At 43.5% G+C, this 60,948-nt stretch overlaps 1 pseudogene; it reads left to right on the forward strand.

Moving 5' to 3' along the window:
- Positions 1-38,450: 38,450 nt before the first annotated feature.
- Positions 38,451-55,448, forward strand: LOC120020149 (annotated as a pseudogene).
- Positions 55,449-60,948: the final 5,500 nt, after the last annotated feature.

The raw sequence follows: 60,948 nt of genomic DNA on the forward strand, positions 1-60,948 counted from the left end.
TGTGTGTGTGTGTGTGGTGAGGGCCACAGAACAGGGCTTAAATCCCAGTGAAGATGTTTTTGGCCATGATCACCGTGCCAATCGAACCCCAGCTGATTCCTCCTCAGATATATCTTATTTTATTAGTGGCTTCGGCCTTCTGCCGGCCCATTCCGCTGTGATCAATACGGCCTGCGGGATGGCCCATATTTTTCTCACTTTTAGTGCCTTAACGCTGTTTAACCGTGTCACCTGGGCCCTCCCCAAACGCTGATTTCCTATTGATTTCTCCCTCATTCCGCCATCCCATGCTTCTTCACTCTCCCATTGTTTTTATCTTCAGTTATCACCTCCCCTCCTCCCGCCATCCCTCTCCAACCCTCCATTCCTCCTCCATGATGAAACCATTGTTCCTTCTGACATTTTAGGAGTGTCAATGTAGCAGAGGTTGTTTTGTGAACTACGTTCGACCTGATAAGTAACTTTGCCTGGCAACTTGTACTAATTCACCAATTACCAAATGCCTATTGAGCTCAGAGGCCTATATACAGTCTTGTGGCATGCAGATGATCCAAGTTCAAATCCAGTTTTTTTGAGAATGGAGTATGTGAAAGAGTTCGGGTCCAGAGTTTGGTGACTGGGCGCCAAGCATCCACAGGGCACAATTTGTTTGTGTGTATGAGTGTGTGGTTGGGCGCGTGTGTGTGCAGGCGTGTTCGTCTGTGTGTGTGCCTGTTTTTGTGTGAGCATATAAAGACGCCAAGTGTTTACAGAGCAGGAATACAGAGGCAGTGCCATGCAACAGATGTCTTGACAACCTAGATTAGGACAGCTCCATCCATCATAGGCTGTAGTCCTGATGATGAAAGCAGTGTTTGGAGGAGCAGGATAGGACGAGAGGTCCAGAAGGGCAGCACACGCTATTGGGCTTTCATGGAGCCGGAGTTGTGAGAATGTGAGTTTCTCAGACATTGACAAGATGTTGTTATCAGTAAATTAATCTTTCCTTTCGGGAGATGAACAACGGAAGCGGAAGATAAGACAATGCAAATGACCTGCTGTGTTCTACCTAATAAACATGCATTTTAATGCTCATGATAACAATATCAGTCACGATCAAAAGATGTACTGTAGTATCAAATAGTAGTCAATCATTTAGTAGGGGAAGGGAAAGATAAGATCCTCTGTCTACCTGAAGGTTCAGCTTCCTCCTCCAGTCCTGTCTGGTCTCTCGCTTTCTCTCTGTCTGCATTATTCATGCAAATTTAACCTGCTCCCTGTCTGGCAAAACCAGCCACACACACGCATGTACGCACACACGGGCACACGCACACACCCACCCTCCGTGCCCTTTATTGATCCCTCAAGTACTTTGGTAAATTCCCTGTCTGTCCTAATGCTATTAATACCATTAAACACAGACCTTTATTACCAGCCACTTTAAGGACCCTCGGATGCCCTGGACCTGGATCAAAGTGGTGCGGTCTGCACAATGCATCACCGGGGTGCGAACTACCTGCCCTCCCGGACACCAACAGCACCCGATGTCACAGGAAGGCCGAAAATATCATCAAGGACATCAACCACACGAGCCGCTGCCTGTTCACCATCCAGAAGGCGAGGTCAGTACAGGTGCATCACAGCTGGGACCGAGAGACTGAAAAACAGCTTCTATCTCAAGGCCATCAGACTGTTAAACAGCCATCACTAACACAGAGAGGCTGCTGCCTACATACAGACTCGAATCATTGGCCACTTTAATACATGGATCACTAGTCACTTTAAATAATGCCACTTTAATAATGTTTACATATCTTACATTACTCATCTCATATGTATGTATATACTGTACTCTATACCATCTACTGCATCTTGCCTATGCCGTTCGGCCATCGCTCATCCATATATTTATATGTACATTTTCTTATTAATTCCTTTACACTTGTGTGTATAAGGTAGTTGTTGTGAAATTGTTAAATTACTTGTTAGATATTACTGCATGGTCGGAACTAGAAGCACAATCATTTCACTACACTCGCATTAACATCTGCAAACCATGTGTATGTGACCAATAAAAATTGATTTGAAGTGTGTCACAATATCATCCTAATATCAGACTTCCTGGATTCATCCAGGAAAAGATGATGGTTGGTATCATTGGGGAAATCATTTTCCTTTGGAATGGATACTCACAGACCCCAACAAAGCTGACCCCAACTCTAACACACTTAGGCCTAGTGTTAGACATCTGGCTTGAACTGTGAATAAGTAAAGGAACACCATAAACATCTGTTTCAAAGTCTAGTAAAGTAGCATGGCACTTTTTATTAGGTCCCTTGCCCTTCTACAATGGGTTAAGTGATAAACTGACATTTACAACCAAACCTGCCAAGTTACACAGAGAGGGCCGAGCACCACACAGAGAAACAGACTAAAGTAATAACGTGATGGAGTACGAGAGAGAGCACACGTTTTCTATTAACACTATAGAGAGGAGTTGAAGTGGTGGACTGCTAAGAGAGGAACCGTAACTCCATACACTAACGCACCCCCCCAACGCCACTTCTCCCCAAGCATCAGGCTTCAACCAGAGAGGAGCTTTACCTCCACCTAGTGTTCATGGCATTCCACTTCCGCGGCACCCCACTCCAAACACATGAATCACGACAAAGGGAGTTTAAAATGAAATCGGCTCCTTCCATCCATTTCGAGTGTAGCAGCCTGAAGGCCGGCCTTGTAGTGTCTGAGAAAGGAGGGATGAAGGAAACAAATAAAGAGGTGCTCCCTACACTCCACCAGGACCCCGACTTCACAAGAAATATCCAGCGGAGGAGTGCCATTCTCTCTATACATTTTATTCCAACGCTGGAGGGAGTAGTGGATGTGGTGCTTCCCCCACAGGAAACTACCTTTCAGGAATTGATTCTCAATAAGAAGTCCATTCATCTGCCCCAGGCGGGTTGTCTCCTCACCCAGACCTATTTTCTGATTGACCTTATCAGGGCTATAAACTAGACCGAGACACTTTCAATTTGTCACCTGGGGAGGCCGCTAGCCAGCCTCACAACTGATCTCATCCACCATCCAGAATGAAAAAATTCCTCTCGAGCTTGATACCCTTTCTGTTCCTTTCCCGTTTTTTCTTCTTTTCATTTTATTTTCTCTACTACTTAACCTGCATGGCAAAACACTACAAGCCTCACAGCCCACACTGCCCTTCATTGACTCTAAAGGCTGTGTAAAAGCATGCTTTGTAGTGTATTTTGTCCATTTAAAATTCATATATTTCTCTGTAAACAATGCAAACTGTGAGATGAATTCACCCCTTGGATAAAGTGGCTAACTAAGTTCAAGACAAATGGGAACTCGGGGGAAAAAGAGCTACGACTGGGAAAAATACTTTTCAACGGTCATTCAACTCGTAATTGTAAATCCGGCATCTTACTCTTTGATGACAAACTTTGCCCACGAAGGATCGCCGCGCCACTTTCCTGTTCAAGCACATCACAACAACGGTAGTCCAAAAATGTCTTATGCTGCTTCATAAATTATGTAGGATGCCAGAGAGATATGTATACTGTAGCTAATAAAGTACAACTAAGTGTATGTTGTATAGTCAGCTGTTAGTTGCCCATGTGCCTCACCCTAATAATTTGGTCTATTTTCACCAAAGCGGTATTGTAAACACATAGTCTGTGGCCGGTGTGTGCTTGTTTGCCTATAACGTGTTTTAGAGAAATGTAACCATTGAATATTGTAAGAGCTTTCATTGTATGTTTATATGTAAGAACGGCCCATGTTCTGAATTATGTCTCTGTACATTTCAAAAGTGCTGAACAAATAATTATATTGACTATATGACCGTCGTCTCTTGCTCAATAATGTCTTGATCGAAATTACGGATTGCCTCTTATCCGCTTGTCGTCCCCTTATGCCATAGTTTGTACATCTCAATTGTCAATCACCAAGGGGTGAATTCATCTCACAGTTTACATTGTATTTTTGCTCTGTGTTTTTGTCATGACGCCTGGATACAGCAGAGGCTGATACAGCAGAGGCTTTTTTATTGAAAAGGGTATTCAGTATTCGGAATCTGGATTTATGAATCCAGTTGACACACTGGAACATGGGGACAGTGCTTAGAGGTGACTAACAATTCGTCTTCCTGCCCCGGCTGCTTGAACTAAAGCTGGGGGAGAGCCATGGCATAGAAGGCACTCGGGGGAAGAGTAGAGTGGATTCCCTCTGTCTTCCTTGAGAGCTAACGCATGAGAATGTGTCGCTGCACAAATGTAAGGGTGTTAAGTGCACAGATGTGCCTCACTCCCATAGTAGCGTGTGTGTGTGGGAGGGGGGGGTGTTGGCTGCCCCTCTCTACCGCAGGGAGCGTACACCTAGGTCGGGCACCCTTTCTTCCCTCTTCTTCAGAACTGCAGCCTCTGGCCCCTTCAACGCTCTTCACCTCCTCCACATAGGAGATTTGCTATACAGCCCTGACCCTTGACACCTCAACCTCTTTCACCCTTACAAGGCACTCAGGGAATTTGGAAATATGATCCCCACCACAGTTTCAACATTTCACATTCAGAGACTCTTCAATAACATATTCCTTCTGTCTGCAAACACATGACAAATGGCCAAACGTTTTACACTTCTTGCATTGCATCGAGTTTTGCAGGAACACTACTATATCGTATCTTAAATATTCCAACTTTACATAGGGTGGTAAATCCTCACAAACAACAATAATACAGATGAACTTTTCTCCTTTTTCCCCATTCTTCGTACGGGTCAAGCGACACGCATTAACTACTCATGGAATTTTTTGTTTAAGATATTGATTATCAATGTCCAACGGAACACCGGATATAACACCTTTAACTGGTCCCCTTCTCCGAAAATCAAACCTGTTCACTCGATGCGTCGATAATTCCACGAGTCGCAATGCATGCTCCTTTTGCTCTTTAGATACACACGATATGAACACCATACCACTCCTGGTTACTTTGACTGCATCCACTTTTCCCCAACGCCTTCTTCACCATCCTCGTGACTTCAAAAGGGTTTCCCAAATAAACATCCTTATTTACGAAAACATACTCCAACTGCTCATTTTCCACAACAATTTTAGCCCTTTTTGTTCCATTCTTGGACTTCACTGTTGTCCACTCATCTTTCTCGCTAATTGTACTCAACATGCGTTCAGCTTCAAACAACACTTCTGCTTCCGCCATCTCCCCTTCCATGCACCTCTAGACAGAGCCTGCCATTATCATGACAATCACCCCAACATTTAAAGGAACAGTGACAGGAAATAGGTATTGCGTCCGTGTGCTCCCTCAGAGGCTACATGAATTGATTTGAATTCCCAAATCTGATATTGGTCACATGCAAAACTGAGTGTGGACAGTCAGAAAAAAAGATTGGGTATAGAAAGAAAACTTGATTTGGGTTCTGAGAATGGCTGTGTAAATACAGTATCTCCATATATCTGTGAGTTCACCTCAATCTGATGGTGCTTTCAAAGCAACTAATAGGAACTCAGGGGAAAAAAATAGTTCAAATTATGACATCAGTGATCTTCAGATCGAAGACGTTGTTCTATAAAGATGCCTGTCAGGCGACTTGGAATTCCGAGCTGGATGACTGTTCAAATAGAGTTTTACCAGTCAGAGCTTGTTTTTTGAACGTGGCATGGGGACTTGGTGTAATGATGCTTTGTACCACACGCATGTCCCCATCCTTTCCAAAGATGGTGGATCAATGAAGATAATTCACTCCCACTGTTTACCATTGGAAACAAATGGTCAGTGCCTGTCGGGTGGGTATAATTTGTGGAACGTTCCAACAGGAATCCGTTCCAAAAACTCCGTAAATATCAAGGTTGCCAACAAACAACGCATACAGAGTCGTATAACAGTAGAATGAGATACCGGGTAGTGAGTGAGCTATGTAATTACATTTTTCACTCACCACGTTTATTCGGAAAAAAATGTCTCTCTTCGTTCTGGTAACCTCCACCATTTCTCGTTCGTTGGTTTAGTTATTATTTCCGGTGTTCCTGCATTCGCCGGTGAACTCTGTTGCGCCTCAATTGGGGAATCGCTGTGGTTGAAATGTAACTAATGACCGCAAGCCCCAGTTATTTATTAGCGAGGTGGCTTGTACACAATTGTTACCGATGATACTGTATATACCTACTCGTACTACAGAAACATGCATTGTATTTTGCCAAGATCTGTCGGTGTTAATCCTGTTTCCCAGATAAAGCAGGTAAACTGTGTCTGTGTTGTTGAGTTCATCTTGCCTAGTTAAATAAAGATCAAATAAATTAGAACATTTAAAATATATACTTTGACCTATTTCAGGTAACCCGAAGATGCTTGATTCACTACAACTGCTTTTGAAGAACTTTCCAGTCGTTTGTGTTTTACATTCCGACTTTTGAACGTCTGTTTATTGGACATATATATTAGTGTCTAATAAAAAAAGAGCAATATATCCCATCTGTGTTAAGGGTATAGTGTGTGTATGGTGTAGTTTTTCTTGATGTCCACTAGGTGTCAGCACAGTTTCAATAATGTCACACCAGGTTCACAACATGCTTTCACTTACTAAATACATGCTTCGTTTGTAAATTATGTCTGAGTGTTGGAGTGTTCCCATGGCTATTTCTTAAATAAAAAAACAAGAGAGTCATGATGTCTGGTTTTTAATATATGGAAGGTCACATAATTTATACTTTTACCACTGATACTTTACCACAACTCTATTAAAGGACATTCGACACAAGGTGTCACTTCATTTCTTGCTATTTGATGGGAACTAGCCTCTACCCACCTACACACCTCAAGTTAGCTCTTTCATGCCCACAAAAGGCAACATCAAAAATTGCTGTCTAAAAGTTGCTCTTCTTGGATTTGACCTCTCAAACTCTGGTTTGGGGAGCAACCACCATAACCACTACTCTACCAGACAGATAGAGACTAAATGTCAAGGGGTACTTGAAAATATACACATCAAAGACAACATTTCAGAGGTTTGGAGAATGGTGTGGGGGCTTGTACTTCTTGGATCCACCAACCGTTCCTCAATCTTCTTCTGATGACTACAAGCATAGATTATGAATCTTCAAAACCTACACTATAGGATGGATGTGTTTAGGAATGGGGGACGAAATTCGAAAGGGACGTGTTTCCAATTACCATCAAATAGACCCTAGAAATGTTATACCATCATCTTAATATTGGAACTTTGTCCATAAATTTGCCTACTACTGTCTATAAGCTATCATAACATGTGGGTTTTGTCTTGGGGACAAGGTGTCGGAACGCCTTTGAATGGTCTACAAAGCATGCCCCCAGGTAAAAGTTGGCTTTTGCAGACAAGGGTTGTATTCCTGCCAGGTTGGGTTCAATACCATTTTAATTCCACTCAATTCAGAAAATAAACCAAATTCCAAATCCTATTTAAAAAAATCATATTTTTTGAAAGCATTCAAGAGGTTGGCAATTGGAATTTCATTGTACTTCCTGAATTGATGAGTGAAATGGAATTCACCCCATCCCTGCCTCTTATCCCTTGTGTTGTCTTAAGGGTATAAAATGACCCACCACTGTGTTTATCAGCAGAGAAAACCCTCTAAATCATGTTTTTTCAACCTGATATTGGATTACTTTTCCTAGAGTGACCCCAACATTAGAAAAAGTGAAACATCGCCTTTGTTGATATTTCCATGAAAACTACACCACCACGGTACAAAGATTGTCTTAGGGTCATTTTTCACACGGCATTTATACAATCATTCAGACAACACAAACCCACAATGACTCTCTCTCTCTCTCACACGCACACACACAGACAGACACACAAGGAGAAATAGAGATTATGTGTGCTACTGATTTAACTCCGACAAAACTATAACTTTCTGGTTCATTTGCAGCATCTCCCCTCCACGACTATTGGTCTGCAACAAAACCATTCATTGTTTACTAGTGGGGAATGCAGTCAGAGGCTATAAAGGTGCTGCAGATGACAGTCTCCCCAGTTCCCGTTTCAGTCCCCAACAGGTCGTAGATATGCTTTTGTCAAATGTCCAGGAGGAACAAGAGAACAATGATTTAGAAGAGGAAGAGGTATCTGAAGAAGAAGATGGGGAATAATACAACCCAGAGTACAATGCATCATCTTCAGATGAAGAAGAAATCCCCAAAGGTGAAAGAGATACATTTTTTTTCAAAAAACAGCAAAATAACATGGTCCTTGTCACCATATGACAACCAGGGCAGGATGGCAGCATGTAGTCTCTGGGATGCAGAGAGTGGAAGGGCGATTGTCCGTGCCACGATGCCACTGAATGTTTTTCACACTTTCTCAAGAATAGTACGATTTGATAACCGTGAGTCAAGACCTGCAAGACGTGTGAGAGACAATCTGGCGGCAATAAGAGAGGCCTGGGAGAAGTGGGTGAGAAGCGTCTGCCGTACCTCTACAACCCTGGGCCTGAAGTAACAGTGGATGAGCAACGGGTTCCATTCAGAGGTACATTTGTATTTTCACATCTGTAACGTAAATTATTTTCACTATTAATTGTATTATGTATTGCTGTAATATCATTGATTTATGTGATTGTTTTCTGTGACGCTGATACTAATGACTGATTTCTTTTGTCAAAAGGTTGCTGTCCTTTTCGGCAGTATATGACGAGCAAGACACCAAATATTGCATCATGATATGGGTGGCCTGCTAGGCACAATCCAGCTACGCTTGGAAGATCAAATCAAATCCAAATCAAATTAAATCAAATAAATGTTCATTTGTCACATACACATGGTTAGCAGATGTTAATGCGAGTGTAGCGAAATGCTAGTGCTTCTAGTTCCGACAATGCAGTAATAACCAACGAGTAATCTAACCAAAAATTTCACAACAACTACCTCATACACACAAGTGTAAAGGAATGAAGAATATGTACATACAAATATATGGATGAGCGATGGCCGAACGGCATAGGCAAGATGTAGTAGATGGTATAGAGAACAGTATATACATATGAGATGAGTAATGTAGGGTATGTAAACATTATATGAAGTGGCATTGTTTAAAGTGGCTAGTGATAAATGTTTTCATATATTTTTACACTATTAAAGTGGCTGGAGTTGAGTCAGTATGTTGGCAGCAGCCACTCAATGTTAGTGGTGGCCTTGAGTCTGATGGCCTTGAGATAGAAGCAGTTTTTCAGTCTCTTGGTCCCTGCTTTGATGCACCTGTACTGACCTCGCCTTCAGGATGATAGCGGGGTGAACAGGCAGTGGCTCGGGTGGTTGTTGGCCTTCCTGTGACATTGGGTGGTGTAGGTGTCCTGGAGGGAAGGTACTTTGCCCCCGGTGATGCGTTGTGCAGACCTCACTACCCTCTGGAGAGCCTTACGGTTGTGGGCGGAGCAGTTGCCGTACCAGGCGGTGATACAGCCCGACAGAATGCTCTCGATTGTGCATCTGTAAAAGTTTGTGAGTGCTTTTGGAGACAAGCCGAATGTCTTCAGCCTCCTGAGGTTGAAGAGGCGCTGCTGCGCCTTCTTCACCACGCTGTCTGTGTGGGTGGACCAATTCAGTTTGTCCGTGATGTGTACGCCGAGGAACTTAAAACTTACTACCCTCTCCACTACTGTCCCGTCGATGTGGATAGGGGGGTGCTCCCTCTGCTGTTTCCTGAAGTCCAAGATAATCTCCTTTGATTTGTTGACGTTGAGTGTGAGGTTATTTTCCTGACACCACACTCCGAGGGCCCTCACCTCCTCCCTGTAGGCTGTCTCATCGTTGACGGTGATCAGGCCTACCACTGTTGTCATCAGCAAACTTAATGATGGTGTTGGAGTCGTGCCTGGTTGTGCAGTCATGAGTGAACAGAGCACAGGAGGGGACTGAGCACGCACCCTTGAGGGGCCCCCGTGTTGAGGATAAGCGTGGCGGATGTATTAACTATCCTTACCAGCTGGGGGCTGCCCGTCAGGAAGTCCAGGATCCAGTTGCAGAGAGAGGTGTTTAGTACCAGGATCCTTAGCTTAGTGATCAGCATTGTTGGCACTATGGTGTTGAATGATGAGCTGTAGTCAATGAATAGCATTCTCACATGGGTGATCCTTTTGTCCAGGTGTGAAAGGACAGTGTGGAGTGCAATAGAGATTGCATCATCTGTGAATCTGTTGGGGCGGTATGTAAATTGGAGTGGGTGTAGTGTTTCTGGGATAATGGTGTTAATCATGTGAGCCATGACAAGCCTTTCAAAGCATTCCATGGCTACAGACGTGAGTGCTACGGGTGGGTAGTCATTTAGGCAGGTTACCTTAGTGTTCTTGGGCACAGGGACTATGGTTGTCTGCTTGAAACATGTTGATATTATAGACTCAGACAGGAAGAGGTTGTAAATGTCAGTGAAGACACTTGCCAGTTGGTAAGCGCATGCTCAGAGTAAACGTCCTGGTAATCCGTCTGGACCTGCGGCCTTGTGAATGTTGACCTGTTTAAAGGTCTTACTAACATCGGCTGCAGAGAGCGTGATCACACAGTCGTCCGGAACAGCTGATCCTCTCATGAATGTTTCAGTGTTACTTGCCTCGACGCGAGCATAGAAGTTATTTAGCTTGTCTGGTAGGCTTGTGTCACTGGGCAGCTCTCGGGTGTGCTTCCCTTTTGTAGTCTAATAGTTTGTAAGCCCTGCCATATCCGACGAGCGTCAGAACTGCTGTAGTATTTCTCGATCTTAGTCCTGTATTGATGCTTTGCCTGTTTGATGGTTCATCGAAGGGCATAGCGGGATTGCTTATAAGCTTCCGGGTTAGAGTCCCGCTCCTTGAAAGCGGCAGCTCTACCCTTTAGCTGAGTGTGAATGTTGCCTGTAATATATGGCTTCTGGTTGGGTTATGTATGTACAGTCACTGTGGCGACGACATCCTCGATGCACTTATTGTTAAAGCCAGTGACTGATGTGGTGTACTCCTCAATGCCATCGAAAGAGTCCCGGAACATATTCCAGTCTATGCTAGTAAAACAGTCCTGTAGTTTAGCATCTGCTTCATCTGACCACTTTTTTGTAGACGAGTCACTGGTGCTTCCTGCTTCATTTTGCTTGTAAACAGAAATCAGGATGATAGTAGTATCATCACACCCTGATCTGTTTCACCTGTCTTTGAGATTTGTCTCCACACCCCTCCAGGTGTCGCCCATCTTCCCCATTAGCCCATGTGTATTTATACCTGTGTTCTCTGTTTGTCAGGTTAATCAGCGTTTTGTGTCTCAGCTCCTGCTTTTTAAAGTCACTCTTTTTCTCTACCTCCTGGTGTTGACCCTTAGCATGCCCACCTGAACACTCTGCCTGCCCCTTAGCATGCCCACCTGAACACTCTGACTGCCCCTGTGCCTGCCCACCTGACCACTCTGCATGACCCTGAGCCTGACCACTCTGCCTGACCCTGAGCCTGCGTACCTGAACACTCTGCCTGACCACTCTGCCTGCCCCTTAGCCTGCCCACCTGACCACTCTGCCTGACCCTGAGCCTGCCTACCTGAACACTCTGCCTGCCCCTTAGCCTGCCTACCTGAACACTCTGCCTGAACACTCTGCCTGCCCCTTAGCATGCCCACCTGAACACTCTGACTGCCCCTGTGCCTGCCCACCTGACCACTCTGCATGACCCTGAGCCTGACCACTCTGCCTGACCCTGAGCCTGCGTACCTGAACACTCTGCCTGCCCCTGAGCCTGCCTGTCGACCTGGACCTTTGCTTCCCGTTTGATTTCTGATCTCTGCCTACCCCTACCCTGAACCTGCCTGCCATCTGGTACCGTTGCCCCACCTCTGGTTACTGACCCGCTCTGGTTACTGAACCGGGCGTTGGACATGCTGCGAGAGCAAATCTGCGGGTTCTCTGGAGGGAAGCCTGCCACGGGGGTAACCCCACCGCTCCTCAGTCACTTGACGGTTATCAGCGCTGTCCCACCGGCCACTCTACCTTCCTGGGAACCCCAGGTTACCTCCTCCAGAACACTTTAATGGAGAGCCGAGCACCTGTCGGCCATTTTTAGCCTAGTGTGCCCTCATTTTCGAGCTTCAGCCCTCCTCCTTCCCCTCGGCTCGCTCCAAAATAGCCTACCTCATCACGTTGATGTCTGGAAGGGCTCTCACCTGGGCTACCGCCGTATGGGAACAGCAGCCAGCCATATGCGTGAGCCTGGAGGGGTTTGTGGGAGAGGTGAGGAAGGTTTTTGATGGAACCCGGAAGCACTGTTTGACATGTTCCTGCATGGCGTCTCGGAGGAGGTAAAGGACGAGCTTGCTGCTGGGGAGTTACCCACTGATCTTGACTCTCTCTCTCATCGCTTTGACCATGCGCATTGATGGGGGATTGCGGGACGTCAGATGGAGAGGAAGTTTGATTTCATTCACAGGTCCAGGGATTCGACCTCGCCTCCGAGTCATCCTGGAAGTCCCTGACGATCACGTGGCCAGCACCCGAGAGTTCCAGACCTTCCTCGAGAGTCACCGACGAGGGCAGAAGCACTGTTTCCCGAGTCTATGCAACTAGGCAGAGCTGGGCTTTCGCCAGTGAAATGGCAACACAGGATCCGCACAAGGAGTTGTCTATATTGAGGGACTTTTGGTAATTTTGTGTCCTCGTATCTGACCAGGCTCAGACCAGGAGCGAGTACTCTGGTTGGCCATATGGAGACCTTTTCTGCTCCCCTTCCTCACATCATTTCACTCTGCCATGGGGAAACCAGTCCAAATCTCTCCGGTCTGTTAAGCGGAGCGACACAGGGGAACCCAAGAGCAGACTCAGATGAGGAAAAGGGGATGAATAAACCAAAAAATGTATTGTTACACAGAGAGATATGGAGTGCAGATCCGGGGAAGCTCGGATGAGTTGCAGAAAAAAACAGATGTGGAAACTGAGGTTGAAGTTGGCTGAGAAAAACAGGGTTACAGGTCCTGAGGGGAATCCGGGGTAGTGGTGGTGAGTAAAATCCAGAACAAGGTAGTTGGGTGGTAAGATATGGAAAAGGAGACAGGAGCCAGAGGCAGAGTGGTAACTGCAATGAGAGGATAAACGTGTCCGGTAGGGAAACAAGCACAGCAGAGTAACAAGATCTTGAGTAGTCATAAATGGCTTGAATTATGAACTGACTGAGCAGAGATTACGATCTGGCAGAGTGGAAGTGGTAGGACTGAGTATTTGTAGAGGTCTTGATTATGGAACAAGTTGTAGCTGGTAGGGATCTGCTGACTCAGCACACCTCTCTCCAACCACACAATCACACACACAGAGAGAGAGAGAACGGGGGAGTAACTGCAGGTCAAGAAGACACCAGATGAACACCAGAGGGCGTAGCAGGAGCAGATGTGACAGGGTCCTCATTGACTCTGGGGTCGATGAGAGCTTTTTGGACGCCACACTGGCTTCCGAGTTGAACATCCCTACTCAGCCCCTCTTTATTCCCATTGATGTTCGAGCGTTGAACGGGCGCTCTATAGGTCGGGTCATGATAACACCATTCATCAACCTACGGGTGTCAGGGAATCACAGCGAGACCATTCAGTTCCTGCTCATTAAGTCCCCCAGATTCCCGTGGTTTTGGGATTCTGCTGGCCCAAACGGCACAATCCACTCATCAACTGGTCTACTGGTGCTATCATGGGCTGGAGTCCGTTCTGCCATTGTCTGAATTCGGCACAACCTGCCCTGGGAAGGCTTCCTGGGCCCTCGTAGGTGGTTACGGACCTCTCCGCCATTCACGCGGAGTACCAGGACCTCTGGGAGGTTTTGAACAAGTCCCGGACCGCTTCCCTTCCGCAGCACTGCTCCTATGACTACGGGATTGACCTTCTCCCTAGCAACACGCCGCCCCGGGGACGTCTGTAGTCATTGTCGGGACCAGAGACGAAGGCTATTGAGAACTATATTGGGGACTCTTTAGCTACAGGATTAATCCATCCCTCTTCCACTCCCACTGACACAGGCTTGTTCTTCGTGGAGAAGAAGGACAAGACCCTGCGCCCGTGCATTGACTACAGGGGACTCAATGACATTACTGTTAAGAACTGATATCTGCCACCACTCATTTCCTCGGCCTTCGAGCCTCTAGCAGTGAAGATGGCAATGGAGGCACTGGCTTGAAGGGGCGGAGCATCTGTTCATTGTGTGTACAGACCACAAAAATCTGTAGTATCTCCGCTCCGTCAATCGCCTCAACTCCAGGCAAGCGAAATGGGGGCTGTTTACCCAGTTCAACTTTTCCCCCTCCTACCGGCCGGGGTCCAAGAACGTCAAGCCGAATGTTTTTCTCACCGCTATAACCCCACGGCTACCACCCCGGAGCCCGAGACAATCCTTCCTACCTGTTGCCTGGCGAGGGCACTCAGCTGGAGTATAGGGGAACAGCTCCGGGAGGCGCAGCGGTCCTAGCCAAAACCTGGGGGGGGTCAAGAACCAGATGTTCGTGTCTAACGCTGTCGTCCTGGAGTGGGCCAATTCCTCCAGGCTAGCCTGTCACCCTCACAACCCCTGGTCCAACATATCCCTGGATTTTGTCACGGGTCTCTCCCCCCCACCCTCCCGTCTGAGGGCAACACTGCCATCCTGACTGGTCGACCGGTTTTCCAAAGCCGCCCACTTCATTCCTCTCCCCAAACTCCCCTTGGCCAAGGAGACGGCCCAGCCCATGGTGTAGCATGTCTTCCGGATCCATGGACTGCTGGTGGACCTGGTGTCCGACCGGAGGCCTCGGTTCTCATCCCGGGTCTGGAAGGCATTCTGCGCCCTCATTGTGTCATTGGCCAGCCTGTCCTCTGGGTTCCTCCCCCAGTCCAATAGCAAGTCGGAGCGAGCAAACCAGGATCACCGCCTGGTCTCGGCCAACCCCACCACCTGGAGCCAGCAGCTGGTGTGGGTCGGGTACGCCCGCAACACCCTACCCTGCTCTGCCACGGACCTATCTCCGTTCAAGTGTTTCCTGGGGTATCAGCCTCCGCTCTTCCCCGAGCAGGATGAAGAAGTTGGCATACCTTCTGCCGAGATGTTTGTCTGCCGCTGTAGTCTTACCTGGAGGAGAGCCCACTTGGCCCTCAATACCACAAGGTATCGAAGACAAGAGGATTGCAATCGGACCCCAGCTCCCCAGTATCGGCTAGGGCAGAAGGTATGGTTGTCCAACCAGGATCTGCCACTCCGGGTGGATCTCGCAAACTCTCCCCCCAGGTTATTGGCCCATTTCCCATCTCCAAGATGATTAGGTCCTCTGCTGTTCATCTTCTGTTGCTCCGTACTCTTCGTATATATCCCACCATTAATGTGTCCAGAGTTAAACTCATATGTCACAGCTCTTTGTCTCTGCCTACCCAAAACCTGAGCCTGCCTGCCGTCCGGTACCGTTGCCACACCTCTGGTTACTGACCGCTGCCTGCCTTGTACTGTCAAATCAAATTTTATTAGTCACATGCGCTGAATACAACAGGTATAGATAGACCTTACAGTGAAATGCTTACTTACTAACCAACTGTGCAGTTTAAAAAAATACAGATAAGAATAATAGATAAAAGTAACAAGTAATTACAAGTAACAAGTAATTAAAGAGCAGCATTAAAGAATAACAATATATACAGGGGGTGCCGGTACCGAGTGAATGTGCTGGGGCACCGGTTAGTTGAGGTAGTATGTTCATGTAGATAGAGTTAATTAAAGTTACTATTGCTTGCCCCTGTTTGAGTATTAAACTATTGTTTCTTCAACGTGGTTTGCATCTGGGTCTTACCTTCATACCTGATAATTATGGTAAGATTTGCCAAGTGTAGGGAGAGCTTTGTACGTGTCTCTGTGTGTGGAGTAAAGGTGGTCTCGAATTTGTTTCACTCTGGTTGTGCATTTAACATGCTGATAGAATTTAGGTAATACATTTTTTTGGCCACACAGATGTGCCTTTGTTGCAACCAATTAAATTACTTCCTACAGCACATTGCTACTTCTCCCTTAAATTTAAAGGAAAAGGTAATGTGTGAAAACATTAAGGTAACAGAAAAATTGACAAAATATCAAAGGCATGTTGGATTTTTAAAACTATTTTTACTCAGTACTTTGTCAATTATATACTTTTACTTGGAGGGTATTTTTTTATATAGTAAAATGTAATTAAAGTAACAGTACCCCGATAATGTCATAATATTGCCATACTGAACTGTATAGATGGGTTATGTAAGCTGGCATAAGCGAATGATAGTGGATTTTAGTTAACTTTTTTGGGGGGGGTTTCGTTTTCAGATATCTGACTGAAATTTACCTCTAGGTTCTTAGAGAAATGCACATGCTAGTTTAATTTCGAATTTAAAAAGCAACCTATTATGTTTTTTTTTTTTTTGTGACAATTGGTAGCCAGCAGGAAGCCTACATATCTACAGTAGGTATTTTCCTTTCTGCAACTTCTACAGAGAACGTTAACCATTATATTGATGAAAAGGAATTTGGACACAAAGTTGGTGTTTACCATCAGTGGCATTAAAAAGCCTAAATTACCATAATGGTATAAAGTCATTGACTCATGATTAATGTATTGGAAGACTGTACTAAATGTCTTGATGATGATGGGATAAGTTATACTATCCTGACTGTATTAGTCTCAACCTACCATTTCTGAATTTAACTATACGGTTAAAAAAATATTTGGTACAAGGTGACTTATCAATTTTTACTGTGCTTCGGGAAGTATTCAGACCCCTTGACTTGTTTGACATTTTGTTACGTTACAGCCTTCTACAGTTGATTACATTGGTTTTCTCACCAATCTACACACAATAGCGAACAATGTCAAAGCAAAAGCAGGTTTAGTATAAGAGCAAGGCGAGACCCAGATGCAGACATGGGAGGCAGATGGTTCGAGTCTTGATATTTATTAAACAATCCAAAAGGGCTAGGCAAGAGAATGGTCGTGGAAAGGCAAAATGTCAACCAGTTCAGAGTCCAGGAGGTACAGAGTGGCAGGCAGGCTCGAGGTCAGGGCAGGCAGAATGGTCAGGCAGGCGGGTACAGAGTCCAGAAAACAGGCAAGGGTAAAAAAAAAAAACGTGAGGACTAGCAAAAGAGAATAGAAGCAGGAGTAAGGGAAAATGCTGGTTGCCTTGAAAAGCATACAAGACAAACTGGCACAGAGACAGGGATATATACACTAGGGATAATAAGCGACACCTGGAGGGGGTGGAGACAATCACAAAAAAGGTGAAACAGATCAGGGTGTGACATTTAGAAATGATTTCCAATTTATTAAATCAAAATGTGATTAAATTTACATAGGTATTCAGACCCTTTACTCAATACTTTGTTGAAACAGCTTTGGCAGCGATTACAGCCTTGGGTCTGATGCTACAAGCTTGCCACACCTGTATTTGGGGAGTTTCTCCCATTCTTCTCTGTAGATCCTCAAGCTCTGTCAAGTTCGATGGAGAGCGTTGCTGCACAGTTATTTTCTCTCCAGAGGTGTTAGATTGGGTTCAAGTCAGGGTTTTGGCTGGCCCATTCAAGAAAAGTCAGAGACACCTCCTGAAGCGTCAATACAGGAGATTGAATCCTACTACACCGGCTCTGATGCTTGTTGGATGTGGAAGGGCTTGGAAAATATTCATGACTACAAAGGGAAACCACAAGCTGCTCAGTGACGAGAGTCTACCAGATGAGCTAAAAGCCTTTTATGCTCGCTTCGAGCAAAGCAACACTGAAGCATGCACGTGAGCACCAGCTGTTCCGGGAAGAATGTGTGATCAGGCTCTCCATAGGCGATGTGCGCAAGACCTTTAAACAGGTAAACATTCCCAAAGCAGCGGGGCCAGACTGATTACCAGGCAAGTGTCTTCACTGACATTTTCCACCTCTCCCTGACCGAGTCTGTAATACCTACATGTTTCTAGCAGACCATCATAGTCCTTGTGCCGAAGAAAGCAAAGGTAACCTGCCTAAATGATTAGCGCCCCGTACCACTCACATTGGTAGCCATGAAGTCCTTTGAAAGGCTGGTAATGGCTCACATCAAGCAATCATGCCGGAAACCCTAGACCCACTCCAATTGGCATACTACCCCAACAGATCCACAGATGATGCAATCTCTATTGCACTCCACACTACCCTTTCACACCTGGACAAAAGGATAACCTCTGTGAGAATGCTGTTGATTGACTACAGCTCATCATTCAACACCATAGTGCCAACAATGCTGATCACTAAGCAAAGGATCCTGGTACTAAACACCTCTCTCTGCAACTGGATCCTGGACTTCCTGACAGGCAGCCCCCAGTTGGTAAGGGTAGGCAACAACACATCTGCCACGCTGATCCTCAACACTAGGGCCACTCAGGGGTGGGTGCTTAGTCCCCTCCTGTACTCTGTGTTCACCCACGACTGCATGGCAAAGCACAACACCATTACGTTTGCAGATGACAACAGTGTTAGGCCTGATCACCGACAACGATGAGACAGCCTATAGGGAGGAGGTCAGAGACCTGGCAGTGTGGTGCAGGACAACAACCTCTCCCTCAATGTGAGCAAGACAAAGGAGCTGATCGTGGACTATAGGAGAAGGAGGGCAGAATAGGACCCCATTAACATGGACAGGTCTGAAGTGGAGAAGTTGAGAGTTTCAAGTTCCTTGGTGTCCACATCCCCAACGAACTATCATAGTCAAAACAAACCAACACAGTTGTGAAGAGGGCATGATAACACCTTTTCCCCCTCAGGAAACTGAAACATGGGTCCCCAGATCCTCAGTTATACCGCTGCACCATCAAGAGCATCCTGACCAGTTGCATCACCTCCTGGTATGGAAACTGCTCGGCATCTGACCGTAAGGCGCTACTGAGGGTGTATCGTCGGACGGGGCCACAGTGTCTCCCCATCACTTCTGTCTCAGGCCCCAGTATTTACGTTGTAATAGTTTGTGTAAGGGGGTTAGGGTCAGTCAGTTAAACCTGGAGTACTTCTCCTGTCTTATCTGGTGTCCCGTGTGATTTTAAGTATGCTCCCTCTAATTCACTCTCTCCCCCTCCCTTCTATCCCAGAGGACCTGAGCCCTGGGACCATGCCTCAGGACTGCTTGGCCTGATCACTCCTTGCTATCCCCAGTCCACCTGGCCGTGCTGCTGCTCCAGTTTGAACTGTTCTGCCAGCGGCTATGGAACCCTGACCTGTTCACCGGACGTGCTACCTTATCCCGGACCTGACATTTACTCTTGAGGTGCTGACCTGTTTCACCCTCTAGAACCACTGTGATTATTATTATTTGAGCCTGCTGGTGATCTATGAACGTTTGGCCATGTTCTGTTATAATCTCCACCAGGCACAGACAGAAGAGGACTGGCCACCCTCAGAGTCTGGTTCCTCTCTAGGTTTCTTCCTAGGTTCCTGCCTTTCTAGGGAGTTTTACCTAGCCACCGTGCTTCTGTGTTGCTTTCTGTTTTGGGGTTTTAGGCTGGGTTTCTGTATAGCACTTTGTGACATAGGCTGATGTTGTAAGGGATTTATGAATACAATTTGATTGCTTACGTCCGAGTCCATCACTGGGTAGAAGCTTCCTGCCATCCAGGACCTACTGTATGTACTAGGCGGTGTCAGAGGAAGGGCCGAAAAATAGTCAAAGACTCCAGTCACATTGTAAAGAATGTCATTTCAATAATGTTGTGATATTAGATTATGTCATGGAGTAACAATAAACTTTCTTTTGGATTTGATACAAACCTTGTCTGCAAAAACCAAATTTTACCTGGAGGCAAGCTTTGTAGACCATTCAAAGGCGTTCTGATACCTTGTCCCCAAGACAAAACCCACATGTTATGATAGCTTATAGACAGTAGTAGGCAAATTTATGGACAACGTTCCAATATTAAGATGATGGCATAACATTTCTAGGGTCTATTTGATGGTAATTGGAAACACGTCCCTTTCGAATTTCGTCCCCCATTCCTAAACACATCCATCCTATTGTGTAGGTTTTGAAGATTCATAATCTATGCTTGTAGTCATCAGAAGAAGATTGAGGAAAGGTTGGTGGATCCAAGAAGTACAAGCCCCCACACCATTCTCCAAACCTCTGAAATGTTGTCTTTGATGTGTGTATTTTCAAGTACCCCCTTTACATTTAGTCTCTATATGTCTGGTAGAGTAGTGGTTATGGTGGTTGCTCCCCAAACCAGAGTTTGAGAGGTCAAATCCAAGAAGAGCAATTTTTAGACAGACATTTTTGATGTTGCCTTTTGTGGGCATGAAAGAGCTAACTTGAGGTGTGTAGGGGGGTAGAGGCTAGTTCCCATCAAATAGCAAGAAATGAAGTGACACCTTGTGTCGAATGTCCTTTAATAGAGTTGTGGTAAAGTATCAGTGGTAAAAGTATAAATTATTTGACCTTCCGTATATTAAAAACCAGACATCACAACTTTTTTTTTTTTTTTAAGAAATAGCGATGGGAACACTCCAACATAATTTACAAACGAAGCATGTGTTTAGTAAGTCCGCTAGATCAGATGCAGTAGGGATGACCAGGGATGTTCTCTTGATAAGTGTGTGAATTGGACCATTTTCCTGTCCGGCTTAGCATTCGAAATGAAACAAGTACTTTTGGGTGCCAGGGAAACTGTACGGAGTAAAAAATACATTATTTTCTTTAGAAATGTAGTGAAGTAAAATCAAAAGTTGTAAAGAAACAGAAAGAGTAAAAGTACAGATACAAAAAACCCATGATATAAACAGAATGTAGTGGAGTACTTTAAATACATGTTTAAGTAATTTACACCACTGGACTTGAAAGGAACACCTCAATTACCTCGACTAACCGGTGCCCCCACACATTGACTCTGTACCGGTACCCCATGTATATAGCCTAGCTATTTTTATTTTACTGCTACTCTTTATTTATTTGTTACTTTTATTTCTTATTTTTTACTTAACACATTTTTCTTAACTAAATTGTCGGTTAAGGGCTTGTAAGTCAGCATTTCACGGTAAGGTCTACATATGTAGTATTCGGCGCATGTGACAAATACAATTTGATTTGTTACACATGAAAGCATGTTGTGAACCTGGTGTGACATTATTGAAACTGTGCTGACACCTAGTGGACATCAAGAGAAACTACACCATACACACACTATACCCTTAACACAGATGGGATGCTTTACATACCTTGCTCTTTTTTTATTAGACACTAATATAAACAGACGTTCAAAAGTCGGAATGTAAAACACAAACGACTGGAAAGTTCTTCAAAAGCAGTTGTAGTGAATCAAGCATCTTCGGGTTACCTGAAATAGGTCAAAGTATATATTTTAAATGTTCTAATTTATTTGATCTTTATTTAACTAGGCAAGATGAACTCAACAACACAGACACAGTTTACCTGCTTTATCTGGGAAACAGGATTAACACCGACAGAACTTGGCAAAATACAATGCATGTTTCTGTAGTACGAGTAGATATATACAGTATCATCGGTAACAATTGTGTACAAGCTACCTCGCTAATAAATAACTGGGGCTTGCGGTCATTAGTTACATTTCAACCACAGCGATTCCCCAATTGAGGCGCAACAGAGTTCACCGGCGAATGCAGGAACACCGGAAATAATAACTAAACCAACGAGAAATGGTGGAGGTTACCAGAACGAAGAGAGACATTTTTTCCGAATAAACGTGGTGAGTGAAAAACGTAATTACATAGCTCACTCACTACCCGGTATCTCAATCTACTGTTATACGACTCTGTATGCGTTGTTTGTTGGCAACCTTGATATTTACGGAGTTTTTGGAACGGATTCCTGTTGGAACGTTCCACAAATTATACCCACCCGTCCCTGTCTGCTTAACGGCGTTAATCTCCAATAAACACCAACGCGATAGCAGCTGGGGCTGGTCTACTTAGTTCATTGACTTCAAATGAACCAGAAAAAAACAGTGAGTGGAGTGTCTCGTTTCCTCTTCCGTCTACCTGACTACGTGTGTTGTATTTTCCTCTCCACTATCCCGGACTCCGGGACGTGAGAGACATTAGAAATAAACATGAGCGACGTGGCCACTAGCTAGTGTCACGTTTATCACTAGTCAAGGAAGGAAGAGAGAGTGGGGTACCACCCCTACCTGAGTTGTTATCAACAAAAGACCCAAATCTCACCGTTTATTTTCTTATATATGGTTCGGTTTATTGAAGTTTACTTTTTCCACAATCTAAACTCCATCTGGACTAATTAAGGTGAGTGAGTTTTTTATGAATGTATTTACCTTTTAAAAGTTGTGCGAGCCATAACCTTTGCTGTGCTAGTGTTGGTCAGCTGCATGTCGCTCGCATAAAATGGCGACAGCAAGTGGGTTTGCGAGTAGTTTTTAGGGGCTTTTCTTTCCCCTCTTTCTGAATTGGTTATAATATTGCAAAGATGTATGTAATCCGCCTGTAATGTATCGCTCACTCTGCCGATATTTTTTTTTGTGTAACAACATCAGCCAGTTTTGTTACAATGTATCATTTCGGGAATTTTCATGATGGTCTCGTTGACGGGATGTGACTGGCAAGATTTCCTAGTACAATCACTCTCTCTATTTTATTTAGTCACACTTTTATAGGGTGACTAATCTAGTTATAACGTAATGCAACAGCAAGTAGTTAACGCACTGTAGGCGTTATGGTTTATGTGGAATATGATTTAATTTGAATCAGTCCATATCGCATCCTCATTGTTGCATGATTTTGAGGAAGATTGGCTATATTCTCTTAAACTTTAAGATATTCTGCATATCATAAAATCGTTTGTCCGTGGACAATTTCCAAATGGTAAATTATTGGGAAATAAGACTAAAATAGCCTATTTGTTTCATCCCAGCAGTGACAGAAATGTATTTATCACACAGGCTATGCGAATGATTGAATGTTATCAGAATATCATCATTTTCACTTTTCTGTCTCTTCACATTTAAAATCATATCACAATATCACACTGTGTGACTGATAGCTTACATGAATGTATGCCAGCAGCAGTAGTTGTTTTAGGTTACTCCCACAACATGTCAACATTGCCATGCTCTCTGTGTATGATTTTTAGAGATTAGTTCAAAGCTGTACCCCAAAGGCTAATTTGTGTCTGACGTCCACGTGATAAACAAGCCATAGTGCCCCAGCTCTAATCTATTCATCAGCCATGTCACAGTTATCATCCCTGACATAAACCAATTGCCATACCTTTGTTAGAAAGAAAAGGGTAGACTAGTCCTTTGAGTAAATGGAGGAGGAGGTGGGAGTCTGTGGCTGTCTGTCTGCTCTACATTAAAATTGTTCTAGAAGTTAGAACACAATATAAAATCAGAAGATATATATTTTTTTTATTGATTGACATATAGCATATGGATAGATAGTAATGGCGTATTTTTGTAAGCACTAACTCCGCCATGGTTCGTTGGACAAAGCCTATGAGGAAAATGAATGCCGTTTTTGGATAAACGCCGAAAATAAGGTCTGTGGTCAATGCAGTTTTAGGAGATCTTATACGTTTTGTTCACCAGTGTTGGGTTCTGACTTTTAAACTTGAAAATGTGAAATATCCTTATTCATGTCACCGGAGAGAGGGGAATGTAGAATGTAGTGGTCGACCGATTTCAAGTTTTCATAACAATCGGAAATCGGTATTTTTGGACACCGATTTTTGATTATTATTATTTTTTTTTTACACCTTTATTTATCTAGGCAAGTCAGTAAAGAACACATTCTTATTTTCAATGGCGGCCTAGGAACGGTGGGTTAACTGCCTTGTTCAGGGGCAGAACGACAGATTTTTACCTTGTCAGCTCGGGGATTCAATCTTGCAACCTTACGGTTAACTAGTCCAACGCTCTAACCACCTGCCTTACATTGCACTCCACGAGGAGCCTGCCTGGTACGCAAATGCAGTAAGAAGCCATGGTAAGTTCCTAGCTAGCATTAAACGTATCTTATAAAAAACAATCAACCAATCATAATCACTAGTTAACTACACATGGTTGATGATATTACTAGTTTATCTAGTGTGTCCTGCGTTGCATATAATCGACGTGGTGCGCATTCGCAAAAAGGACTGTCGTTGCTCCAACGTGTACCTAACCATAAACATCAATGCCTTTTTTTAAATCAACACAGTAGTATATATTTTTAAACCTGCATATTTAGTTAATATTGCCCGCTAACATGAATTTCTTTTAACTAGGGAAATTGTGTCACTTCTCTTGCAACAGAGTCAGGGTATATGCAGCAGTTTGGGCCGCCTGGCTCGTTGCGAACTGTGTGAAGACTATTTCTTTCTAACAAAGACAGCCAACTTCGCCAAACGGGGGATGATTTAACAAAAGTGCATTTGCAAAAAAAGCACAGTCGTTGCACGACTGTACCTAACCATAATCATCAATGTCTTTCTTAAAATCAATACACAGAAGTATATATTTTTAAACCTGCATATTTAGCTAAAATAAATCCAGGTTAGCAGGCAATATTAACCAGGTGAAATTGTGTCACTTCTCTTGCGTTCATTGCACGCAGAGTCAGGGTATATGCAACAGTTTGGGCCGTTTGTAGTGCTTTCGCTGAAAAGCTTATTTGAAATCGGACACTTTGGTGGGATTAACAACAAGATTACCTTTTAAAATGATATAAGACACATGTATGTTTGAGGAATTTTAATTATGAGATTTCTGTTGTTTGAATTTGGCGCCCTGCACTTTCACTGGCTGTTGTCATATCGATCCCGTTAGCGGGATGCAGGCATATGAAGTTAAAGACAAATTATTTCACTTATAATTCACTGTATCACAATTCCAGTTGGTCAGAAGTTTACATACACTAAGTTGACTGCTTTTGAACAGCTTGGAAAATTGATGTCATGGCTTTAGAAGATTCTGATAGGCTAATTGACATCATTTGAATCAATTGGAGGTGTACCTGTGGACGTTTTTTAAGGCCTCCCTTCAAACTCAGTGCCTCTTGGCTTGACATCATGGGGAAATCAGGCAAGACCTCAGAAATTGTAGACCTCAACAAGTCTGGTTCATCCTTGGGAGCAATTTCTAAACGCCTGAAGGTACCACGTTCATCTGTACAAACAATAGTACGCAAGTATAAACACAATGGGACTACGCAGCCGTCATACAGCTCAGGAAGGAGACGCGTTCTGCCTCCTAGAGATGAACGTACTTTGGTGCGAAAAGTGCACATCAATCCCAGAACAACAGCAAAGGATCTTGTGAAGATGCTGGAGGAAACGGGTACAAAAGTATCTATATCCACAGTAAAACGTGTCCTATATCGACATAGCCTCAAAGGCCGCTCAGCAAGGAAGAGGCCACTGCTCCAAATCCGACATAAAAAAGTCAGACTACGGTTTGCAACTGCCCATGGGGACAAAGATCGTACTTTTTTTTAGTAATGTCCTCTGGTCTGATGTAACAAAAATATAACTGTTTGGCCATAATGACCATTGTTATGTTTGGAGAAAAAAGGGGGATGCTTGCAAGCCGAAGAACACCATCCCAACCATGAAGCACGGAGGTGGCAGCATCATGTTGTCGGGCCTGTTGTCCGGACCTCTGACAGTTGTCTGGACCTCTGACAGTCTCTATGGGGGTGATTCTCTGATCCACCTCTACACAGACGACACCATTCTGTATACTTCTGGCCCTTCTTTGGACACTTGTGTTAAATAACCTCCAGACGAGCTTCAATGCCATACAACACTCCGTCCGTGACCTTCAACTGCCCTTAAATGCAAGTAAAACTAAATGCATGCTCTTCAACCGATCGCTACCCGCCCGCCCGTCCAGCATCACTACTCTGGACGGGTCTGACTTAGAATATGTGGACAACTACAAATACCTAGTTGTCTGGTTGGACTGTAAACTCTCCTTCCAGACTCACATTAAGCATCTCCAATCAAAAATGAAATCTAGAATCAGCTTCCTATTTCGCAACAAAGCATCCTTCACTCACAGAGCCAAACATACTCTCGTAAAACTGACCATCCTACCGATCCTCGACTTTGACGATGTCATTTATAAAATAGCCTACAACACTCTACTCAACAAATTGGATGTAGTCTATCATGGATAGATGTAGCCATCCATTTTGTCACCAAAGCCCCATATACTACCCATCAATGCAACCTGTATGCTCTTGTTGGCTGGCCCTCGCTTCATATTCGTCGCCAAACCCACTGGCTCCAGGTCATCTATAAGTCTTTGCTAGGTAAAGCCCACCTTATCTCAGCTCACTGGTCACCATAGCAGCACCCACCCGTAGCACGTGCACCAGCAGGTATAGTTCACTGGTCATCCCCAAAGCCAACTCCTCATTTGGCCGCCTTTCCTTCCAGTTCTCTGTTGCCAATGACTGGAACGAATTGCAGAAATCACTGAAGCTGGAGACTCATATCTCCCTCACTAACTTTAAGCATCAGCTGTCAGAGCAGCTCACAGATTACTACACCTGTACACTACACAGCCCATCTGAAAATTGCCCACCCAACTACCTCATCCCCATATTGTTATTTATTTCTGTGCTCCTTTGCACCCCAGTATCTCCACTTGCACATTCATCTTCTGCACATCTATCACTCCAGTGTTTTAATTGCTAAATTGTCATTATTTTGCCTCTATGGCCTATTTATTGCCTTACCTCCCTAATCTTACTGCATTTGCACACACTGTATGTAGACTTTTCTATTGTGTTATTGACTGTACATTTGTTTATCCCATGTGAACTCTGTTGTTGTTTTTGTCGCACTGCTTTGTTTTATCTTGGCCAGGTCGCATTTGTAAATGAGAACTTGTTCTCAACTGGCCTACCTGGTGAAATAAAGGTGAGGGGGAAAATGAATAAAATAAAAAGTATTTTGGCTTTGTTTTTAACAATTTAATTACAAAAGATAATGGTAATCGTTTTGAATGTTCAATCTTTTTGTAAACTGCGTAAATCAAGATGGCATAGGCCTACTCACAATAAAGGTGAATTCATATTGAATAGGAGTGTATGCATATTGAGCTTGTTTTGGCTGATTACAGTGGTCTTTGGTGCTACAAATGACAATATATTTCCCTTTAATTTGGGACTGTGTTAGGCTTACTGATCAACAACATTTCCATATACAGTTCATTCGGAAAGTCATCAGACCCCTTGACCTTTTCCACATTTTGTTATGTTACAGCCTTATTCTAAAATAGATGAAATCATTTTTTCCCCCTCATCAATCTACATGCAATACCCCGTAATGACAAAGCAAAAATAGGTTTTTAGAAATTGTTGCAAATTTATTGAGAATAAACAACCGAAATATGATATTTACATAAGTATTCAGACCCTTTACTCAGTACGTTATTGAAGCCCCTTTGGCAGCGACTACAGCCTTGAGTCTTCTTGGGTATGACGCTATGAGCTTGGAACACTTGTATTTGGGGAGTTTCTCCCATTCCGCTCTGAAGATCCTCACCAGCTCTGTCAGGTTGGATGGGAAGCGTCGCTGCACAGCTATTTTCAGGTCTCTCCAGAGATGTTCGATCGGGTTCAAGTCCGGGCTCTGGCTTGGCCACTCAAGGACATGCAGAAACTTGTCCCGAAGTGTGCTTAGGGTTGTTGTCCTGTTGGAAGGTAAACCTTGACTCCAGCCTGAGGTTCTGAGCCCTCTGGAGCTTGTTTTCATCAAGGATCTCTCTGTACTTTGCTCTGTTCATCTTTCCCTCAACCCTGACTAGTCTCCCATTCCCTTTAGCTGAAAAACATCCCCACAGCATGATGCTTCCACCACCATGCTAAACCGTATGGATGGTGCCAGGTTGACCCCAGATGTGACACTTGGCATTCAGGCCAAAGAGTTCAATCTTGGTTTCGACAGACCAGAGAATATTGTTTCTCTTAGTATGAGAGTCCTTTAGGTGCATTTGGGCAAACCCCAAGCGGGCTGTTGTGCCTTTTTACTGAGTGGCTTCCGTCTGCCCACTCTACCATTAAAAACCTGATTGGTGAAGTGCTGCAGAGATGGTTGTTCTTCTGGAAGTTTCTCCCATCTCCACAGGGGAACACTGGAGCTCTGTCAGATTGACCATCGGGTTCTTGGTCACCTCCTTGACCAAGGCCCTTATCCTCCGATTGCTTAGTAGCTCTCGGAAGAGTGTTGGTGGTTCCATACTTCTTTCATTTAAGAATGATGGAGGTCACTTGTGTTCTTGGGGACCTTCAATGCTGATACCCATCCCCAGATCTGTGCCTTGACACAATCCTTTGACCTTATGGCTTGGTTTATCTAACATGCACTGTCAACTGTGGGACCTTTTTATATAGGTAGGTGTGTGTCTTTCAAAATCATGTCCAATCAATTGAATTTACCACAGGTGGACTCCAATTCGTAGAAACATCTCAAGGATGATCAATGGAAACAGGGTGCACCTGAGCTCAATTTCAAGTCTCATAGCAAAGGGGTCTGAATACTTACTATTTTTATTTTTAATAAATGTGCAAACATTTCTAAAAACCTGTGTTTGCTTTGTCATTATGAGGTATTGTGTGTAAATTGAGGATTTTTATTTAGTCCATTTTAGAAAAAGGCTGTAACAAAATGTGGAAAATGTGAAGGAGTCTGAATACATTCTGAATGCACTATTTATAAATGTCATCGCCTACCTATTTCAGGTAATAATAGCTTGCTGGACATAATTTTTATTTTCATTTCTCATACCAATAGACTACCCAAAGAGGGACGCAAGCTCTTGTTTGCTGAAAGTTAAATACAGCAGCCAATAGAACTCACAGGTAGTGAGTTCCCAAGTGGCACAGCGGTCTAAGGTGCTGCATCAGTCTTGCGACGGGGTTCGATCCTTGTTTCATTACCGTCCGTGACCAGGAGTCCCATAGGCCGGGTAACAATTGTCCGGGTTAGGGGAGAGTTTGGCCGGGGGATCTTTACTTGGCTCATCGGGCTCTAGCGACTCCTTCTGGCGTGCCGGGCGCCCGCAAGCTGACTTTGGTTGTCAGTTGAAAGGTGTTTTCTCCAACACTTGTGTAGATAGCTTCTGGGTTAAGACTTTTTTGGTTACTACATGATTCCATGTGTTATGTCATAGTTTTGATGTCTTCGCTATTATTCTACAATGTGGAAGAGTAAAAATGAGTAGGTGTGTCCTAACTTTTGACTGGTACTGTATGTATATAGATATCATTTTTCACAACCTCTACGATCTTGTCTCATCGCTGCAACTCCCCAACAGGCTTGGTAGAGGCAAAGGTCGAGTCATGCGTCCTCCGTAACATGATCCGCCAAAACACCCGCTCGCTTAACCTCTCAAGGGTATGTGGGACGGTAGCATCCCACCTCGTCAACAGCCAGTGAAACTGCAGGGCGCCAAATTCAAAACAACAGAAATCCCATAATTTAAATTCCTCAAACATACAAGTATTTTACACCATTTTAAAGATAAACTTGTTGTAAATCCATCCAAAGTGTCCGATTTCAAAAAGGTTTTACGACGAAAGCACACCAAATGATTATGTTAGGTTAGAGCCAAGTCACAGAAAAAGACAGCCATTTTTCCAGCCAAAGAGAGGAGTAACAAAAAGCAAAAATAGAGATGAAAATGAATCACTAACCTTTGATCTTCATCAGATGACACTCATAGGACATCATGTTACACAATACATGTATGTTTTGTTCGGTAAAGTTAATATTTATATCCAAAAATCTGAGTTTAGGCGGGACGCTACTGTCTCACTTGGCAAAAAGCCAGGGAAAATGCAGAGCGCCAAATTAATTACTATGAAAATTACTATAAAATCAAACTTTCATTAAATCACACATGAAAGTTACCAAATTAAAGCTACACTGGTTGTGAATCCAGCCAACATGTCAGAATTCAAATAGGCTTTTCGGCGAAAGCAAACGATGCTATTATCTGAGTTAGCACCATTGTAAACAAAGAGATAAGCATATTTCAACCCTGCAGGCGCGACACAAAACGCAGAAATAAAAATATAATTCATGCCTTACCTTTGACGAGCTTCTGTTGTTGGCACTCCAATATGTCCCATAAACATCACAAATGGTCCTTTTGTTCGATTAATTCTGTCGATATATATCCAAAATGTCCATTTATTTGGCACGTTTGATCCAGAAAAACAACGCTTCCAAATTGCTCAAACGTGACTACAAAATATCTCAAAGGTTACCTGTAAACTTTGCCAAAAAATTTCAAACTACTTTTGTAATACAACTTTAGGTATTTTTTAACGTTAATAATCGATAAAATTGAAGACGGGATGATCTGTGTTCAATACAGGATTAAAACCAAGTATAGCCAGCTTTCTGGTCACGCGCTTCTAACAGGACACTTAACTTCATCACAATCCCGGATCCGGGAGCACCCCCATCAGTAAAAAAGCTGACTAGCATAGCCTAGCATAGCGTCACAAGTAAATACTAGCATCTAAATATCATTAAATCACAAATCCAAGACACCAGATGAAAGATACACATCTTGTGAATCCAGCCATCATTTCTGATTTTTAGACACAATATGGGTCTGCTGTCCAACCTGTATTTTTTAGTCAAGTTTATGATTAGTTAATGATTAGATTAGGTGCCTCTCCCAAGATTTCTCCCGACATTTTGTTGGCAGCTTGGCTACTATTCTCATTGTATAACCACGATTTGTGCCGCCAAAAATACACATTTTCGAACAAACTCTATATGTATTGTGTAATATGATGTTATAGGACTGTCATCTGAAGAAGTTTGAGAAGGTTAGTGAAAAAATTTATATCTTTTGCTGGTTTATTCGTTATCGCTATTGTTGGCTTGAATCAATGCTGTTGTGTGGTTGGCTATTGTAGTAAGCTAATATAATGCTATATTGTGTTTTCGCTGTAAAACACTTAAAAAATCTGAAATATTGGCTGGATTCACAAGATCTTTGTCTTTCATTTGCTGTACGCTGTGTATTTTTCATAAATGTTTTATGATGAGTATTTAGGTAATTCACGTTGGTCTCTGTAGTTATTCTAGTTGCTTTGGTGAGAGTTGTGATGGTGGCTGCAATGTAAAACTATGATTTATACCTGAAATATGCACATTTTTCTAACAAAACATATGCTATACAATAAATATGTTATCAGACTGTCATCTGATGAAGTTGTTTCTTGGTTAGTGACTATTTATATCTTTATTTGGTTGAAATTGTGATAGCTACCTATGCAGGAAAAAAATGGTGGAGAAAAAAAAGTTGTGTCTTTTGCTATCGTGGTTAGCTAATAGAAATACATAGTGTCTTCCCTGTAAAACATTTTAAAAATCAGAAATGATGGCTGGATTCACAAGATGTGTATCTTTCATCTGGTGTCTTGGACTTGTGATTTAATGATATTTAGATGCTAGTATTTACTTGTGACGCTATGCTAGTCAGCTTTTTTACTGATGGGGGTGCTCCCGGATCCGGGATTGTGATGAAGTAGAAGTTAATGCAACCGCTGTGTTATTTTTTTAAAATTAACGTTACTACGACATACAGCGTGCGTTAAAGCGAGACCGCACCGAAATTAATGGCGGAATAGGAGTTTTACATTTTTCAACAGAACAACGAATTAACATCATAAATACTTCTTACTTTTTGATGAGCTCCCATCAGAAACTTGGGCAAGTTGTCCTTTGTCCAGAGGAATCGTTGCTCGGTTGTAGATTGTCGCCTTCAACTTTGGAATTAGCAGTAAACATTAGCCATGTGGCGAAGACGTGTCCAACGCAGCACTAAGAAATATCCGAAAATCGCAATATACTGATATAAACTGATATAACTCGGTTTAAAATAACAACATTATGATGTCTTTAACACCTATATAAAATCAGAGCCGGATATATCTTCGATAAGGCCTATAACGGGAGCTTTCCAGAACGCAATCCTGAGGTCTGTCTTGCGTCATGGCGAATGTTGAAAAGACTGCACCCCACGTTCCCAGACCCTTTATATGGCCTCAGATCTGCCTAGCAACTCCATTCCAATTCTCACTATTTGCTGACATCTAGGGGAAGGCGTATGCAGTGCATCTCGACCAATAGAAGACATGCAAATTAATAAACTGACCCCAGAACAGCCTGCCTGATTTCAGATTTCTCACTTCCTCACAGGAAAATTGCTCCAACTTGAGTTCTGTTTTACTTACAGATATAATTCAAACGGTTTTAGAAACTAGAGAGTGTTTTCTATCCAATAGCAATAATAATATGCATATTGTACGAGCAAGAATTGAGTACGAGGCAGTTTAATTTGGGAAAGACATTTTTACAAAGGGAAAACAGCACCCCCTATTGAGAAAAGGTTAACTGCCTTGTTCAGGGGCAGAACGACAGATTTTTACCTTGTCAGCTCGGGGATTCAATCTTGCAACCTTACGGTTAACTAGTCCAACGCTCTAACCACCTGCCTTATATTGCACTCCACGAGGAGCCTGCCTGTTATGCAAATGCAGTAAGAAGCCAAGGTAAGTTGCTAGCTAGCATTAAACTTATCTTAAACTACACATGGTTGATGATATTACGAGTTTATCTAGCGTGTCCTGCGTTGCATATAATCGATGCGGTGCGCATTCGAAAAAGGACTGTCGTTGCTCCAACGTGTACCTAACCATAAACATCAATGCCTTTCTTAAAATCAATACACAAGTTTATATTTTTAAACCTGCATATTTAGTTAATATTGCCTGCTAACATGAATTTATTTTAACCTCTCTGGTACAAGCACCTCACCAACAGCCAGTGAAATTGCAGGGCGCCAAATTCAAAACAGAAATCTCATAATTAAAATTCCTCAAACATACAAGTATTATACACCATTTTAAAGATGAACTTCTTGTTAATCCAGCCACAGTGTCTGATTTCAAAAAGGCTTTACGGTCAAAGCACACCTTGCGATTATGTTAGGTCAGCGCCTAGCCACAGAAAACCATACAGCCATTTTCCAATTAAGGAGAGGTGTCAGAAAAGACAAATAGCTTTAAAATTAATCACTAACCTTTGATCTTCACCGGATGTCACTCCCAGGACTCCATGTTAGACAATAAATGTGGGTTTTGTTTGATAAAGTTCATCTTTATGTCCAAAAACCCCATTTGAAATTGGTGCGTTATGTTCAGAAATGCATTGTCTCAAACAAACATCCGGTGAATGTGCAAAGAGCCACATCAATGTTTATGAGTATTTCTGTAATTTGATCTAAGATACAAGTGTTAAACATACGATTAAAGATAAACTTCTCCTTAATGCAACCGCTATGTCAGATTTCAAAAAGGTTTTACGGTGTAAGCACACCATGCAATTATGTTAGGTTAGCGCCTAGCCACATAAAACCATACAGCCATTTTCCAAAGAAGGAGAGGTGTCACAAAAGACAAATAGCGTTAAAATTAATCACTTACCTTTGATCTTCATCTGATGGCACTCCCAGGTCTCCATGTTAGACAATAAATGTTAGTTTTGTTTGATAATGTCCGTCTTTATGACCAAATACCTCCTTTTTGTTCGCGCGTTTTGTCCAGTAATCCAAAATGCACAAGGTGCAGGCATTAAGTCCAGACAAAGTCAAAAAAACGTTCCATTACAGTTCGTAGAAACTGTCAAACGATGTATATAATCAATCTTTAGGATGTTTTTATCATAAATCTTCCAACCGGACAATTCCTTTATCTTTAGAAATGAAATGAAAAGGAACGGAGCTCGTGCATCAAGGCCGCGCGTGTGACTAAAGGGGGTATATGCAGCAGTTTGGGCTGCCTGGCTCGTTGCGAACTGTGTGAAGGCTATTTCTTCCTAACAAAGAGAGCAAACTTCGCCAAACGCAGGGGGATGATTTAACAATAGCGCATTTGCGAAAAAAGCACAATGGTTGCACAGCTGTACCTAACCATAAACATCAATGCCTTTCTTAAAATCAATACACAGAAGTATATATTTTTAAACCTGCATATTTAGCTAAAGAAATCCAGGTTAGCAGGCAATATTAACCAGGTGAAATTGTGTCACTTCTCTTGCGTTCATTGCACGCAGAGTCAGGGTATATGCAACAGTTTGGGCCGCCTGGCTCGTTGCGAACTAATTTGGCAGAATTTTACGTAATTATGACGTAACATTGAAGGTTGTGCAATGTAACAGGAATATTTCGACTTATAGATAAAATACGGAACGGTTCCATATTTCACTGAAATAATAAACGTTTTGTTTTCGAAATGATAGTTTACGGATTCGACCATATTAATGACCAAAGGCTTTCTGTGTGTTATAATTAAGTCTATGATTTGATATTTGATAGAGCAGTCTGACTGAGCGATGGTAGGCAGCAGCAGGCTCGTAAGAATTTATTCAAACAGCACTTTCGTGCGTTTTGCCAGCAGCTCTTCCCTGTGCTTCAAGCATTGCGCTGTTTATGACTTCAAGCCTATCAACTCCCGAGATTAGGCTGGTGTAACCGATGTGAAATGGCTAGCTAGTTAGCGGGGTGCAAGCTAATAGCGTTTCAAACGTCACTCGCTCTGAGACTTGGAGTAGTTGTTCCCCTTGCTCTGCAAGGGCCGCGGCTTTTGTGGAGCGATGGTAACGATGCTTCGAGGGTGGCTGTTGTCGATGTGTTCCTGGTTCGAGCCCAGGTAGGGTTGAGGAGAGGGACGGAAGCTATACTGTTACACTGGCAATACTAAAGTGCCTATAAGAACATCCAATAGTCAAAGGTATATGAAATACAAATGGTATAGAGAGAAATAGTCCTATAAATACTACAGTATATTAACTATGTTAAAAGGAACCACCAACTTGAATATGTTCTCATGTTCTGAGCAAGGAACTTAAACGTTAGCTTTTTTACATGGCACATATTGCACTTTTACTTTCTTCTCCAAAACTTTGTTTTTGCATTATTTAAACCAAATTGAACATGTTTCATTATTTATTTGAGGCTAAATTGATTTGTATTGATGTATTATATTAAGTTAAAGTAAGTGTTCATTCAGTATTGTTGTAATTGTCATTATTACAAATAAATTTAAAAAATCAGCTGATTAATCGGTACCGGCTTTTTTTGGTCCTTCAATAATCTGTATGGTATCGGTGTTGAAAAATCATAATCGGTCGACCTCTAGTCTCTTCACAGTCCCCAAGTGAAAAACACACTGTGGGAGGCACACAGTACTACATAGAGCCATTACTACATGGAACTCTATTCCACATCAAGTAACTGACGCAAGCAGTAAAATGTTGATTTAAAAAGCAGATAAAAATACACCTTATGGAACAGCGGGGACTGTGAAGCAACACAAACATTGGTACAGACACATGCATACACACACAATAACATACGCACTATACACAGACGTGGACTTTGTATTGTAGATATGTGGTAGTGTTGGAGTTGGGGCCTGAGGGAACACTGTGTTGTGAAATCTGTGAATGTATTGTAATGTTTTTAAAATTGTGTAACTGCCTTCATTTTGCTGGACCCCAGGAAGAGTAGCTGCTGCCTTGGGGATCCATAATAAATACAAAAACCAATGGATCAGTCTACTCAGACATGGTCTTGTACACCATGCTACTTTTTTTTTGCTACTAAAGAAATCACTGTTGGCCAACAGCTTGTTGACTAAATGGAGTCAGCCCTACATTGTACATTGGCCTTTAGCCCTATTAAAAACCTTGTTACTTGGCTTGTGAGTTGAATTTTAAAAGCAGCAGACTATATTGACAAACAAGAATACCAAAACATGAAGGCATCCAATATGTTTGTTTATATTATACAGTAGATAATGGTACCACCATTTAAGGCATCTCCAAACCAGATAATATTAAATGACTTGGAGGAATTTCATTGCGTAGTGTAAAATGTGTTTCTGGGCACATTTCTATATCCTCACTGATTTCTCTGTGTACACTTTCTCTCTCTTCACATTGTCTTATACAGTAGCAATCAAAAGTTTAGACACATACTCATTCAAGGGTTGTTCTTTTTTTTAAAACTATTTTCTACATTGTAGAATAATAGTGAACTATGAAATAACACGTATGGAATGATGTAGTAACCAAAAAAGTGTTAAACAAATCAAAATATATTTTAGCTTCTTCAAAGTACCCACCCTTTGCCTTGATGACACTCTTGGCACTCTCTCAACCAGCTTCACCTGTAATGCTTTTCCAGCAGTCTTGAAGGAGTTCCCACATATGCTGAGCACTTGTTGGCTGCTGTTCCTTCACTCTTCGGTCCAACTCATCCCAAACCGTCTCACTTGGATTGAGGTCGGGTGATTGTGGAGGACAGGTCAACTGATGCAGCACTCCTTCACCCTAAAATAGCCCTTACACAGCCTGGAGGTGTGTTGGGTCATTGTCCTGTTGAAAAACAAATGATTGTCCTATTAAGCGCAAACCAGATGGGATGGCGTATCGCTACAGAATGCTCTGGTAGCCATGTTGGTTAAGTGTGCCTTGAATTCTAAATAAATCACAGACAGTATCACTAGCAAAGCACCATCACACCTCCTCCTCCATGCTGCACGGTGGGAACCACAGATGCAGCGTTCATTCGTTCACCTACTCTGTGTCTCAAAGAGACACGGCGGTTGGAACCAAAAATCTAATTTGGACAGAATTCCACCAATCTAATGTCCATTGCTCGTGTTTCTTGGCCCAGGCAAGTCTCTTCTTATTATTGGTGTCGTTTAGTAGTGGTTTCTTTGGTTAGAGTATTGGGCCAGTAACCGGAAAGTTGCTGGATCGAATCCCAGAGCTGACACGGTAAAAATCTGCCGTTCTGCCCCTTGTTTAAGACATTTTTGGTTACTACATGATTCCATATGTGTTAATTCATAGTTTTGATGTCTTCACTATTATTCTACAATATAGAAAACAAATTAAGAAAAACCCTTTAATGTGTAGGTGTCCACACTTTTGACTTGTACTGTATGTACAGACGCACGTAGTTTAATTAATCATACATGATTTATGATGATGACCTGAAATATATATGTATATACAGTATATATTTTTTTTTCTCCATCTTATTTTCAGGTTCTTCTCTGGCTCCCTGAAAGGAATACATATACATATAGATATCTCCACTCATTACCTCTATTAACTGCACCTGTTTGAACTCGTTACCTGTATAAAAGACACCTGTCCACACACTCAATCAAACAGACTCCAACCTCTCCACAATGGCCAAGACCAGAGAGCTGTGTAAGGACATCAGGGATAAAATTGTAGACCTGCACAAGGCTGGGATGGGCTACAGGGCAATAGGCAAGCAGCTTGGTGAGAAGGCAACAACTGTTGGTGCAATTATTAGAAAATGGATGAAGTTCAAGATGACGGTCAATCACCCTCGGTCTGGGGCTCCATGCAAGATCTCACCTCGTGGGGCATCAATGATCATGAGGAAGGTGAGGGATCAGCCCAGAACTACACGGCAGGACCTGGTCAATGACCTGAAGAGAGCTGGGACCTCGGTCTCAAAGAAAACCATTACTAACACACTACGCCGTCATGGATTCAAATCCTACATCGCACGCAAGGTACCCCTGCTCAAGCCAGCGCATGTCCAGGCCCGTCTGAAGTTTGCCAATGACCATCTGGATGATCCAGAGGAGGAATGGGAGAAGGTCATGTGGTCTGATGAGACAAAAATAGAGCTTTTTGGTCTAAATTCCACTCGCTGTGTTTGGAGGAAGAAGAAGGATGAGTACAACCCCAAGAACACCATCCCAACCGTGAAGCATGGACGTGGAAACATCATTCTTTGGGGATGCTTTTCTGCAAAGGGGACAGGACGACTGCACCGTATTGAGGGGAGGATGGATGGGGCCATGTATCGCGAGATCTTGGCCAACAACCTCCTTCCCTCAGTAAGAGCATTGAAGATGGGTCGTGGCTGGGTCTTCCAGCATGTCAACGACCCGAAACACACAGCCAGGGCAACTAAGGAGTGGCTCCGTAAGAAGCATCTCAAGGTCCTGGAGTGTCCTAGCCAGTCTCCAGACCTGAACCCAATAGAAAATCTTTGGAGGGAGCTGAAAGTCCGTATTGCCCAGCGACAGCCCCGAAACCTGAAGGATCTGGAGAAGGTCTGTATGGAGGAGTGGGCCAAAATCCCTGCTGCAGTGTGTGCAAACCTGGTCAAGAACTACAGGAAACTTTTGACCTCTGTAATTGCCAACAAAGGTTTCTGTACCAAATATTAAGTTCTGCTTTTCTGATGTATCAAATACTTATGTTATGCAATAAAATGCAAATTAATTACTTAAAAATCATACAATGTGATTTTCTGGATTTTTGTTTTAGATTCCGTCTCTCACAGTTGAAGTGTACCTATGATAAAAAATCACAGACCTCTACATGCTTTGTAAGTAGGAAAACCTGCAAAATCGGCAGTGTATCAAATACTTCTTCTCCCCACTGTATATACACACACACACACACACACACACACACACACACACACACACTGTGACGTGAGAAAACAACGCATGGTCATGTTCTCCCTCGCTCCCCTCCCAATGGCTTGTCTATAATCAGGACCCCAACTGAACCACAACCCGACCCCCGTACTCCTCGGCCGGCTACCAAAACCAACCCCCACCCTCTATTCCAACCATGGCCAGCAAGAGGAAATCCACCACCCCCTGTATGATCCCCAATAAGACCATTCACCTCCGTGAGGAGCTGGAGCAGGACTCATGGCTGTCAGACCCTCCTTTCCTCCTCAGACAGGCCCAGGCCCGGGACCAAGGCTACCCCGTGGGCGGTAACAGGCAGATCCCGATGGAGCGATCCCCAGTTGAGTCCTCCAGGCTTGAGGGGGGCGACATTGTCAAAGACTGGGGAGGCACCTACACATGCAGGCATTGTAACTTTGAGACCCAGGACCTCAACCTGTTCCTGGACCACGTCTACAGTGGCCACCCGGACTTCAGAGCTGACCCCAGCTTCCAGTGCATGGACTGTGGGGTGTCGGCAGCCAAGTTCGAGGGCCTGGCCCTGCACAACGCTCGGGTCCATCTCAGCACTGTGAGCACCACCCTACAGCTGAGGAAGAGGGACATGAGGTTGGTGGTGGAGCAGAGTCTGGTCACAGGGACAGAGACAATGAGGGACACAGAGATTTCCATCACCAAGACCCCCATCATGAGGATGCTGAAGGGCAAGTCAGAGTCCAAGAGGATTGTGGTGTCCCATTCTTCCCCTGATGAACCCTCCTCAGACCCCCCACCCCTCTCCATCTCTACCTCCAAAGAGACCGAGAGAAAAGAGACCCCCATAGTGACGGTTACCCATGTCCCTATCATAGTGCACAATGGGACGGTCACCAAGGTCACGCTGCCCTCAGATATCCAGATAGTGTGACTCGGGGGGCTCTGCCCATGCTCAAGACCGCCATCACACAGGTACTTAGTACATACATTTTTGCTGCGTTTCGGGTACTGGTAAGTTCATTCCTGCAAATGAGAATTATTGAACTTATTTGGTTCAATGTTATATTTAATTCCTTTGCCAGAATGTGTACAACTTCCCTCAGGGAGTTGAATGCAGTTCAACGTTTTTTTTCTATTCTCTGAACCAGGTTGTGTCTGTGATCCAGAACAGGAACTTTCACCGTCAGACAGCTCCTATCGCTTTCTCCTCAGCTTTCTCCTCCACCTCCTCTTACTCCACCTCCTCCAAGAACATGCCCAAGGTACAATTCCCCCTTTTGATTAAATTGTCGCCCACTTTATATGAAGACTTTATAGGCAGTGTAGGTACACATTATTACATGGTACAAATACGTGTTTTTTTGTGTCTTTTGAGCTGAGTGTAAAGCTTCTCCTGTTTCATATGAAAAAGTTCCATGAAGTAGTTTAAATTCTGTAATTACGATTTTGGTACTACATAAAATATGTTTCTACCTTCTGTGGTGCAGGTGATGATCCCTCTGAGCAGTATCCCAACCTACAACGCCTCCATGGACTCGTCCTCCTTCCTCAAGACGTCCTTCAGTAAGTTCCCCTGCCCCACCAAGGCAGAGCTCTGCTACCTCACTGTGGTTACCAAGTTCCCAGAGGAGCAGATCAACATCTGGTTCACCGAGACTCAAGCATGGCATTAGCTGGTCTCCAGAAGAGATTGAGGAGGCCAGGAGGAAGATGTTCAACACCATCATACAGACTGCACCACCTAGCACCAGACACTACACCGTGGCCAGACCCAGGCCCAGCATACCATCACGGTCCTGCCTACCTCTCTGGGTCCTACGGGGATCCCTCACATCCTCCAGGGCTCTCTGGTGGGCCAGGGAGGGGTGATTGTCACCCAGCCCATGATGGCTAATGGCATCCAGGTCAGCAGTGCCCCCATGACCCTGGCGGTCACACCCAAGCTGCGGCCCGGCCTATGGTGCAGGCCCGGCCTGCCGCCCTGGTGGCGGATAAGGGGATCAGCATGGTGGGGGGGACAGTGGGGAGCAGTAGTAGTGGAAGCAACATCAGTAGTAGTAGTAATGGTGGAGGGAGTACTAGTAGTATCAGCAGTGGTAGTCGTAGTTTCAGTAGCTATGCTAGTGTTATTAACTTTAGCCTTGGCAACAACCAAGGGAACAACATTCATAGCAATCCCAATGGCAAAGACATCAACACCAATCTTGCTATTGCTAATCTCAATGATAAAAGCAACAGCAATGCTATCAGCATGGTTAAAAGCATCAGCACTGACAGTAGGCGCAATGTCGGCAGCAAAAGCCACAACAGTACTATTGCTAAAATGATCAGTGAGAGTAGAGTCATCGCTGATATCAAAAGCACCATCGACAACAAACCCAACAGCAGCAAAGATACTAACAGCAGCAGCTTGAGCAACAACAAAACAACAACCACCCAGATCTGTGGTCACACAGCCACAGCTACTCCTCCCCCTACAGCCTCCACAAACACCACCAGTAACCCCACCACCACCAAAACAGAGGTGGCTTCTTCCCCCTCCACCAAACATTCTTCCCCGGCACCAAGTGAGAGCACGGTCGCCAGCGGAACCCCAAGTTCCCGAACGCTCCCCAACACCTTCCTGGACCCTAGCTTCTAAAAGAGCAAGAAGTCAGTTGAGCAACTGTGTGTACAATCTGGGACCCTCAGTGGTAACAGGGGTACCCCCATGGACCTGTTGGACACTCCCAATGAACCCCCCCAAAAAAAACAGCAGGGGTTGGCAGCCCTCAGCTCCCCTCCCTCACAGATGCCCACTTCCCCAACCACCCCGTCCAGACGGCACCCCAGACCCCCCTCCCCAGACTTCACAGCCATCCGCTACAAAGAGAGGGACCCTCAGCAGGTGAGTGGTGGTGCGACTGTGATGATTATGACTTAGTTTATTTACACGTAGCTTAGTGTTCCATAAGATTTTTTAAAATCTCATCGGTTAAGTATCCCTTTAATGTGTATTTACTGCCAATCAAATTTGCTCACTGTGACATGAGAAACTTACGCTCGTCTACCCTACAGTAATCTCCTCTCTACCCCACCAGGTGAGGGCACTGGAGGCCAGCTTCAGCCAGGACCCTGACCCCTCCGGAGAGGAGGTGGACCACCTCCGGTCTGAAACCAAGATGACCCGCAGAGAGATCCACGGCTGGTTTGCTGAACGCAGGAAGAGAGTCGCTGCTGAGAAGAAGAAAGAGGAGTTAGAGAGGGAGGAAGAGGAGGAGGAGATGGAGGTGGGAGTTAAGCGTAATGATAATGCCGGGGTGAAGAAAGAGGAGGATGCGAAGGAGAGGCAGAAGGAGGATGGTTCAGGCTCAGAGCTGAAGGTGAACCCCATTAAGATCAACCTGAAGATGCTCAGTCCAATGGCAAAATGGAGACTGAGGCAGGGCAGGCAGACAGCCCTACGATGCCTACCCTATTTCCCCCAACCCTTACCCCAGAACCCTCCCCAGCCCCAACCCTCACCCCTGTTCCAGCCACAATTCCATCTCTAACCCCAAATCCAACCCCATCACCCAAACCCTCTGCCTCTACAACCCCAAAACCAGCAGCACAATCTTCTACCCCTGCCCTCAAGCCCTCCACATCCCCCAAACCCTCCCCTATCCGGGGCAAGAAGACGTTAGAGCAGCTCCACCTCCTGAAGCAGATGTTTGCCCGGACCCAGTGGCCCAGTGCGGTCCAGTATGATGAGCTGATCTCTTCCACGGGGCTGCCCAGGCCCGAGGTGGTGCGCTGGTTCGGTGACTGTCGCTACGTGCAGAAGAACGGCCAGCTAAAGTGGCTAGAGGCCTACCAGACCATGGTCCTGGAGGAGGACTTCCGGAGGGGAGACACTCAGATTCTCAAGGCCCATCTGGAGGCTTATGGGAGTCTGGAGGAGGAACGGGTATGACTCTCCCATTATCTCGGATCAAGAGTTTTTATATTACGGAGTGGCTGCTGTTCTGTATTTTCTAGTACCCGGCTTGCCGTGGCTAATGATAAGGATATTTCTGCACATGCGCAGGATTTTCTATTTACATAGTTATTTATTCCGCTGCCAACGTAGCTTCTGCTCAGTGCTCCGCTACCGCTTCCCCCTACTACACTAAATAATATTTTTTTAAGTCGATGCTAAAGACATGGTCGACAGGTCTATCTGCATGTAGCCTTACACCCCTCTTTTTCAGGAGGGTTGTAAGGCTACATGCAGATATCATGTTGTACACAATCGACATGCAAGGAATAATAGTGAGCCTAAAACGTTCGGCTGCCCAGAGCTGTTCCACCAGCTAGGTAGCCTACTCGTGCGGTATTTGCATGATTATTGAGAGGTGAAATGGCAGTTAGTAGGGCAGCGTTTCACAAACTCGGTCCTCGAGACCCCAAAGGGTGTATGTTTTAGTTTTTGCCCTAACACTACACAGTTGATCAAATTATCAAAGCTTGATGATTAGTTTATTATTTAAATCAGCTGTGTAGTGCTAGGGCAAAAAAACGAAATGTGCACCTCTTGGGGTTCCGAGTACCGAGTTTGGGAAACCCTGTAGTAAATCCTGTGTGTGGTTAAAACTCACATCGCAAAACTCAAGTGGGGAGTTACAGTTGAAGTCTGAAGTTTACATACATTTAGGTTGGAGTCATTAAAACTTGTTTTTCAACCACTCCACACATTTCTTGTTAACAAACTATAGTTTTGGCAAGTCAAGTCATTTTTCAAACAATTGTTTACAGGCAGATTATTTCACTTATAATTCACTGTATCACAATTCCAGTGGGTCAGAAGTTTACATACACTAGGTTGACTGTGCCTTAAAACAGCTTTGAAAATTATGGATTTAGAAGCTTCTGATAGGCTAATTGACATAATTTGACTCAATTGGAGGTGTACCTGTGGATGCATTTCAATGCCTACCATCAAACTCAGTGCCTCTTTGCTTGACATCATGGGAAAATCCAAATAAATCAGCCAGCCAAGTCTGGTTCATCCTTGGGAGCAATTTCCAAATGTCTGAAGGTACCACGTTCATCTGTACAAACAACAGTACGCAAGTATAAACACCATGGGACCACGCAGCCGTCATACCGCTCAGGAAGGAGAAGAGTTCTGTCTCCTAGAGATGAATGTACTTTGGTGCGAATGTGCAAATAAATCCCAGAACAACAGCAAAGGACCTTGTGAAGATTCTGGAGGAAACGGGTACAAAGTGTCTACATCCACAGTAAAATGAGTCCTATATCGACATAACCTGAAAGGCCGCTCAACAAGGAAGAAGCCACTGCTCCAAAACCGCCATAAAAAAGCCAGACTATGGTTTGCAACATAAAAAAGCCAGACTATGGTTTGCAACTGTACATGGGGACAAAGATCGTACTTTTTGGAGAAATGTCCTCTGGTCTGATGTAACAAAATTGGAACTGTTTGGCCATAATGACCATTGTTATGTTTGGAGGAAAAAGGGGGAGCTTGCAAGCTGAAGAACACCATCCCAACCGTGAAGCACGGGGGTGCTTTGCTACAGGAAGGACTGGTGCACTTCACAAAATAGATGGCATCATGAGGGAGGAAAATTTGGTGCATATATTGAAGCAACACCTCAAGACATCAGTCAGGAAGTTAAAGCTTGTTTGCAAATGGGTCTTCCAAATGGACAATGACCCCAAGCATACTTCCAAAGTTGTGGCAAAATGGCTTAAGGACAACAAAGTCAAGGTATTGGAGTGGCCATCACAAAGCCCTGACCTCAATCCCATAGAAAACTTGTGGGCAGAACTTAAAAAGCGTGTGCGAGCAAGGAGGCCTACAAAACTGACTCAGTTACACCAGCTCTGTCAGGAAGAATGGGTCCAATTTATTGTGGGAAGCTTGTGGAAGGTTACCCAAAACGTTTGACCCAAGTTAAACAATTTAAAGGCAATGCTAGCAAATACTTATGGAGTGTATGTAAACTTCTGACCCACTGGGAATGTGATGAAAGAAATAAAAGGTGATATAAATAATTCTCTCTACTATTATTCTGACATTTTACTTTCTTAACCTGTTTGGGCTGCAGGGGCAGTTGAGTAGCCGGATAAAAGGTGCCCATTTCAAACGGCCTCGTACTCAATTCTTGCTCGTACAATATGCATATTATTATTACTATTGGATAGAAAACACTCTAGTTTCTAAAACCGTTTGAATTATATCTGTGAGTAAAACAGAACTCCTTTTGCAGCAAATTTCCTGACAGGAAGTGGAAAATCTGAAATAGATGCTCTCTTCTAGGGGCTGCCTATTAAAGTCCTTGATATTTAAAAGTTTAGATGCACTTCATACGTCTTCCACTAGATGTCGACAAGGAGTGAGAGAAGAAATGGAGTGTGTAACTTGATCTGGACTCGAATCATAGCTCTTGGCATGACGTGTCACCAGTTTCCTGTTTTCTGGAGAGCGCGAGCAGGGACCTGGATTTGCCTTCTGATAAGCTGCCGTTATGGACGACTAATATCTCTGGCTTTGATTTTATTTGATACATGTGACAATATCATCGTAAAGTATGTTTTTTCAATATAGTTTAATCAGATTATTGAAATTTTTTCGGGAGTTTTGCCGTGTTCCGTTCTCTTCCGTTTGTTGACATGGAGAGATTCGCGCCACTTGGCAAGTGTGCTTGCTAAATCGAGAGGGGAAAAAGGCCGTTCTAAATCCAAACAACGATTGTTCCTGACAAAGGACCCCTTGTACAACATTCTGATGGAAGATCAGCAAAAGTAGGACCCATTTTATGATGCTATTTCATATATCTGTCAAACATGTGAACTAGTCGTTTGCGCCCAGCTTTTGGGTACTCTCTCGCTATACCTAAGCTGTATGTCGTAATGAAGTTATTTTTAGAATTCTAACACGGCGATTGCATTAAGAACTAGTGTATCTATCATTTCCTATACAACATGTATTTTTTGGTTATGTTTATGAATAGCTATTTGGTCAGAATATGTGTGTCAGAAAAAGTGTCAGAAAAATATCCGGACGTTGTGGGAAAAAGATGCTAAGTTTTCACAATATATAACCACTGATTTCAGCACTAAATATGCACATTTTCGAACAAAACATAAGTGTATGTATAACCTGATGTTATAGGACTGTCATCTGATGAAGCTTATCAAGGTTAGTCAAAAATGATATATCTTTTGTGGTTTGTTACGATCGCTAACTTTTGCTACTGGGAAATGGCTTGTGTTTCTGGCTATTGTGGTAAGCTAATATAACGCTATATTGTGTTTTCGCTGTAAAACACTTAAGAAATCGGAAATATTGGCTGGAATCACAAGATGCCTGTCTTTCATTTGCTGTACACTATGTATTTTTCAGAAATGTTTTATGATGAGTATTTAGGTATTTGACGTTGGTGTCTGTAATTATTCTGGCTGCTTTCGGTGCAATTTGTAGCTGCAATGTAAACTATGATTTATACCTGAAATATGCAAATTTTTCGAACAAAACATAGATTTATTGAATAACATGTTATAAGACTGTCATCTGATGAAGTTGTTTGTTGGTTAGTTTGGTTGGTTCTTGGTTAGTTAGGTTGGCTTTGTGCATGCTACCTGTGCTGTGAAAAATGTCTGTCCTTTTTTGTATTTGGTGGTGAGCTAACATAAATATACGTGCTGTTTTCGCTGTAAAACATTTTAAAAATCGGACATGTTGGCTGGATTCACAAGATGTGTACCTTTTCATTTGCTGTATTGGACTTGTTAATGTGTGAAAGTTAAATATTTCTAAAAAATATATTTTGAATTTCGCGCCCTGCACTTGAAGTGGCTGTTGTCATATTGTGGCCGGCCTCGGGCTTGCAGCCAGAAGAAGTTAAAATAAAGTTGTGATCCTAACTGACCTAAGACAAGGAATTTTTACTTGGATTAAATCAAATGTATTTATATAGCCCTTATTACATCAGCTGATATATCAAAGTGCTGTACAGGAAAAACTCCCTAGAAAGGCCAAAACCTAGGAAGAAACCTAGAGAGGAACCAGGCTATGAGGGGTGGCCAGTCCTCTACTGGCTGTGCCGGGTGGAGATTATAACAGAACATGGCCAAGATGTTCAATGACCAGCATGGTCAAATAATAATAATCGCAGTAGTTGTCGAGGGTGCAACAAGTCAGCACCTCAGGAGTAAATGTCAGTTGGCTTTTCATAGCCGATCATTAAGAGTATCTCTACCGCCCCTGCTGTCTCTAGAGAGTTGAAAACAGCAGGTCTGGGACAGGTAGCACGTCCAGTGAACAGGTCAGGGTTCCATAGCCGCAGGCAGGACAGTTGAAACTGGAGCAGCAGCACGGCCAGGTGGACTGGGGACAGCAAGGAGTCATCATGCCAGGTAATCCTGAGGCATGGTCCTAGGGCTCAGGTCCTCCGAGAGAGAGAAAGAAAGAGAGAATTAGAGAGAGTATACTTTAATTCACACAGGACACCGGATAAGACAGGAGAAGTACTCTAGATATAACAGACTGACCCTAGCCCCCCGACACAAACTACTGCAGCATAAATACTGGAGGCTGAGACAGGATGGGTCAGGAGACACTGTGGCCCCATCCGATGATACCCCCGGACAGGGCCAAACAGGCAGGATATAACCCCACACACTTTGCCAAAGCACAGCCCCCACACCACCAGAGGGATATCTTCAACAACCAACTTACCATCCTGAGACAAGGCTGAGTATAGCCCACAAAGATATCCGCCACGGCACAACCCAAGGGGGGGGCGCCAACCCAGACAGGAAGATCACGTCAGTGACTCAACCCACTCAAGTGACGCACCCCTCCTAGGGACGGAATGGAAGAGCATCAGTAAGCCAGTGACTCAGCACCTGTAATAGGGTTAGAGGCAGAGAATTCCAGTGGAGAGAGGGGAACCAGCCAGGCAGAGACAGCAAGGGCGGTTCGTTGCTCCAGAGCCTTTCCGTTCACCTTCACACTCCTGGGCCAGACTACACTCAATCATATGACCTACTGAAGAGATGAGCCTTCAGTAAAGACTTAAAGGTTGAGACTGAGTCTGCATCTCTCACATGGTTAGGCAGACCATTCCATAAAAATGGAGCTCTATAGGGTAAAGCCCTGCCTCCAGCTGTTTGCTTAGAAATTCTAGGGACAATTAGGAGGTCTGCGTCTTGTGACCGTAGCGTACTTGTAGGTATGTACGGCAGGACCAAATCGGAAAGATCGGTAGGAGCAAGCCCATGTAATGCTTTGTAGGTTAGCAGTAAAACCTTGAAATCAGCCCTTGCCTTAACAGGAAGCCAGTGTAGGGAGGCTAGCACTGGAGTAATATGATCAAATGTTGGGGTTCTAGTCAGGATTCTAGCAGCCATATTTAGCACTAACTGAAGTTGATTTAGTGCTTTATCCAGGTAGCCGGAAAGTAGAGCATTGCAGTAATTTTTCTGCATCATTTTTGGACAGAAAATTTCTGATTTTTGCAATGTTACGTAGATGGAAAAAAGCTGTTCTTGAAACAGTCTTGATATGTTCGTCAAAAGAGAGATCAAGGTCCAGAGTAAAGCCGAGGTCCTTCACAGTTTTATTTGAGATGACTGTACAACCATCAAGATTAATTGTCAGATTTAACAGAAGATCTCTTTGTTTCTTGGGACCTAGAACAAGCATCTCTGTTTTGTCCGAGTTTAAAAGTAGAACGTTTGCAGCCATCTGCTTCCTTATGTCTGAAACACAGGCTTCTAGCGAGGGCAATTTTGGGGCTTCACCATGTTTCATTGAAATGTACAGCTGAGTGTCATCCGCATAGCAGTGAAAGTTAACATCATGTTTTCGAATGACATCCCCAAGAGGTAAAATATATAGTGAAAACAATAGGTGTCCTAAAACGGAACCTTGAGGAACACCGACATTTACAGTTGATTTGTCAGAGGACAAACCATTCAGAGACAAACTGATATCTTTCCGACAGATAAGATCTAAACCAGGCCAGAACTTGTCCGTGTAGACCAATTTGGGTTTCCAATCTCTCCAAAAGAATGTGGTGATCGATGGTATCAAAAGCAGCACTAAGGTCTAGGAGCACGAGGACAGATGCAGAGCCTCGGTCTGACGCCATTAAAAGGTCATTTACCACCTTCACAAGTGCAGTCTCAGTGCTATGATGGGATCTAAAACCAGACTGAAGCATTTCGTATACATTGTTTGTCTTCAGGAAGGCAGTGAGTTGCTGCGCAACCACTTTTTCAAAAAAAATTGAGAGGAATGGAAGATTTGATATAGGCCGATTTTTTTTGGTTTTGTTTTTTATATTTTCTGGGTCAAGGTTTGGCTTTTTCAAGAGAGGCTTTATTACTGCCACTTTTAGTGAGTTTGGTACACATCCGGTGGATAGAGAGCCGTTTATTATGTTCAACATAGGAGGGCCAAGCACAGGAAGCAGCTCTTTCAGTAGTTTAGTTGGAATAGGGTCCAGTATGCAGCTTGAAGGTTTAGAGGCCATGATTATTTTCATCATTGTGTCAAGAGATATAGTACTAAAACACTTGAGTGTCTCTCTTGATCCTAGGTCCTGGCAGAGTTGTGCAGACTCAGGACAACTGAGCTTTGGAGGAATACGCAGATTGAAAGAGGAGTCCGTAATTTGCTTTCTAATGATCATGATCTTTTCCTCAAAGAAGTTCATGAATTTATTACTCCTGAAGTGAAAGCCATCCTCTCTTGGGGAATGCTGCTATTTAGTTAACTTTGCGACAGTATCAAAAATACATTTTGGATTGTTCTTTTTTTCCTCAATTAAGTTGGAAAAATAGGATGATCGAGCAGCAGTGAGAGCTCTTCGATACTGCACGGTACTGTCTTTCCAAGCTAGTCGGAAGACTTCCAGTTTGGTGTGGCGCCATTTCCGTTTCAATGTTCTGGAAGCTTGCTTCAGAGCTCGGGTATTTTCTGTATACCAGGGAGATAGTTTCTTATGACAAATGTGTTTAGTTTTTAGGGGTGCAACTGCATCTAGGGTATTGCGCAAGGTTAAATTGAGTTCCTCAGTTAGGTGGTTAACTGATTTTTGTCCTTGGGTAGGCAGAGGGAGTCTGGAAGAGCATCAAGGATTCTTTGGGTTGTCTGAGAATTTATAGCATGACTTTTGATGCTTCTTGGTTGGGGTCTGAGCAGATTATTTGTTGCGATTGCAAACGTAATAAAATGGTGGTCCGATAGTCCAGGATTATGAGGAAAAACATTAAGATCCACAACATTTATTCAATGGGACAAAACTAGGTCCAGAGTATGACTGTGACTGTGAGTAGGTCCAGAGACATGTTGGACAAAACCCACTGAGTCGATGATGGCTCCGAAATCCTTTTGGAGTGGGTCTGTGGACTTTTAAATGTGAATATTAAAATCACCAAAAATTTGAATATTATCTGCTATGACTACAATGTCCGATTAGGAATTCAGGGAACTAAGTGAGGAACGCTGTATATGGCCCAGGAGGCCTGTAAAACAGTAGCTATAAAAAGTGATTGAGTAGGCTGTATAGATTTCATGACTAGAAGCTCAAAAGACGAAAACGTAATTTTTTTGTTGTTGTAATTTGACATTTGCTATCGTAAATGTTAGCAACACCTCCGCCTTTGCGTAATGCACGGGGGATATGGTCACTAGTGTAACCAGGAGGTGAGGTCTCATTTAACACAGTAAATTCATCAGGCTTAAGCCATGTTTCAGTCAGGCCAATCACATCAATATTATGATCAGTGATAAGATCATTGACTACAACTGCATTTGAAGTGAGGGATCTAACATTAAGTAGCCTTATTTTGAGATGTGAGGTATCACGATCTCTTTCAATAATGGCAGGAATGGAGGAGGTCTTTATTCTAGTGAGATTGCTCAGGCGAACACCGCCATGTTTAGTTTTGCCCAACCTAGGTCGAGGCACAGACACGGTCTCAATGGGGATAGCTGAGCTGACTGCACTGACTGTGCTAGTGGCAGACTCCACTAAGCTGGCAGGCTGGCTAACAGCCTGCTGCCTGGCCTGCACCCTATTTCATTGTGGAGCTAGAGGAGTTTGAGCTGTGTCTATGTTGGTAAATAAGATGAGAGCACCCCTCCAGCTAGGATGGAGTCCGTCACTCTTCAGCAGGCCAGTCTTGGTCCTGTTTGTGGGTGAGTCCCAGAAAGAGGGCCAATTATCTACGAATTCTATCTTTTGGGAGGGGCAGAAAACAGTTTTCAACCAGCGATTGAGTTGTGAGACTCTGCTGTAGAGCTCATCACTCCCCCTAACTGGGAGGGGGCCAGAGACAATTACTCGATGCCGACACATCTTTCTAGCTGATTTACACGCTGACGCTATGTTGTGCTTGGTGACCTCTGACTGTTTCATCCTAACATCGTTGGTGCCGACGTGGATAACAATATCTCTATATTGTCTACACTCGCCAGTTTTATTCTTAGCCAGCACCATCTTCAGATTAGCCTTAACGTCGGTAGCCCTGCCCCCTGGTAAGCAGTGTATGATTGCTGGATGATTCGTTTTAAGTCTAATACTGCGGGTAATGGAGTTGCCAATGACTAGGGTTTTCAATTTGTCAGAGCTAATGGTGGGAAGCTTTGGCGTCTCAGACCCCGTAACGGGAGGAGTAGAGAACAGAGAAGACAAGGCCTCAGACTCCGACCCGTTGCTTAATGGGGAAAACCGGTTGAACGTTTCTGTCGGCTGAATGAGCGACACCGGTTGAGCATTCCTACAGCATTTCCCTCCAGAAGCCATGAGAAAGTTGTCCGGCTGCGGGGACTGTGCGAGGGGATTTATACTAACGTTACTATCTGTACTTACTGGTGGCACAGACGCTGTTTCATCCTTTCCTACTCTGAAATTACCCTTGCCTAACGATTGCGTCTGAAGCTGGGCTTGCAGCACAGCTATCCTCGCCGTAAGGCGGTCGTTCTCCTGTATATTATGAGTACAGCGACTGCAATTAGAAGGCATCATGTTAATGTTACTACTTAGCTGTGGCTATTGGAAGTCCTGACGAACCATGTCCAGATAAAGCGTCCAGAGTGAAAAAGTTGAATGGGAAAGAAAAAAAAGTTGAGTGAGGGAAAAACTAAAAATATAAACTGTAATTAAAAAGTAAAAAACGTGAAGTTGTCAGGTAGCAAAGTAAGGTTGGCAACAAAACGCACAGCAACACGTAAACAAGTCTGCAAGTTGTGACCGGAAATGACAAAATGTCAGGAATTGTTTAAATGTATTTGGCTAAGGGGTATGTAAACTTCCGACTTCAACTGTACATGCAGCTATATAGGCAGCATATCAAACACCAGCAAGACTTAGACACACAGTCTAATTAGCTATTTATGTAGGTTCATCATCATTGCAAGCGTTGGCTAAGTAGGAGGTAGACATGCAGTCAAAGTTGTAGTGTTCGTTTTCAGGAACTGGCCAGTGCCTATGATATGGCAGGAAGTATAAATGTTAGCGTACATCCTCACACAAAACACTGATTGTGTTTGTGCCATGGAAATGTGTCGGGACTGCATACTGCTTGTGCAACTGCAATAGCTGTTTCAACAGATCGAGAAGGTTGTAAATAATACATCCAGATCAAAATTATAAACGTAACTTGCTACAATTTCAAAGATTTTGCTGAGTTACAGTTCATGTAAGAAAAATCAGTCAATTGAAATAAATGAATTAGGCCCTGATCTATGGATTTCACATGACGTTGGTAGAGAAATTAACGTTACATTCTCTGGCAACAGCTCTGGTGGACATTCCTGCGGTCAGCATGCCAATTGCACGCTACCTCAAAACTTAAGACATCTGTGTGACAACCTCACATTTTAGAGTGGTCTTTTATTGTCCCCAGCATAAAGTGCATCTGTGTAATGATAATGGTGTTTAATATGCTTCTTGACGTGCCACACTCGCCAGGTGGCTGGATTATCTTGACAAACGATAAAATGCTCACTAATAGGGATGTAAACAAATTTGTGCACAACATTTGCATTTATATTTGTGTTCAGTATATCTTTTCATTTCAGCTGTTCAGAAGTATGAGGCAGAAACATTTTCATTGGTCAGAAGAGGACAGCAACCTGAAGGGAGCAGCAGTAGTGTAAAATAACACAGAACGTGATCTGGATCCTCCGTATCCACATCATCTATTAAGCTTCAGATTCTGTCACTATGTAGTTTTATTATGTCACCTTTATTTAACCAGGTAGACCAGTTGAAAACAAGTTCTCATTTACAACTGCGACCTGGCCAAGATAAAGCAAAGCAGTGCGACACATACAACAACACATGTAATAACCTGGTATTTGTGCACCTGAATGTAAAGTGTGACTAGAGCTGTTGCGGTGACCATATTACCGCCACACCAGCGATCAAGAGTTATAAAGGCAGTCAAATTCGATATGACTGTTTAGTCACAGTAATCAGGCTTCTCCAAGCTCTGATGCTGCTGATCGTCATTAATAGCCGACCAAACTTGCTACCTGCCTGGTAATCCGCACTCTATTGTCCCTCTAATCACTCTGCCATCAGTGCAAATGTTTTTGAAAATCGAATCAAACAGCCTGTGAGCTCATGTTGCGATCCTCTACTAAAAGCTTCCATCAGCTTTCTAGAGGCTAGGCCTACTATGTTCAAATTCGATATGACTGTTTAGTCACAGTAATCAGGCTTCTCCAAGCTCTGATGCTGCTGATCGTCATTAATAGCCGACCAAACTTGCTACCTGCCTGGTAATCCGCACTCTATTGTCCCTCTAATCACTCTGCCATCAGTGCAAATGTTTTTGAAAATCGAATCAAACACTTCATGAGAGCCTGTGAGCTCATGTTGCGATCCTCTACTAAAAGCTTCCATCAGCTTTCTAGAGGCTAGGCCTACTATGTTTATTTCTCAACTTTCTTAATACCTTTTTTATCTTTACAACAGGAGTATAGCCTACCTGGCTGGCATGAAAGTGAACCACCGGAAAAGCATAGTTGACATGTATTTTTTCCCCTTCCCCTGTTTCGATACAGGTACATGCTATTGGTCCATTTTAAATCAAACCAAATTTCACACATATCATTTAGTACATGTAAAGACAACATTAAATCAAGAATAGTCTGATGGGTGACAATATTAGCCTCTTGATAAGGTTTGTTCATACAGGTTCATCATACAAACCTTTTGATAAGGTTTGTATGATGACTAAAGTGGCCAAATAACGTTTAAAATGGAGTATATTAATGAATTACAAGGGGTGTGGAGCCTAACTGGCATGCATAAGCAGCACGTGAGTTTCAAGTTTGAGGAAGATAATTTTCACCATAAAAATTCACCTTTATAATAAGAGTATTACATGCATAATCACATTTGCGGTCACTTATGATAATGGTGTTTCCCGCTAATGGAACATTTGTGCTTATAGCCTACTACCATTTGCTCATTGCTGTGCTTATAATGTGAATAAATAGCCTAATAGTTTAACATTAAGCTAAATGTTCTGATCTGTTGCGCAAGCAAGTTTTTTTTTTTACCTAGTGGTTGTATTAATTTGGGATCTATTACATCCTACAACTGTCCCAGACTGTGTTTGTAATAATTTTTTTTTGTACTATTGGGGATAGTAGATTGACATAGGCTAGTGCTTTTGCTGTTCAAGGCCTAATCATCTTGTTGGCTGACAGTCAATGTAGACAGTACTTCAAATATCTTCAATATGCACCTCTGAATTGGATAAGGACGCGCTCGGTTGTGTCCCGGATATGTCTGTGTTCACTTATAGCCTGTGAGAAAGATCCGATTAGGGGATGGAGAGCCATGTGCGTGAGAGTTGCTTCGGAGTGTGCAGCACTCGCGGAGAAGGGCACAACGCAACACTTCGGACCAAGGGCACAACGGTCACCGGCCGCAAAAGGCATGGATTTTTTTAGGGTGCATTACGGCCACAAAGGGGATGCCACCGTGAAATTCATTATCAAGTGCTTGTCAAATTGTGAATGAGAGACTGATGAAGTGTGTACAACCTGCACACAAAAAACAAAGCAGAGCTCATGCTTTTCAAGCAACTTTTTTTCAAATCATCATTAGAGCCTCATCATGCAGCCTTACAATGTATTCAAAATCTAAACATATAGCCCAACGTTTGTAGAACAACTAAAGTTACATTAATAACTCTAAATTAAGCATATAGGAGTACCTATTTATTTGTTAATCACTCATCACAGAATAACCGCATGTGCGCACTCCCTCAATTAATTTGGAGAAAACATTTATATTTCATTCAGCTTTGTTCAATTGTATTCATCATACTATAAATGAAATGTTGTCTACTAAATGAATTAGTATAGACCACAGCCATTTGGCATTGCTCATTGCTCTTCTGTTCTTCTGAAACAGACTACATTTTCTTCATATCATGCTTCTTTTGGACCTGTCTAAAATAAATAATGGATGTATTGTGAAGGTGTAGGCTATATTACATGGATTTATTAGACTTTTTAAAATGTAGATGTTCCAAAGGTCTGCATCAGTGGCTTGTGTTGAAGCCAGGATATGCTAAATGTGTTTATGTTAATTAACTGTAACAGCCAGCCCGGCACCCATGGAAGGAGGAGTGGCGGAGCCGGTACAAGAAGAGGGGGTGGTGAAAGAGGAGAAGATGGAGCAGTCGGTGTGTGGAGGAACGTAAAGGGGGATGAGGAGAGGAGTGCGGGAAAACAAGACTGAATCCTGTAAAAGGTAGTTGTTTTCCCAGCAGTTTTTATTTGATATGTGGTCTGCATTATTTTCTTGGTATATGTATGTTTTGAATATTGACACATTACACTTATCATTGACATTCACCGAGTTTACAAAACGTCAGGAACACATTTCTAATATTGAGTTGCACCCCCTTTTGCCCTCAGAACAGCCTCAATTCGTCGGGGCATGGACTCTACAAGGTGTCAAAAGCGTTCCACAGGGATGCTGGCCAATGTTGACTCCAATGTTTCCCACAGTTGTCAAGTTGGATGGATGTCCTTTGGGTGGTGGACCATTCTTGATACACACGCAAAACTGTTGAGTGTGGAACCCAGCAGCATTGCAGTTCTTCACACTAAAATCAGTGTGCCGTTCAAAGGCATTTAAATATTTTGTATTGCCCATTCACCCTCTGAATGGCACACATGTCTCAATTGTCTCAAGGCTTAAAAATCCTTCTTTAACCTGTCACCTCCCCTTCCTCTACACTGAATTGGAAGTGGATTTAACAGGTGACATCAATAAGGGATCATAGCTTTCACCTGGTCAGTCTGTGATGGAAAGAGCAGATGTTCTTAATGTTTTGTACACTGTGTATAAAGTGGCACCACACTAATTACCCATGTAAGGTTTATTTATTTCTTCATTTTTGTCACGGGCACAGACTGAGGATCTTAGTCTGAGCAGGGAAGAGAAGTGAGTGAGGGATGGAGAGAGAGGTGCCCCCCAACTCCCATATTTCTCTCCAACACTCCTCTATGCCGAAGATGGCACTTGAAACCACCACATCCTCCAATCTGCCATTTTCTCCTTCAGTTCCAGTTGAGACTCTTAACGCAGGATTCACAGAGGAAGGGGTGAGAGTATGTTTCTCTCTTTCTGTCCTCTCTGCTGCCGGCCCTGCTGCAGTTGGAGGGAGAAGTGAATGGATTTTGGAGCATAAAAGTAGGGGAGAGATGTGGTTGGGATTTGGACTCCAGCAGACATAGGGAGGGTGGGGGGGGGGTTAAACTACTGACTGGACAGATATCGACCCAGCCTATCCTCTAGTGTGAGGATCACTGGTGTGTGAAGAGCGAGAGAGACTGACTGTAGGCCTGTCCAATAGGTTTTTTGTACTGGGGTACAAGATGAGAACTGCATAGAATTCTTTTTTTATGAAACTTGAGTTCAGAAGTATCCTTGTTTTAGCATCAAGTGTTTCTGTTCTGGACATGTATTTCTGTTTTCATGGATCTTTCTTAAACTGTAACAAACCTTGACTGACTAAAAGAAGTTCCAACATACTTATTTTCAAAATAACAATAGTCACCATAGTCTATATTTTATTTTTTTAAATACCGCACAAAAAACTGGTGTTAATAATCTGTGAGATAAGAATTAAGACATTTATTACATCTTCACCATTTCATCAGGCGACAACCTTACTTTTATGCTGATCATGATCCTAGTAAGCTAGGTGGGATTTCTATAATTTTGCTTATACTTCTTATCAATTCCTCTACGCAAGTGGCTAGTGGGTAGAGGTTTCAATGTGGATCATACAAGCAAGTTCATCATCAAAAGAAATTGTGTATTTCATTGAGCCATGATTGATCATCACTTCAAGTGTTTACCTTCTCATTTAACTGTGTAGTTTCACATTCAAACGGATGTTTATTCGTGGGGAATGTTCATATTAATTAAGTCAAACAAGCACATAAGATGAGGCCAATAGTTGAATAAGTAATTTATTTAATTCTCAAGCTTGAATATGTTTCACATGAAAGGCTAAATTAAAATGAATAATTTTCTCCATAGCTCAGGCACTTTACAAAAAGGCTTAGTTTATAAATGATACCATCGGTAACAAAGTGATGATGCGTCAAGATCAAAATAAAAACAATGACAAACCAACAAGGGATTTCTGAATGTGCAATGTAGCTATGTACTCTTACCCTACATATTTGTTTGGACAGGTCAAATGTTTTGAGGCGACAGTACAGAATGTCAACTCATTTGAGGGTATTTTCATGCATATCGGTTTTACTGTTTAATGCTTTCATTTTTATGTATCTAGTCGTCCCCCCCCCCCCCCCCCCCCCCCCCCCATTTGAAGGTGTCAAATTCATTTAAAGTATGTGTATTAAAGTAGCCAAATTTAGTATTTTGGTCACATATTCCTAGGATGCAAAGACTACATCAAGGTTGTGACCCTACAAACTTGTTGGATGCATTTGCTGTTTGTTTTGGTTGTGTTTCGGATTATGTTGTGCCCAATAGAAATGAATTGTAAATGATGAATTCTCATTGTTGTCACTTTTATTGTAAATAATAGAATATGATTCTTAACACTTCTACATTAATGCTACCATGATTGTGGATAATCATGTATGAATCGTGAGTGAGAAAGTTTGAGACATATACCCCACCCCCCCTAACATGCTGACCTCCACTGGTATTGGTAATGGTGAGAGGTTAGCATGTTTTGGGGTATGATCTTTGTTCCTCTAACCTTCAGTCATTATTCATGATTATCCGTAGTCATGGTAGCATCCATATCAATGTAGAAGTGTTCAGAAACATTCTATTCTTGGCTCCCGAGTGGCACAGTGGTCTGAGACACTGCATCCCAGTGCAAGAGGCGTCACTGCAGTACCTGGTTTGAATCCAGGCTGCATCACATCCGGCCCGTGATTGGGAGTCCCATAGGGCGGCGCACAATTGGCCCAGCGTCATCCAAGTTTGGCCAGGGTAGGTCGTCATTGTAAATAAGAATTTGTTCTTAACTGACTTACCTAGTTAAATAAAGCTTAAATAAAATAAAAAATCAATCTATACACAATACCTCAATTTCTGCAAATGTATAAAAAATGTACTGAACTGTCTTATTCATGTAAGTATTCAGACCCTTTGTATGAGACTCAAAACTAAGCTCATGTGCATCCTGTTTCCATTGATCATCCTTTAGATAGTTATACAACTTGATTGGAGTCCACCTGTGGTAAATTCAGTTGATTGGACATGATTTGAAAAGGCACACACCTGTCTATATAAAGTCCCACAGTTGACAGTGCATGTCAGAGCAAAATCCAAGCCTTGAGGTCAAAGGAATTGTCTGTTGAGCTCCGAGACAGGATTGTGTCGAGGCACAGATCTGGGGAAGGGAACCAAAACATTTCTGCAGCATTGAAGGTCCCCAAGAACTCAGTGACCTCCATCATTCTCAAACGGAAAAAGTTTAGAACCACCAAGACTATTCCTAGAGCTGGCTGCACTGAGTAATCGGGGAAGAAGGGCCTTGGTCAGGGAGGTGATGAAGAACCCGATGGTCACTCTGACAGAGCTCCAGTGATCCTCTGTGGAGATGGGAGAACCTTCCATAAGGACAACAATCTCTGCAGCACTCCATCAACCAGGCCTTTATGATAGAGTGGCTGGGCCACTCAAAGACATTCAGAGACTTGTCCCGATGCCACTCCTGCAGTGTCTTGACTGAGTGCTTGCGGTCGTTGTCCTGTTGGAAGGTGAACCGTTTCCCCAGTCTGAGGTCCTGAGAGCTCTGGAGTAGGTTTTCATCAAAGATCAATCAATCAATCAAGTTTATTTTATATAGCCCTTCGTACATCAGCTAATATCTCGGAGTGCTGTACAGAAACCTAGCCTAAAACCCCAAACAGCAAGCAATGCAGGTGTAGAAGCACGGTGGCTAGGAAAAACTCCCTAGAAAGGCCAAAACCTAGGAAGAAACTTAGAGAGGAACCAGGCTATGAGGGGTGGCCAGTCCTCTTCTGGCTGTGCCGGGTGGAGATTATAACAGAACAATACCAAGATGTTCAAAATGTTCATAAGTGACAAGCATGGTCAAATAATAATCATGAATAATTTTCAGTTGGCTTTTCATAGCCGATCATTAAGAGTTGAAAACAGCAGGTCTGGGACAGGTGGCGGTTCCATAACCGCAGGCAGAACAGTTGAAACTGGAATAGCAGCAAGGCCAGGCGGACTGGGGACAGCAAGGAGTCATCATGCCCGGTAGTCCTGACGTATGGTCCTAGGGCTCAGGTCCTCCGAGAGAGAGAAAGAAAGAGAGAAGGAGAAAATTAGACAGAGCCAAGATTTTCAAAATGTTCATAAATGACAAGCATGGTCAAATAATAATCAGGAATAAATGTCAGTTGGCTTTTCATAGCCGATCATTAAGAGTTGAAAGCAGCAGGTCTGGGACAGGTAGGGGTTCCATAACCGCAGGCAGAGCAGTTGAAACTGGAACAGCAGCAAGGCCAGGTGGACTGGGGACAGCAAGGAGTCATCATGCCCGGTTTGCCGTGACGTATGGTCCTAGGGCTCAGGTTCTCAGAGAGAGAGAAAGAAAGAGAGAACGAGAGAATTAGAGAGAGCATACTTAAATTCACACAGGACACTGGATAAGACAGGAGAAGTACTCCAGGTATAACCAACTGACCCTAGCCCCCCGACACATAAACTACTGCAGCATAAATACTGGAGGCTGAGACAGGAGCGGTCAGGAGACACTGTGGCCCCATCCGAAGATACCCCCGGACAGGGCCAAACAGGAAGGATATAACCCCACCCACTTTGCCAAAGCACAGCCCCCGCACCACTAGAGGGATATCTTCAACCACCAACTTACAATCCTGAGACAAGGCCGAGTATAGCCCACAAAGATCTCCACCACAGCACAAACCAAGGGTGGGCGCCAACCCAGACAGGAAGATCACGTCAGTAACTCAACCCACTCAAGTGACGCACCCCTCCTAGGGACGGCATGAAAGAGCACCAGTAAGCCAGTGACTCAGCCCCTGTAATAGGGTTAGAGGCAGAGAATCCCAGTGGAGAGAGGGGAACCGGCCAGGCAGAGACAGCAAGGGCGGTTCGTTGCTCCAGAGCCTTTCCGTTCACCTTCACACTCCTGGGCCAGACTACACTCAATCATATGACCTACTGAAGAGGTGAGCCTTCAGTAAAGACTTAAAGGTTGAGACCGAGTCTGCGTCTCTCACATGGGTAGGCAGACCGTTCCATAAAAATGGAGATCTATAGGAGAAAGCCCTGCCTCCCGCTGTTTGCTTAGAAATTCTAGGGACAATTAGGAGGCCTGCGTCTTGTGACCGTAGCGTACGTAAAGGTATGTACGGCAGGACCAACTCGGAAAGATAGGTAGGAGCAAGCCCATGTAACGCTTTATAGGTTAACAGTAAAACCTTGAAATCAGCCCTTGCCTTAACAGGAAGCCAGTGTAGGGAAGCTAGCACTGGAGTAATATGATCAAATTTCTTGGTTCTAGTCAGGATTCTAGCAGCCGTATTTAGCACTAACTGAAGTTTATTTAGTGCTTTATCCGGGTAGCCGGAAAGTAGAGCATTGCAGTAGTCTAACCTAGAAGTAACAAATGCATGGATTAATTTTTCTGCATCATTTTTGGACAGAAAATTTCTGATTTTTGCAATGTTACGTAGATGGAAAAAAGCTGTCCTTGAAACAGTCTTGATATGTTCGTCAAAAGAGAGATCAGGGTCAAGAGTAACGCCGAGGTCCTTCACAGTTTTATTTGAGACGACTTTACAACCATCAAGATTAATTGTCAGATTTAACAGAAGATCTCTTTGTTTCTTGGGACCTAGAACAAGCATCTCTGTTTTGTCCGAGTTTAAAAGTAGAAAGTTTTCAGCCATCCACTTCCTTATGTCTGAAACACAGGCTT

The sequence above is a fragment of the Salvelinus namaycush genome, chromosome 25, assembly GCF_016432855.1.
Source record: "Salvelinus namaycush isolate Seneca chromosome 25, SaNama_1.0, whole genome shotgun sequence".
Taxonomy (NCBI): domain Eukaryota; kingdom Metazoa; phylum Chordata; class Actinopteri; order Salmoniformes; family Salmonidae; genus Salvelinus; species Salvelinus namaycush.